Here is a 62,520-nt window from a genome sequence, read left to right as displayed (position 1 = left end):
CCAAACCCTTGCCCTGATTGATTAAGCCACAGGAACTGGAGGAGCTCCAGGCAGGGGAAAAGCCAGACAGTCTGGATCTGGGTTCAGCCTCTGCTGTGTGACTTTAGATGAGTGACTGCACCTCTCTGATCCTCTATTTATCATCTGTGAAATAGTGATGCTGCCCCCAACTCACAGAGTGCTGGGAGGATGAACTGAGTTGCAGATGTAGTGGGCCTGGCACATAAAATGTGCTTGTTCCCTCGGCATGCCCCCCGATGCCCTGGATCCTGCCCTCTGTTGGGGTGGGGCAAAGTCTGTGGCATTTACCCAGCAGCGCTGAGGTTTGAGAGGCAGTTTTCTGAGACTGGAGGGTCTGGACACGAGGATCAAGTCCAAGTTCTTTCCCAGGCTTCGGAGGCCCCAGCTGCCCCAATTCACTGCCATGCTTCAAATCGTCGGCTACTTCCTCACCTCTGAGCAAGGCGGGCAGTCAAGTGGAGCCACAATGTGCAGGTGTTGGAGTGAGGCAAACCTAGGTGGGATCCTGGCTCTGCCCCCTCGGCCTCTGTGACTTGGACAAGCAGCCCCACCTCTCCAAGACTCCATGTCTTTAAAGCCAGATAACACAGCCGGCTTGTTAGGTCTCCCTGAGCACTCACTGATTTGGGGGAGGGTTGAGCAATGCCCGGAGCATAGCAAGGATGCAGTAATGATAGCGCCTTTGCCCGGTCCTTCCGCCTGCTCTGCCAGCATTCTCTCCTCTCCCTTCTCTGCTTTTTCAAGCTCCTTCCATGCCCAGCACTGAGAATCCAGGGCCCCAACCCTCAACCCCCACAGATGACCCCTCACTGTCCTGCTGTGTGCATGAACTTCTCCCTCCCAGGCCTCTCGTCCTCCAGTCTGCAGGCCGGAGCTTATGGCCTGCAGTGGCTCCGGCAGGTTTTAGGGGAGCCCCTCTCCTGGTCCCTCTTGGCTGCTCTGGCCTGCAGAGAGCTCAACTGGCCGGGGCAGTTCTGGTTGGTTTGTCAAGGACATTCTTAATGGCTACTGTAAACCCTGGCGGGGGGGGGGGGGGACAGGGGGGGCCAGGATGTTGATTGGTGGAATACACACCTGTCCAGGTGCACCTGAGCTGCAGGCAAAGGAGTCTCTGTTAGAGGAGGGCCAGCTGGGGCCACAGCAGGGCGGACGGACAGAGGTGAGGGGGCGCTGGGTGCAGGGCTGGGGCATGGGCCTGGATGGAACCTGCCAGGGCCAGGGCAGGCAGAGCAGGAGTGGGAGGCTGGGGGGCAGGGAGCCAGCACCTCATTTTGACTCTCACAAGCTCTCCTTCTGGGCCCGGGGTTTTCCTGCCTCTGTAGCCTGAGCTGGTTGTGGGGGTGCTCAAAGGATGGGCATGGGGGTGGGTCAGAGCAGTCCATGGGGACCCCACAGAGAGAGAACGACTCTGCTGGGCAAGGAGACTGCTCTGAGCAGTAGAAGCACCCATGCGTCCAGGGAGTGTAGGAGCAGTGGGGGTGGCACTCTGAGGCTTGGGGGTCTTGCCTTGACATGGACGGCCCAGCCAGGAACCCCCAGCCCCACCCCGCACATAACACAAACATGCACACCCTCGGGGACACCCACTCAGTGATGAGGGCACACCAGACCTCTGTCCCCTCCTGATAACTTCACACACACACACACACACACACACGTACACACACACACAGGAAAATATCACCTTTCCTTTTATCTGGGAAGTAGCAATATTGGAAGGGCCAAGTGGCAGGATGAAGGTGTCGGAGCAGCTCACCAAGAGTCCGTCTGTCTGTCCACTCCATCAGGGACTTGATGGAGGAGCTGGTAGGGCTGCATGAGGGCTCCTCGGGGAACCCTGTGACTCTTCGGGAGCTATGGGTCCCGTGTCCCCAAATCCGCCGAGGCATCCGAGGTGAGAGCTGGGTCCCCTTCCCCTCCATGGAAGGACCCTCAGGACGTCCCCCATACCCGGGCCCCACCTCCCCCACCCCCCTTGGAGCCCAAGAGCTGCCCCCATCCTTTCATTTGCCCCTGGACATCACTGCCCAGAGTCTCTGGGTAGCAGAGAGGGAAGGGATCTCTCTGTCTGTCCATCTGCCTGTGGGTCAGATATGCTAGACATCTGCCCTCTGCCTTTTGGGAATGCAGCCCCGAGGCCTCATCACTGGGCCAGGGGCCTTGCTGGGGTCCAGTGGGTGCTCTCTGGCCTGCCACCAGGGGCCCTGTAGGGCTGGGACACAGGTCCTGGGACAATACAGGAGCCTTGCTAGGCTTTCGTGTCCTCTAAGCTATGGACCCTGCGGAGATGCCGGAGAAAGCCATAGCCCCAGCACTCTCTCCACACCCCTGCCCCCGATCATTCTTCCATAAGAACCCCATATGGGGCAGGGTGGGGAGGGCAGAGGGCCAGGGGCCCCCGGGGGGGGGGCCAATAGGCCTGGCTCCCACTGTGCTGCCACCTTCACTTGCCACAAATCCTGCTCTGCCCCTCGTGAGGCAGAGCACCCTCCGGGCTACCCTGGACTGGACCACCTGGCCCCAGTGCCACACCACCCCTGCCCTCCCTGCCCTGAGCCTGAGCAGGCCTCCAGGGAAGAGGCTGTCCATGCCCTCCCTGGCCCTGGGCTACGACCCCATGCCCCTGCCCCAGGTGGCCTGCAGTGGCTGAAGCAGAAGCTGTTCCGGGTGGGTGAGGACTGGTACTTCCTGATGACCCTTGGGGTGCTCATGGCCCTGATCAGCTACACCATGAGCTTCGCTGTCGACCGTGTGGCTGGAGGTAACGCCTCCCTGGCACGCACGCCTGCTCTGGACTCAGGGCCTCCAAGCACGCTCTTGGGATGCCAGAGGGGCTGCCAGGTGCAGCGGAGGTGGGGGAGGGCTCTGGGTGGGGAGGAGGCCTGGGTCTGGTGCTGGCTTTGCTCTTGACTTGCTGTGTGACTCTGGACAGACTCCTGCCTGTCTCTGGGCCTTAGTCTCCTCATCTGTACAATGAATGAGCGAGACTTGAATATTCCCAAAAGCCCTTCTTCATCTGAGCTCAGTGCTCACCCGTTCCTGCCATCCCTGCTCCCTCTCCTCGCTCCCTTCCGTATGCTCCAGCAGGCTCTCTCCACCCTGAGGTCTTCTGGGAAGAGGGGGCCTGGGGCAGGAAGGGTCTAACATACCTTCTCTGGGAGACTCGCTCAGGTGCCATTATGAGGACCTGGCAGGCACCAGACATCCTCTGAGGTGCTTCACGCTCTATCTCATTTCTCACAATGACTCTGTGAGGGAGAGACCATCACTAGCCCATTTGACAGACAGGGAAACAGAGGCTCAGGGAGGTTGAGTTGCTTGTTCAAGGTCACTCATCTGGGGAGTTGCAAAACTGGGATATGGATCCAGGGTCCTACTCCTGCCTCCTCCTCGGGATCTGCCACTCACTGGGCGCCCTGGGCCTCCCCTCTCCGAGCCTCCACTGCCCGGTCAATGAGTGGGCACCTGGGGGCTGCAGGGCCTGTGGATGGCCCCCTGACTCCTGGCCGTCCCCAGCACACAATTGGCTGTACCGGGAGATTGGGGACAGCCACCTGCTCCGGTATCTCTCCTGGATCATGTACCCCATGGCCCTGCTCTCCTTCTCCTCCGGCTTCTCCCAGAGCATCACACCCTTCTCTGGAGGTGAGCCTAGTCGCTACCCCATTTGCCTGCACTGCAGTCCCCCTGGCCACAACTTTTTCGTATCCTTTGGAGCTTCTGATGGGGGGAGGCAGGGAGCAGTAACCCCATTTCAAAGCCAGAGAAGCCAGGCTCAGAGGAGTTGTGTCACTTGCCAAAAGTCACACAGCGAGAAGGCCAGATCTTGACTCTTGGGTGGCTGCTGGCTCTGCTCCCTTTCTGAGGGCTCCTCTGGCCGGTGACAGGGAGCACTGGGGGCAGGTTCCCTGGCAGAGCCAGTGCCATGGTGTCCCCAGGGAGGGGCTTAAGGAAGGGCACAGCTCCCCCAGGCCTCTCAGCTCTGCCTCCAGCTCCAGGCCAGGGGAGGCCGTACCTCAGGGGACGTCTGGGGTGGCCTGAGATTCTATGCTAGGTACCCCCATCCTGCCACAGCTGTCTGCCAGTTCAACTGGAAGAACATGGACAACTCACGTCCCCTCTCTGACCCTCAGTTTCCTCCTCCAAAAGATGCATTTATGACTCCTAACTCACAGGGTTTAGGAGGACCTGACAAGATCAGGATGCGAAACACTGTGCAGGGTGAGGTGTTAAGAGTTTAATCTAGAGATTGTCCCTCCTCTTGCCCCCTGCCCCTTCCCTCCAAGGTTCTGGAGTCCCAGAATTGAAGGTCATCTTGTCGGGGGTGGTCTTGGAGGACTACCTGGATATCAAGAACTTCGGGGCCAAGGTGGTGGGCCTCACCTGCACCCTGGCCAGCGGCAGCACCATCTTCCTGGGCAAAGTGGTATGGGCAGGCGTGAGAGCGCCCCACCCGCCCCTGCCCTGCCCTCCTGGCCCTCTGCCTTTTCCCCATCACCCCCCGAAGCTGGGTCAGCTGGGCCTTAGGCCAGTGCCTGTGTTTGAAGGCTCAGTCTTGGGGAGGAGGAAGGCAGGGTCCCCAGAGTGTGACAGAGTAGCTGGGAAGATGGAGGAGGAGGGTGTGGGTGGGGCAGCCATGCTGTCTCTGGATGAGGCTCCCTGTAGCCCCTAACCCTGGACCCCGAGGGGGAGGAGCATGGCCGGCTCCCCCCAGAGGACGAGCCCTGTGCCCTGTGCCCACACTGCCCCTGGCAGGGCCCCTTCGTGCACCTATCTGTCATGATGGCTGCCTACCTGGGCCGTGTGCGTGCCAAGGCCATTGGGGAGTCCGAGGTAAGGGGCTCGAGGAAGACCCCCTTGGAGGAATGAGAGGGAGGGGAGGGCGGGGCTGACTCTGAGCCCTGGACTCTGGATCCTCCCAGAACAAGAGCAAGAGAAATGAGATGCTGGTGGCGGGGGCGGCGGTGGGCGTGGCCACAGTCTTCGCAGCACCCTTCAGCGGTGAGACCCCCCCCACGCCCCTCCCCCTGCTCCCTGGGGCTCCCACACACCCCTCCTGTCCCCTGGCACGGCCAGACTGGCCAGCTCACTCCTCTGCCCAACTGAAGGGCCTGGAGGAGGGATGGGGCCAATTCAGGTCTTGGTCCTTACTGCAGTCTTGGCACAGGTGCAGCCACCCCAGGCCGGGGTGGGGGTGGGTGTCGAGAAGCTTCAGGGTGACATTAGACAGACTTGGGTGTGAAATCCGGCTCCCCTGTGTGACCCTGGCCAGTGAGTTCCCCTCTCCCAGCCTCATTTCTTCATGTGTAAAATGGGGATCGTAACAGCGCTCGCCCCCAGGGCTGTTGGGATTGAGATGGCAGAGAAGGGCGCACACATGGGTGCTCCCTGGGCGGTGGGGCTCCTGCCCTGCCCTCCTTTCGCTTCAGCTCGGGACCAAAGAGAAGGGGCTGCCGGAAGCAGCCCTGTCTGGGGGCTGTGCAACAGGACAGGAGGGCTCAAGGCGCCGGGTGGTGGTGGCGGTGGGGTCTGTCTAAGCTCAGTGTCGCCCCCAGGTGTCCTGTTCAGCATCGAGGTCATGTCTTCCCACTTCTCCGTCTGGGATTACTGGAGGGGCTTCTTTGCCACCACCTGCGGGGCCTTCATGTTCCGCCTCCTGGCAGTCTTCAGCAGTGAGCAGGGTGAGCCCCAGCTGACCACCGGAGACCCCAGCCCTGCCTCCCCTCCCCCTTCCCTCCCCCCCACTCCCCCCTCCTCACTCCTCCCTCCTCCCCTCCCTCTCTCCTTTCCCTCCCTGCCCTCTCCCTCCCTCTTCCCCTCCCTCCTCCCTCTTTTCTCCCCTCCCCTCCCCCCTTCTTCCTCTTCCTTTCCCTACCTCCTTCTAGGAGGGTGGAAGGGAGCTGGCCTGTATTGGGCATGAAGGATGGGGGTCCCTGAAGGTAGAAAGGGACAAAGCTGGGCAGGGTGGCAGGGGCCAGGTTGTGGGGGCCTTGAACACCACTAATGGGGTACTCAAGGGCAGGACCTGGCACTACCTCCACCCCTGCCTGTGAATTCTGGGTCTGGCTCGGGTGGGAATGTGGTCCCTCCTCCTCACTCCTGTTCTTCCCTAGAGACCATCACCTCCCTCTTCAAGACCAGTTTCCGGGTGGACGTCCCCTTTGACCTGCCAGAGATCTTCTTTTTTGTGGTGCTGGGGTGAGTGGGTGCCTTGGGCCCCTCAAGAGCCCAAGTGGGGGCCCCAGGCCCAAACTGCTGCCCTTGATCTTGGGGAGGGCTCTGGACTCACCTGCCTTCCCCCCAGGGCCATCTGTGGCATCGTGAGCTGTGCTTACCTCTTCTGTCAGCGAGTGTTCCTGGGCTTTGTCAAGAACAATCCGATTATCTCCAAAATGATGGCCACCAGGTCGGCTCTGGGCGGGGGCTGGAGACCTCTCAGGGAGCCCCCCTCCCCAGGAGTCTCAGCCTTCTGAGCCCACAGCTCCTTTATATAGAAAGCCCCATGCCCTGACTGAACCCCCATCCTCCTACTGAGCCCCCAATACCCCCAGCCCACACCCCGCTTATGGAGCCCCCATCTCTGCACTAACACTTTCTTCAGGTCCCCACAGTCACTGCTCCCCCTTATCCGGCTACCAACCCCTCCATTTAACCCTACCCCTCCTGAGTCCTCACCCTCTCACTAACCTCCCACCCCCCACTGAACCCCTGCTCCTCGCCTGTGCCCCAAGCCCCTTACGGAGGCCCCTCTCCTCCCCAAACCTTGTCTCCCCCCCGGGCAGTGACACTGGAGCTCTCCCCCTCCCCACAGCAAGCCTCTGTGTTCCGCCCTGGCGGCCTTGATTCTCGCCTCCATCACCTACCCGCCTGGCTTGGGCCGCTTCATGGCGTCTCGGGTAAGGGGTGCTGAGCTGGGGCGGTGGGATTGGGGAACCCCATTCCCCCATTCGTGGCCCACTGTGCCCGTCATCTCACTTATTCCCCACAACACATATAAGGGGGATGCTTGGGTGTCATTTTACAGATGAGGATGCTGTCGCTCCAGGAGGTTCAGAGCCCTTCCCAAGGTCCCCCCGCTCTGACGGGAGGTGGCAGAGGAGGGTTTGAGGGGGGGTCAGGCGGTAAGGGGTAGCGAGGCTGCTCCCTGGCCCCTCATGCAGGATTCTGACCTCCCCCTACTCCAGCTGTCCATGAATGAACTTCTGAACTCACTGTTAGACAACAACTCGTGGGCACTGATGACCCGGAACTCGTCCCCGCCCTGGCCTGCGGAGCTCGACCCCCAGAACCTGTGGTTCGAATGGTGCCACCCACAGTTCACTATCTTTGGGACCCTCTCCTTCTTCCTGGTTATGAAGGTGGGTGCCCTGGAGGTATGCACAGAAGAGCCAAGACTAGCCTTGAGTGGGATGAGGGTGCCTCCCCACTACACGTAGCACAGGGCCTGGGCCTTCACCCAGACTCCCTGATCTGCCTGCTGCCCGCTGTGTGGTCCTGGGCAAGTCACTTCAGCTCTCTGAGCCTCAGTTTTCTCATCTTTGAAACGGGGTAGTTATTGTGTCTACCTCAAAGGGAAGGTCGAGAGGGAAGAAAGGAAAGCCCGAGGCATGGTGCCAGCACACAGTAGGCACTTTGTCAGGGTGAGGTTCCTTCCCTGACGCCAGACACTAGCCATGGGCATGTGCGTGGGCATCTTCCTTCTCCCTGGGGAACTCTCCTGTCCCCTGTCCAGTCCCTCCCTTGCCCACCCTTGTCCAGTTGCCTCTGACCTCTGCCCCTCTGGCTTCCCACCACCCACAGTTCTGGATGCTGATTCTGGCCACCACAATCCCCATACCCGCCGGGTACTTCTTGCCCGTATTCATCTTCGGTGAGTCTGGGATCCTGAGAGTCTGAGAGGTTCTGGGTTATTGGGGCAGGGCCATGGCTCCTGGTCCACCCCCTCCCTCCCCAGGATGGTGCTGAGGTTGGTCCCCAGGAATGGAGGGCTCTGGGGGCTGGTTCAGCCCAGCTCCCCCTCCTCACCCTACTTCTGTGGCCAGGAGCTGCCATCGGGCGCCTCATAGGGGAGGTCCTCTCTGTCGCCTTCCCTGAGGGTATCGTGGCTGGAGGGGCCACCAACCCCATCATGCCTGGCGGGTATGCGCTGGCAGGTGAGTGGGCCGGGTCCCCAGTGGGGGGGCAGACATTGTGGGGCTGGGCCGGACCTGGAGAATCAGCCAGTGGTTCTTCAGGGCATGGGGTGGTCACCAAGTCCCCCTTCCCTGAGCCCCCATTACTCTCTCTAGCTCCTGTCCTGTCCCTGCTCCGCCATCCCCTCGCCTTCTGCCTTCCCCCTCGCCAAGCTCAGGCACTGGGGTGCTTCCAACAGTGGCCAGCATGTGCCTCTGGACAATTCCCACCCTGGCGCATGGCCATAGCCACACCAGCCTTGCCCTCTGCATGGGGCTGGCCCCTGGCCTGAGTCACCCATCCTGGCTCTGCCCCCGGCAGGGGCTGCGGCCTTCTCAGGGGCTGTGACCCACAGCATCTCCACGGCGCTGCTCGCCTTTGAGATGACCGGCCAGATCGTGCACGCACTGCCCGTGCTGATGGCGGTGCTGGCCGCCAACGCCATTGCCCAGAGCTGCCAGCCCTCCTTCTACGACGGAACCATCATCGTCAAGAAGCTGCCGTACCTTCCATGGATCCGGGGCCGACACATCAAGTGAGCGGTGCCTGCCTCAGGCTGCCTGACGGGGGTGATGGTGTCTGAGTGGGTGGAGGCCTCCCCCAAAAACCCCACTGCGGCTGACCTCGGCCATGAGTGGTTGAGGAGGCCGACACCCAGCTGCCCTCTTATCTTCACTCTCCCCAGTTCCCTCTGTGATCTTGGGCGAGTCCTTGGCCTCTTGGGCCTCAGTGTCTTCCTAGTCGTCAGTCTGTCTTCACAACAGGAGGACAGATATTACCCATCTGTTGGACGAGGGAACTGGGGCTCAGAGAGGTCCATGTCTTGCTCCAGGTCCACAGAGTCAGCACCCGATCTGGGAGGTGCCCTCCCCTCTCCCCACTCCTGCTCAGCTGTTCTCACTGGGACGGTGGGAGCTGGAGGTAGAACTAGACTGGAAACGGGCTTGGAGGTCCTCCCTCAACCAGATAGGAACAGAGCAGCCTCTGTCCCCCGAGAAGCAGGACTGAGAGGCTCTGAGAGTCCCAGGTCCAAGGCCCGGCTCCAATCACGTGAAAGCCGCTGCCTTGCTCCAAAGCTCAGTTTTCCCATCTGTAAAATGGGGGTGGTTGCTCCAGCGATTTTCAAACTTCAAAGCTTTTTTCTATAATACTTTTCTTCAAATGAAATTCTCTGGGGAAGGCTGCTGGATAACAGGGACCAAAGTGAAGCTGATCTGGGGGAGACAGGGGGCCGGGGGCTGGGAATCCAGAGCCGGGCCGTGATAGGTGAGCCGGTCCCCAGGTTCCTCCCCACCTTGGGGGTCCAGGAGTTGCTCCTTCCAGGAATCTCTCAGTCCCTTCCCACCTTTGCTCGAGAACCAGCAAAGCTCCCCCCAGGTCCCCCCGCCTCGTCCTGGGGTCTGGCGACCCCCGTACTCCAGGACCTGACGGGGCACCCTCTGCCTCCAGCTCTCACGGCATGATCGTGGGGCACTTCATGAACTGCACCATCACCACGCTGGCCAAGGACACGCCACTGGAGGAGGTGGTCAAGGTCGTGACCTCCACAGACACGCCCGAGTTCCCCCTGGTGGAGAGCACAGGTGCCAGCGGGAAGGGGGAGCATGAGTGGGGAGGGGACATTCCCTCTGCCTTCCTCTTGCACCCTGGAGGGTCAGGCCCAGGACAGGGTAAGCAGGACATTGGACTTGTCAAGCACCGGAATCTGAATCCAGGCTTTGCAACTGTGTGGCCTTGGGCAAGTCACTTCACGTCTCTGAGCCCCGGCTTCCTCGTTGGTAAAATGGGGGTAACAACCACCGTGCCTTGGGGTGGTTGACATATTTATTTATTTATTTTTAAATTTTTATTTATTTATTTTTTCCCCAAAGCCGCATAGATAGTTGTATGTCATAGTTGCACATCCTTCTAGTTGCTGCATGTGGGACGCGGCCTCAGCATGGCCGGAGAAGCAGTGCGTCGGTGTGTGCCCGGGATCTGAACCCTGGGCCGCCAGCAGCGGAGCACGCACATTTAACCACTAAGCCACGGGGCCGGCCCTGGTTGACGTATTTAAATGAGAGATGAGAGGATGCTTGTGAGGCTTTCCATGAACAGCTCTGGGAATTCCAGAAACCAGGCCTGGTGTGCTCGGGCAGTGGGAGAGGATGGTGGGGATACTCCTAGGGTCTCCCAGAGGGCTCCTTCCCTCAGTCTCCCCTTCAAGAGTTCCCCAGCTGAGTTTCCTCCCCCAGTCCTCATTGCCATAAGAAAAATATCTTTTTAAAGAAAAATGAATGGGGGCCCTTATTTAAAGACACGTAAGCTGAATATTGGGGGAGGATTTAGCTAGAGCATCATTTCCCACTGGGACACATACAGTACGGGTGGGAAAGATAAGCTGGGGTTGGGGCGGAACAGCTACGTCTACTCAGGGCCACTGTCAGCCATACGTCCCCTTTGTGCAAATGAGACAATATGCACACTCGGCAAGCATAGCACAGCTGGATTTTGGTCCCCACTTGTCCTTTGGGCAGGTACCTTGTGCAGTGAGCAACCTGCACAACCGTATGGGTCACCCCCGTACCCACCCTAAGAGGCATAAAGCCGCTGACAAGCAGCAGAGCCATGGGTAAACCCCTTAAGCTCTATGAACTACAGTTTCCGTATCTGGAAAATAGGGATCAATACAGTGTGGAGCTGTCAGAGGTTCTCATCCCAAATGCCAGGCACTTCTCCCCACCCAAATTGGGACACCTTTAACATTATCCCGCAGAACATGCCACATATTCCACTTGAAAATATTTGCTTATGGAGGACCCTTCCGAGAGGCTTCGCCTCCTGGAACAAAGACAGAACTGGCCTCAAAGACAAAGTCCACTTTTACCCCTAGAGCCACAGGAAGCAAAGAGCTCCCAACTGTGGGACCCGTTGCTTACCCAAGAAATAGCTTTAATTGTTTGTAAAGGGGAGCATCTATAGGTCTGGTTAAAAAGTTTTAATTTTATTGGACAAGGAGTAAAAATACCAGGCTGTCCCCTCAAAACCAAATACCTGTAAACCCCAGTGACACCCTGGAGTGAGGCTTGCCAAGCCCCCAGCACAGAGTAGGACCTCAGAACGTGGTGGCCTTCCCGGTTCATGCCTACTCTGAGCTGAGCCAGATGGGAAACTTCCTGTGGGAAACGAGGGACAAAGCCCACTTCTGACACACAGATGTCTTCATACGGGTGTCCGAAACCTGCTCCTGCCATGAGGCCCTGCCACCTGGGGAATCTCAGAGTGGCAAGTTCTCTCCCAGCCCCTGACAGCCTTACCCAGCTGCCCTCAGCTACCACACCTCCGTGTCAGAAGCTGAGTGACTTGGGCAAGACAATTAACCTCTCTGTGCCTCTGAGCCTCAGTTTCCCCATCTGTAAAACGAGTGATAATAGTTCCTGACCCATAGGCTGCTGTAGGTTCCTGAGAGACGTCAGAACGCCCAGCACAGGTCTTGGCAGGTGCCCAGTAAATGCCAGTTTTTTCTTCATAATGAGTCCCTCCCTCTCCCTCTCGTCTTGCGCAGAGTCTCAGATCCTGGTGGGTGTCGTGCAAAGGCCCCACTTGGTGCGGGCCCTCCAGGCTGAGCCGCCTTCCTGGGCTCCAGGACGGCAGGTGGGTGCTCCTGTGGGAAGGCGGTAGGGGGTCAGCAGGGTTGGGAGGGGAGGGACCCGCTGATCTTCTGTGGGAGAGGCGGTCTGAGAGGGGGAGCCTGGGGAAGGGGGAGGCTGGCCCAGGCCCCATCACCCTTTCCCCATCCCCAGTGGTGTCTCCAGGACATCTTAGCTGGGGGCTGCCCAGTGGAGCCAGTGACCCTGAAGCTGTCCCCAGAGACCTCCCTGCACCAGGTAATGGGGAGAATTGGGCATGCGGGCAGACAAGGACCCTGGGACACAGGGGAGGAGCCTGAGAGGAAACTTAGGCTCCGTCTTCCCGGCAAGCTGTGTAGTCTGTTCCTCCTGGGCCTGCCTCCTTGTGTGCAGAACGGGCATAGCAGTTCCTCCCTCTCCGAGCCTCACTCCCAGGGTTGTGGGGATGATGCAGAGACTGGGAAAGTGGGAGGGCTTGGGAAACAGAAGCCTCTGGGTGGAGAGAGACAGTGGTTAAAGTATGTCTTTGCATCAAGACACACGTGGGTTTCAATTTTAGGTCCACAACATTCTCCCTGTGTGATCTTGGCAAATTACTTAATCACTCTGAACACTGATACCTCCCCAACCCCCGCAAGCACAAAGCCTGGAACATGTGGTCGGGGAGGGGCAGAAGCAGGTTGGGGACCTGGGGGTGGTCAACCCCCCTGTGCCACTGGATGATGCTGGATGAACCTTTCTGCTAGTTCCAAAGGAACTGGCCCCTTGCATGGGCTCTGAGGACTCCTAGTGGTGACGTTGGATATTGCAGGCCACTAGGAGTCATACTGGTTGTCTTGGACCCACCATCACGTCCCGCCCGGCTTCCTAGGCTTGGGAGACATGGTGGCATGGGCACTGCTGGGACAGAGCCCTGGCCAGGGCCTCCACCTCTGCTCAAAGCCCCCAGGCTAGGGAGGAATTGAAGTGAGGGTTGGGGTGGGTGCCACCTGTCCTCCAGTGTTTCCTAACAACCCCTCCAGGCACACCACCTCTTGGAGCTGTTGAACCTTCAGTCCCTCTTCGTGACATCTCAGGGCAGAGCTGTGGGCTCCGTTTCTTGGCTGGAGGTACCTGGGTCCCCAGGGTGGAGCACAGCACACTCAAGTATGCCGGGGAGGTGGGGGGCACCAATATCCTCCCATCCCAATTTGGAGGGGCTTCATGGGATTCTGATGAGCCCCGCTTCCTGGCCCAGAGTGGCCACTGGGCCTGGGTACCTCTACCTTATTTTGTGGCCAGTGGCCAGCCCTGCCACTCTCTGGGCCTCAGTGATCCCATCTACGCAATGGGGAGGCACCAGCTCTAACATTCGCCTCAGAATTAACCCTTGGGGGAGTCCAAAAAGGCTGGAGCCCCCACTCTCCACCTCCTCTACATCCTCCCTCCAAAAATACCCTTTCTCTGTTCTAGTTGGAGAAAGCAATTTCCAACCTCACAAATCCACCGGCCCCAAAGTGAGCCAGCCTGGCAAGATGAAACAGGGCACCCAGCTGCCCCGGTGAGGGAGATTATTGCCTCTCTTCCCCCACCACAACACACCCTTCCCCTCCAGCCAGCTCAAGTCTTCAGTGAAGCAGGCAGCTGTAACCTAGCACTGAAGAGGGCCCCATATTCACCATGTCCCATCCCGGATGGGACAAGTACCACATGACTTCAAGGACAAATCCTGCCCTGGACAGAGCTCAGAACGCGGGACAGCAGAGATCCAGTGTATGGTGGGCGCTCGATGAAAGTTCATCAAATTCACAACGAAGAGATTGGTGTATGCCGTCACCAAGGGCAGGCACAGATGTCCTCTGGGGATTGTCTGACTCCCAACCAGAGGGAAAAAATTTTTCCTCAGAAAAATAAAGCCGATCCCCAGAGCCACAGTTCGTCCCTCATCTCAGCTTCACAGGCGTTGACTTGGCACCTCAGCTCCTTACCTGTGCTGGCCCTGAGCCAGCTCTTGGGCCAGTGGCGGTCAGGTGGGCACTGCAGGCCTAGGTCCCTGGTCTCCCACTCTTCCTCATGCCCTCCTTCCTGGCAGGGAGATGTGGGGGAGAGCGGGTCCCCCACCAAGTCTTACGATGTTTGTCCTCATTTATAAACAGGACCAGTGACCTTCACCCCAGCCCCAGCCTCCTCCTTGGCTGAGCCAGGGCTGACAAAGCAGGGTCTCCGGGTGTGGCTCCATGGCGAGTCCACAGGGCCTTGGGCATCCTCCATGGGGACTCTCCTGGTTGAGTGGCAGCAGGTTGACCGGCTGTATGTATGTTGGGGGTAGGGGCCCTCCCCTAAGTCCCATAGACCCCACCCCCCAGGGGCCCTGAGGATACACCTTCCCCAGCAGAGACCAGGCCAAGTCCATCCAGGGTGAATCCATCACTTTAATGCCTTCAGGGACCCTTCAGGGAGATGGGAGGAGGGTGCAAGGAGGCAGGGGCACCAGGGTTCAGAGAGTGAGGGACGGATGGACACTCTAAGGAGAGAGGTATCCTCGTGATGACAGCTGAGGAGCAGATGCTCAGCTACCCGAAGAGGCTACCCCACCGCTGATGGGGGCAGGAGCACAGAGGGAGATGGGAAGGGACTGAGCCCCGAGTCAAGGCAGGGTCCCCAGGCCCCACTCCACCTGGGTCTCCCAAGCCCTTCCCTGGCTGTCTGTCTGGGGTCCTGGCTGTCAGCTCCTCTGGCTGGCTTGCCCTGGTGTCTGCTGAGAGTCCTTGAACTCGCTGATGGCAGAAACCCTGCAGGGAAGGTGCCCACCTGAGCCAAGTAAAGAAGGGAGGGGGAGATTATGGCTCCCACTGCTGGGGGCAGGTCCACGGAGGCACAGAGTGGTCCACAGGGACTGCTGGCCCCCCATCCACGCTGCAGCCACCCTGTGCCTGCCCTCACGGGTCAAGAGATGCCCAGCCTGGACCCCGGCATCCTGATAAGCCTGGGCTGCCCTGCAGGCAAGGTCACGGTGAGAGTGGGCTCCGGGTGGCAGAGCCCCGGCCTCAGTTATAGAACACGTCATCCTCCTCCTCTGAGAGGGAGCCGCTGTCCACCGAGGGCAGGGAGCCCTGCAGGTGGGCCCCCACCTCGGGCTCCGGGCCCCCCGGCAGCCGCCGTCGATGCTGCTGCTCGGGGCTGGGGGGCTGTGGGGTGGCAGCTGTGATGGAGGGCTCCTCAGGTGAGGGCCAGTCGTCGGGGGAGAGGCCAGGGGAGGAGAAGGCCAGAAGACTGTCATCCTGTGAGGGACCGCTCAGAACACTGTCCTGAAGATAGACGCTCTCCAAGTCTGGAAAACCAATGGGGGGTGGGGGTGAGGAACGGAGTCCCGGACCCCGCTCCTTGCCCTCACCTGGTGTGTGAAGGAGGGCAGGGGGCAGACCCACAGCCAAACCCTGCTTTGTCACTGCCGAGCTGTGTGACCTTGAGCAAGTCACTGAACCTCTCTGAACCCCCGCTTCTCCTTGGGGGTTACAGGAGTGGTGGCGGCAGTGAGTGGAGTGGTTAAGAGCAGGCTCTGTATCGAATCCTTCTGCACCCTGAGAATTGGGACAACCAGTGCTCTTCCCGGGCCTCGTTCCCTCTCCTCCCCTCAGGTCAGAGGGAGGATTAAATGAGATAAAGGGAATGCAGGCTGCACCCAGAACCGAGGCTTGCTGAAGCTCTCAACAGTACCCCGGGTTCTAGAAAGGTGGTTGGTTGCGCTTGGTGTTGAGGTTCAGATCCTGGCTCTGATGCCTCTAGCTGCGTAATCTGGGGCAACTTTCTTGGTGCCTCGGTTTCCCTTATTTGTAAAATGAAGATAACAGGACTTACCTCCTAGACTTGTCGTGAGGATTAAGTGAAATAACACATGTAAAGCACTTCACACAGTAAGCTTAATTCATGTTATTAATTCAACTTAATTCATGTTATTGGTTATTATTATTATTATTACTCTCTCCTTTATGCTCATGGCACTCCCTGGGTGACAGGCAAAGCAAGGACCACCACCCCCATTTCACAGATGAGGGAACCAAGGCTGAGGGGAGGAGGGGCTTGTCCGAGGTGACAGAGCACTTGGTGGCAGGGCGGGCGGCCAGCCCAGCTCTGCTCCACCCACCCCGCCCTGGTGCCCCCCCGGCTGTACCCTGTAGCTGGACGACGTCCTGGGGGCTGTTCTCAGGGTGCAGCTGCTCGTCGTCCAGTGAGGACCAGGCACTCAGTGTGGCCTCTGTGATGGCAAACTGCTCGGCGACACCTGTGGGAACAGCGGGACCTGGCTCAGCGGGGGCACGGCAGAGGGTGGGGGCGGCCTCAGGGCCAGGACAGGCTGGCACCGGGCCACCTGGAAGTTAGCTGCCCCTCGGGGCTGCCCATCCAGCCCCGGTGATCAGGGTGCCCCCTAATGCCCATCCACCCCGTGCCACTGTTCTTCCTGCCCAGACACTGCCCGCGTGGAGACCCCTGGCCAGTCCCTGTCCCCGAGCTCCTCCTCCCCTGCTAACCTGCAGCAAAACGGGCCTCGCGCAACTCGTCCGGGAGGCAGCAGTACTGCTCGTCCTCGGCTGGGGACAGCTCCCAGCCGGACCGCTGGGCACTCCAGCCCTTCCACTCGATGAGGTGGGCCACACGGCCACGAGCCATGGCCGTGGGCTTCGTGATGTGGTCCTTGATGCTCTGCACCACCCCTGGGGGCAGGGAGGGCAGGTGGGTGACTGCCCTGACATGAGGCCCAGCTCAGGCCCCCACCTCCAGTACCCCAGGTCCCCCAGTGCCTCAGGCCCATCCAATGGCCCGTACCCCACATCCACTGAATGCTCTGTACACAGCCAATGCCTGGGGTCCTCAAAGCCCCATCCCCACAATGCCCTGTACCTACCCAATTCCTCGTGCCCAGCCAGTGTCTTGGGCCCGGCCCCTGCCCCACGCCCTCCCCAAGCCCTAAAGCCCCACCTCACTTAGAAGTTCCCCACCCACTTGCAGACCCCATACCTCCCAGTGTCCTGCTCCCAGTCAATGTTCCTGCCCACTTGTGCTTCTTCCCCAGACCTGCCACATTCCCTTTCCAACCAAGTTCAGACCCTTCTGCTCAAGGAGATCTGCTCAAGGATCTACTCAAAATCCGCCCGGCTCTCCCCTTTCTCCATTAACTAACAACCTCTGAGAGAGCATTCCCTGTACATCTGCCAGTGCCAGCTATGCTGAGGGTGAGACCTGAGTGGGGTGCAGCAGGCAGGGAAGGCTTCCTGGAAGAGGTGGACTGGAGTTGGGCTTTGAAAGTGGGTTGGGCTGGACAGATAGACGCAAGACTGGAGGCTATTTCAGAGATGAGAAGAGGAGGAGGGCATGGAAGGGTCTGGCATGATTCCAGGACTACTGGGGGCGAGACATAGAGCAACACTAGGACTGGGGTGGCAGAGATGGCTGGGGGGCCCATCAGGGGCCAGATTGGGGGCTGAGAGAGCCAGGCCAAGGGTGCTGATGTTCTCTTTATAGCAACGGGGAGCCACAGCAGGGTAATGAGCAGGAGAGTGACAGGTTAGATCTGTTGTCTAGGAAGAGCGTCCTAATTAGGGGATTTGGGGCCAAGGGCAGAGACGGGGGGCATTAGGGGCCATAGAAGGGACTCAGCAAGAGACAGGACAGGGGCTGGGCAGGTGGGAGGAGGGCCTGGAGGGGTTCCTAGGAGTAGACCCATTGGATGTGGAAGTTGACAGAGAGAAGGCGTCAAGAATGATTCAGCATCTCTTTTAACCAAGGCTATGAACACAGATCTGGGAGTCACTGGGGGCCCTGAGGCCGACGTGAGGAACAGCAATACTTAAGAAAGACCAGGTAGCCACAAAGGAAACTGGAGACGTAAATCTCTGGGAAAATGGGAAAGATGGAGGTGAGAAAGAAGGGGGACAACCCCTCCCCAGCTGCAAGCTGCGGAGTGTTGGCAATCAGAGAAGGTGGGTCAGGGGGCCCCAGAAGGACAGGTGAGGCAGAGGAAACAGCACCAGTGAATGTGGGGAAGGCGGCAAGGGCCCTCTGGGGAGTTGGGAGGGACTTAATGAAATGTGATGCTGTGGTGGCCCGCCAACACCCCTTTACTGGCCTGAGTGTCCCTTCTTCCCCCCCACCGATGCTCACACCTGCACCCTCTCTGGAAACTTGTCTTTAGCTGACGGGAGTTGTGTCACCCAGAGATGCCCGGGAGGTGGGAGGGACCTCACCAGGGACAGCCAACACCTGACCAATGGGGGAATAATATAAAGTCAGCCACCTCGCCTCACAGTGCCATAAATTCTGGGGTGCGATTCGTGCTGCAGAGCTCCCTGTGGGGTCAGGCTGAGAAAGACGAGACTTCTCCTGAAGCGCCATCTTTGCTGAACTCCTTCCCCGCCCCCTGTCCTGCTGCCCTCACTCCGACAGGTTGCCCTTGAGAATAATCCCTCAATAGATTACTCGCACAATTCCTGTCTCGGGGGCTCTGCTTGTGGGAACCCAACCCAAGGGGGTCTGATGAGCAGATTTCACCTGCTGCAGAGAGGCAGGGAGACCACCCCAAGCAGACTTCTGAAAACTTGGGTCAACCCCTTCAGAGCTTCTGGAGAACCCAACAATCTAACCCCTGGGGGCAGGAACCCTAAGTCGCTGCTCCCTGAAGAATCCAGCACGGAGCCTGGCACTCAGGAAATGTTGAATCCAACAGGGCTGCAATCCTTCCAGAAGCAATTCAGCTTAGCCCTTCCTACAGCCAGTGTCTGGGGTGGACTGTGTAAATTCCAAGGGCAGGAGAGGGCAGCTGGAGCCTACCCACGAGGGACGAGGTGGCCAGGGCCGCCACGTTGTAGTTGCTGGAGTAGGATCCGGAGTCGGACACGTAGCCATTGGTGGTCTGAAAGCACCTCTGTAGGAAGGAGAGGAGGGGTGAGCAGGGTAGGGCAGACCTGCCAGACAACATCCCCCCCGACTACCATCCCCGTTCCCCACCCTCCCCAGGTCCTCTGGGCAGTGGGCAGGGCCAGGGGGATCATGCCCACTCCCACAGGACCATCCCCACCCCACCGTTTTCATCAGGCCCCCGTCCCCCAGGGCTGGCAGGACTGCGTGCCCAGGCTGGGCCCAGCAGAGGGAGGGGCAACGGTGTCAGCTGTGGCCGGCTAGAGTGGGGGACGGGCAAGTGCACTGACCTGCCAAGGATCCCAACAGAAATCCATCTGTTTGTCCTAAAACAAGAGGAGAAAGAGGGTCAGGCAGGGCCTGGCACACTGTGCCAGCAGATGGCACCAGTCCCGGAGCCCTGGGTGGTGGCGTGGGTCAGCCTTCTGGTGCTCCCTGAGGTCGGGGTCTGCCTGCTCATGGGTCGTGCCCTGGTGTCCCGGCATGCAAAGGAAGAAGCGGGAGAAGGGGCAATGGTGGCTCTTCCAGGAGAGGCAGCGGGTGCAGGAGGTCGAGCAGACCTGGGTTCGAGTTTTGACTTTGCCATCTCTACCTGGGTGTCCTTAGACTAATGACTTAACATCTCAGAACATGAGTTTCTTCCTCTGTAAAATGGTGACAATGCCATTTACTTCACAGGCTGTGCTGAAGCATAAATGACACAATGTAGGCAAAGTGCCTAGCACAAGGCTTAGCCTGTGGTAAGTGCTCAAAACAAAATAAAACAAAACAAAAAAAGGTAATTATATCAACTGGTAGGTTCAAGCCACAACCCCTGGGGCCAGGGTAGAAATTATGCATGAGGATTTGAGGCTGCTAGCAAGATCTTCGTATTCTATCTGGACTGAGAACTCCATTCCTTTTACTCTCCAGCAGGCAGTGCAGGCTGCTAAGGAGTCGCGGGCTGGTAACAGAACTTGTTATCTGCAAGGCTGAGTTAACTTGGGTGAGAAGATCTTCAGAGTGGGACTCTCTTTTCCAAACGAGTCTGGATGCCCAGCCCAGTTCAGACCTTCATCCAGCTGAATACCAAATCTTAGGGGCCCTGATCCCACAGGAAGTAGCCAAGGGCTGTAGGGCCAGCCCAGGAAGCAGGGCATGGGGGCGGGGTGAAGGTAGGGGAGAGGCTACCTTGCCAGTGACGCGGTCTGGCGCAGTGGTGGGTGGGCAGCTGGAGGGCAAGTCTGGGTTCAGGGGATCCGTGCCCTGGGGCATGGGGCAGTCCTTGTGGGCACTTGTGAACAGATCTGGAAATAAGAAAGACAGAAGGAACTTAGAAAAGCCCAGCGGACTCCTGCTTACAAAGCTTGTTCAAGCCAGCCCTGAGAGATGAGCAATACTTTATCATCACCCACTGTCATTTTGTAGAAAACAGATTCAAGGCCACAGCAGGTGAGGAGTCCAGCCAGACCTCCTCCTGCCTGGTGCCCTCAGTGGGAATTACTTGCCCATCTACTGGTACTCCATCGTCACTAATTCTAGTGCCCACACTCCAGCATTCTTTTGACCCCACGGAGACCTCCAATCCATTTATCCACTTTCCACTAGCTCCTCTTGTCCTCACTTTCCTCCCAGCCCAGCGAAGACTCCCTGGCATGTCTGAGGAGCTCTCCTTTGCAGACGCCCCTAACTCTCTCAATCCTCTACCTGCTCCGTGCCTGGACCCCAGGAGCTGCATGTTGCTGGAGAGTCACCAGCCTCAGGTTCAGTTTGTGCCCGCCGGCCTCTCACAGGACACTGCCCATGGATCCTTTATGTTTCTCCAATTCCTGCTAAGTTTGCTTCCCACCAGGTTGACCACCTCACTCATCTTTCCTTCTCAAACCTCCAGCACTGGCACCCACCTCCCTGCACCCTGCTGCTGGCTTCTCCTCATCCCTCACTGAGATCCAGAAGCCTTCGGAAGGCATCACTCATTCTTTCCACCTCAAATCATTGCCCCGCCTGCATTTCTGCCCACATCACCTGCTTTCCCTCCTGTGACAAAGGAAGAACTGTCCCGCTCCATCCAGGACCAGCCCCTCCACCCTGGAGCTGGGTCCCACCCCTGCCCTCCACCCAGGGCTCTGCTCTCTCTCCGTTGTCGTCTGTTTCCCTCTATGCCGAATCGGTCCATCAGTGTGGCATGGCTGCCATGCCTCTTCCACTCGGAACTCTAGCCTGCAATCCCTCTCCTCTCTCCTGCCTCGTCAAGTCCCCTCGCCACTGGGTCAGTGCCCAGCATCCAAGAAGCCCAAGAATCTCCCACCCTTCTCCCAATCTCTGCTTCCCTCCAGCTCCTTGCCCATTCCTCTGCCCTCTTCATGGCCAGACTTAGAGAGTTGTGTCCGACCTCTACTTCCTGGTCCCCCGTTTTCTCCTCCACCCCCTCCAGGCAGCCTTTCATGAGACAGTCCTGGCAAGTGGTTAGAAACCTCCATGGGGCCACGCCCAGCGGTGACTTCTCTAGCCTCATCTTCTTTGGCCTCTCAACAGCACATGACATCACCCATCTCTCCTTCCCCCTCGAGTCACGCCCTTCTCCTGGCTCCCCTCCCTCCTTGCTGGCTGCTCTTCTCTGTCCTCCTTCCCCACTCAACCCTCAAGTGTTGGCCTGCCCATGGCTCCATCCTGGGCCCCTTCTCACCTCCCTTCGCTCTCTCCCAGGAGATGTCATCCGTCTGCGGCTGACACCCACATTTACACCTCTAGCCCTGACTCTGCTTGAGCTCCTGACTGCATTTCCAGCCCCCTACGTGGACGTCCAACAGGCATCTCACACAAACCCAGGGAAAATGGAACTTGCAGACTTCCTCCACATCCTCAATTTTAGAAAATGATGCAACCATTCACCCACCTTACCAACTGAAAATCCAGGAGTTGCCTTGGAGTCTTACCTCCCCCCATTCTCCCCCAAATCCATCTAGTCAACAAGCAAGTCCTACTGGCTCTCTCTCCAACCTCCATTCCAGAGTTATCCCTCTCCATCCCCACCACTGCACCCCTAGTGGGAACCACCATCCCCTCCCCCTGGGATGGCAAGAGCCTCCTGCTTCCCCTCCTGGCCCTCTGTCCACTCTCTACCCAGCAGCACAGGGATGTTATATTCCAGGTCAGACTGTGTCTTTGCTTAAAACCTGCCACTGGCTTCCTTCCATAGGGGAAGAGCCAGCCCCTCACCACGGCCTTCAGGGCCCTGCCGCCAGCTCGCCCACTCCCCACCTCAGTCCTCCACCTCCCCCTCGCTCACCGTTTCGGCCACTCTGGCCTCCTTGCTGTTCCTTTAATGCCCAAGCTTGTTCTTTATCCTTGCTGTCCCCTCTGCCTGGAACATTCTTTCCCCAGTTCTTCCTGAACCTCATCATTCAGGTCTCAGCTCAAGGTCACCTCCTCAGAGAGGCCTTCCCTGGCCACCCGATGCAACGTGGGCTTCCCTGTCCCCACGCCAGCCACCATTCTAGTCCCTGTCACAGTCATCACTCTCTGATATTTTTGTGTATTTAAGTGTCTGATCCTTCTCCCCACGGTGACTGGAAGCACCTTGAGAACAGAGAGATGGCAGCTGTGCTCAGTGCTCTCTCCAGAGCCTGGAACACTGCCCGGCACTTAGTAGGTGCTCTGTAGATCTTTGCGGAACGATTTATACCTTTATCGCAGCTTTTAGCACAGGGCGTCTGACTGGTAAAACTACTTATGTGCGGGAGGGCGGGGTCAGTCCTGTCACTGATGCATCCTCGGTGTCTCCCACATGGTGGGGTCACAGGGGCTGCCGAGGGAATGAAGAAATGGAACTGAACAACTTGAATCGCTGCCCTGGATTCCTGGGCTGAACTGAAGAGGACTCTCCACTCACACAGGGTAACTGGGGACACCCTTCTCACTCATTTGATTGATGCATGTATTTACTCTCTAATGCATTCAAAAGGATCAGCTGAGCACCTGCTATGAGTCAGGTGCTGTTCTGGGGACACGGTGGCGCACAAGACAGGATGGTCTCTGCCCTGGTGGAGCTGACATTCTAGTGGGGGAGACAGACCATTAACCAGAAACTCGCAAATGCGTAAGATCCATTCAATGACCATGACAGCTGTGAAGGAGAAAAGGGGGGAGAGCGGGCCTGGGGGCTCTGGAGAGGGCTTCTCAGAGCTGAGGCCTGAGTATCAAGAAAAGCCAGGTATGTGAAGACCCGGGTGATGATCATTCATTCATTCATCCATCCATCCATGCATCCATTCATTTCTTCTCCCACTGAGCATCCATCTACTGCATGTCTACACTGTGCAGGCACTTGGGGACAGAGGTGGGATTAAGACTCCATCCCTGCTCACAGGGAGCTCCCAGTCAGATGGAGGAAACCAGCCCCAAAGGCCCGCATCAAACACAAGGCTGCCCCGGCGAACAGCAGAACCGAGGAGCACCCTTCTTTCTAGATCCCCTTTCCGAGTGTGATGGCCCCCAATCCTCACATTGACCTAGAGAGGAAGGAGGCTATGGCTCAACTTTACAGATGAGGAAACTGAGGCACAGACGGGGAAGTCGCTAGCCCAAGGCACACAGCCAGGAACCAGCAGTTCTGAGGCCTGTTGGTCTGCCACTGAGGCTCACTTTTCCGAAGCACGAAAGGAGTCTGTGAAGAGATCTGGTGGGAGTTGGGGCTGCGCAGGAGAGCTGATGCGGGGTGTCAGCCAGGAGGGGGTGCCGGGAGGAAGGCGTTCTGGGTGGGGGCACAAAGCCGTGGAGTCTGGAAGGCAGCCATGAGCAGCAGGGGTGTCTGGGCCGTGCCAGGGAGGGGCGGCCTCTGCAGGACACCAGCCTGCAGCCTGTCCTGCCCTGGGTGCTGGCTTCCACCATCTTTTTCCGGCTTGGGCCAGCCGGGCAGAGCTGGATGAGCTGATGGCTCGGAAGCAGACAGGGCTTCCTGGAGGAAGCTGAGGCCAGGGGAGTCTGAGGGCTGGAGAGGGGAGGCGGCAGGCAACCCCAGAGGCAGGGCTGGGCGCTGACGGGCAGTGGGGAGTGGGCTGACTGGGGGCTAGGAGACTTGTGGGGGTGTTAACAGGGAGGGGAAGAGCCGGGCGCTGGAGGATAGTGTGGGTGCTCCACCCAGGCCCCCAGATCCCTTGGGATCCCTTTCTCTGCTTTCTGTGCACCCACAGCCCTCCCCATGTGCTTCACTTCCAACAGGCAGCACCTGTGGCTCTTTCTAGGCAGGCTGCCCTCGGGAAACCACCTGAGAATTGATGTTGCCCCCACCCAAGTGGCCCTTAGCCGATGACCAGCAGGTGCGGGACGCCAGCTCCTTTGTTTGGGGTCAGAAAACTCTGAGCTTAACTTTCAATCTAGATCCCCAGTGGGACCAGGCTGAGGCCTCCCCCTGAAGGACGACACCCTGTCTGGGCTCCGGCTCCTCTGTCCTGCTCTCCCTGTTCCTTCTCTGGTTTCCTCTGGAAGATTTCCTTCATATACCAGCTGTGCCCAAATCCTCATTTCAGGGTCTTCTCCGGAGGAACTGCTCCAAAGACGCTCAGTTCAAACCCCAGCTCCACCCTTTGCTGCCGGTGGGACCTGCGCCTCTCCGAGCCTCCATCTTCCTCATCCGTAGAATGGGCAGTTGAGGGAGACTGTTCTTGTTCTTCGGGAATTGACTACTAGGATCCAAAACTGAGAACAAAGAGGCACTGAGGGCCCCACATTTTGAAGAAAGCCCCTGTCAAGGGGTGGGGGTAGCAGACGCCCTCTTCAAGGTGGCTGAAGCAGGCTCTGCTAGCCCACCATCAACCACGCTCTAACTACTGATTTCTTCCCACAAGCGAAATGCGGGGGCTCCCAGAAGCTCACTTGCAGAAATTTGGGATGCCTGCAAAGGAGAGGCCAGGACCTCACCCACCCACCCCACCCTCATTTGGACGTCTGCATAACTGGGGAGAGATGGCTGCGTGGCTGGGGCGGGGCCGGGAGGGGGCGGTGGAGCAGCCTGCCCTCCCACCTCCGGCATGGCAAGGATTGTGAGTTTTCAAGGATCAAGGGGACACTGAGGAAGGGGTGATGTTTGAGTCTTGCTGGTGCCCCCTAAGAGGGCCGCTTGCAGGCAAGAGGACCCCAGCCCCAAGAGGCTGGAGGGTGGACCATGTTGGGGGAAAAGGGAGTTGGGTAGGGAATGGCAGAGGTCAAACCAGGTCAGATCTCCCACGACAGGGGCTCTGCGGTGGGGAGGCTCCCCAAACAGGTCCCTGGAGAACTCACACATGCTAACTGGGGAGACCCTTGACCCCCCGTCCACCTCGTCTCCCACCTCTCCCCTGCTCTCACTCCAGCCACACTGATCATTCTCCTCACCATTCCTCAGACACGCCCAGCACACTCCTGCCTCAGGGCCTTTGCACTGGCTGTTCCCTTCCTCCATCTGGAACTCTCTCCTCCCACATGGCCACAGGTTCACTCCCTCACTCCATTCAGGTCTCTGCTCAAATGCCATCACCTCAGTGAGGCCCCCCTTCCCCCCTGACCATCTCATCTACTCTGACATTGACCCTTTCTAACCCCTTAGTCTGTTTTACTCTTCTTCATGGCACCCATCCTCCCCACTAGGTGTGCCCGTCTCCTTGTTCATTGTCTCTCAGGAGAACAGGAGCTCTGTGAGGGTGGATGCCTCGTCTGTTTTAGCCCCAACAGCTGCCCCAGGGCCTGGCACATAGAAGGTGCTCATCAAATATTTCCTGTAAGGATGAAGGAATGAATCGGATGCCTGCCACACAGTGCCCTCGACAGCGAGCCAGTGTTAGCCAAGAGAGACCCCAGGGCTCCAGATAAACACAAATGGCTTGGCCACTTTTTCTCAAGTTCCTCAGGCCAGACCTCAACATGCCAGAGGAGAAGGGGAACCAGAGAGGGGAGGGAGGCAGCAGAGTAAGGAGCAGGCTGTGGCCCTCGGTGCGGCCAGTCCCTGCTGGAGGGGGGAGGGGGCGTTGAATAGGATGCGAGATGAAAGTTTTCATCCCAATTGGACTGGACTTAGTATCTGGAAGAGACTAGAGAGTTCTGGGATCTGCCCTGAGGCTGTTACAGGCGGGCAGGTCAGGGAGGTTTGAGGGAGACCGTCTGAAGCAGGGATTGGAGACAAGCAAGGCAGAGCCGGGATTACTGCCCCCAACCCCTGAATTCAGAGCTCAGTGACCCAGGGGCTGAGAGCAGTGAGGGCAGCACGGGACGGTGTGGACTGAGCTGTGTGCTGGCACACCCTAGCACTCAACACATCTTGCTTTTCTCCTGAGTCCTGGCTGTGTGACCCTGAGCTAGTCCTGTCCCTCTCTGGGCTTCAGAGTCTCCATGTGTACAAAGGCCATGTTCCAGGCCCCTCAAAGGGGGTGTTCAGACTGGGGGTGCATCCTTCACACATTCTTTGTGTGGGTCATGCAAGCAACTTACTAGGTCATATGTTTTTTTTTTAATTTTATTTATTTATTTTCCCCCAAAGCCCCAGTAGATAGTTGTATGTCATAGCTGCACCTCCTTCCAGTTGCTGCATGTGGGACGCGGCCCCAGCACGGCCAGAGAAGCAGTGCGTCGGTGCGAGCCCAGCATCCGAACCCGGGCCGCCAGCAGCGGCGCTCGCACCCAATCGCTAAGCCACGGGGCTGGCCCTAGGTCATATTTTTAAAAAATGAAATAGAGGGGGCGGGCCTGGTGGCGTAGTGGTTAAGTTTGCACACTCCACTTCCGTGGCCCAGGGTTCGTGGGTTCGGATCCTGGGCGTGGACCTACATACCGCTCATGAAGCCATGCTGTGGGGGCGTCCCACATTCAAAATAGAGGAAGACTGGCACAGATGTTAGCTCAGGGCCAATCTTCCTCACCAAAAAAAAGAAAGAAAGAGAGAAAGCAAAAGCATTGAAAGAAGAGAAAATATCAGAACCCAATGCAGAGTCAGGTTAAGCATTGTTTCCTGAGGCTTCTGTTTAAATTGCGTGGACACACGCGCGCACACGTGAGCATTTTCTATGTGCGTATACTGGGTCATAATGCAAAATATATTTATTCTTATGGTCAAAAAAGTCAAAAAGTTTGAAAGTTGCCACTCTTAAGTTTCCACTGTGCACCAGCCAGAGCCCACCCAGATGCAGACAGGCTGGCGCTGGCTACAGGCTGCCCCTGGGAACTTTGAGGGATGCGGGGATATTTCTAGGGCCCCTGGCCATCGCCTGGAGTTCCAGGTGGCCTGGAACTCTGCCCCTGCGGACCGGGGAGTAGGGAGAACCGAGCACAGAGGAAGCCGGGAGGTGAGGTCAAGGCCCGGAGGAGACGGGACTTGAACAAGGTCACTCGTCGAGGCGGAGGGGGACTTGGGGGACTCCTGGTTCCCGGCCCCTCCTCAGCCTTCTTGCCCCCCACCTCAGTTGGGGTGCAGGCGTCTCTGTCAACGCTGCCTTCTCCCCCTGAGGACACTGGCCCTGTGATGTCACAGGCTGGTTGCTATGGAGACATCAGGTAATGAACCAGCCCAGGGTGAAAATCACAGGCTGCTCTTCGCCCAGCTGGGACCCGAGGCCACGTCACCACCGGCAACTGGAAAAACACAGCGTTTCGTGTGGGGTGGGGGCAGGGGACAGCCTGAGGGGACCCCTAGCCACTGCTCCTGTGGGCGCCTCCCTCTCCCAAGGGAGCGGTGGGGGGGCACCTCCTCCCTTTCTCAGTCCACGCCCCAATCCCTTGACCTCAAGGTCTGAGGCCCCTACTCAGACCTGCTCCCCCCCACCTCCCCTGGCCACAGAAGTGACAGGCTTCTGGTTGCCATGGCAACCTGGAGGGGGCCATCTTAATCCTTCAAGGAGAGGGGTGTCATCCAGATGTCTCCTCCATCCCTCTGCCTTCAACCAAAGCTTCTCCTCTGCTTGCTAAGGATGCTGCCTGCCTGCCCATGCCAGCTCCTCAATCTGCTTTAGAGTCCAACCACCCAGACAGTTCCTCCTGATGTCTAACCTAAATCCCTCTCGCTGCAAAGCTCCCATACCGGTTTCCTCTGCTTGTTCCTTCGGTGAGTCTGCAGCACAACGCTTCAGGCTCCTCTCACCTGCTTCCAAGTGATCTAGCCCCTTTAGCTGTTCGTTGGCGCTCCATGTCCCAGCCCATTAGTCCTCGTGGTTGCCATCTCCCCCAGAGTGTCTCCCAGGGCTCCACCCCCAGGGAGGGCAGGGAGGGCCCATGGTTAATCCTGCTCTTTCCCAGCAGCCCAGAGAGGGTAAACCTCCTCTTGAAACCACACAGTAACTGAGCAGCAGCCCGGGTTGAAAGCCGCTCGCGATGCCCCTCCCTGGACAGCCGTGGGCTTCCCCTCTGAACTTCTCAGGACCCCGCGGCCGAAAGCACCGGGTGGTCCTCCAGCCGCCACTCCCAGGCGTGTGCTGCCCGGACGCGAGGCGCCGCGCTCTGGCCTCGGCTCTGAAGAGGACACAGCGGACAAGGCGCTCTTTCACAGTCCCCGCCCTGGGTTTAAATCCCAGCTTTTCCCGGCCAGCTCCAGGGCTGTGGGCACGCGGCACAGCCCCCGTGAGCCTCAGGGCTCCCTCCTGTGAAGGGAGAGCACCGGCGCTCGCCCGGGAAGGGCCGCCGTGAGGACAGAGCCCCGTGCAGCCATCGCTCCGCAAACAACAGCTGCTGACCCTCGCCCTCCCAGACCTCAGATGCTCCTTCCCGACCGACCGTGGGACAGATCGCAGGCAGCCACCCGTCTGGTCCCGGCCCCAGGCCCGGGGCTTGCCCTGGGGGCTCTCCAGAAGGAGGCCATCGAGGGCAAGTCCTCGTGAGTCCCTGCCATGGCAGCTGGCCGTCCTCTGAGCTTGGCAGAGGCCTGGCCTCAAGCGGACAAAGTACCCCCCGCTCGCCAGGACATCTGTCTACAGGTCACCAGGGCCACAGTGGTAGTTTCATCAATGAGTTGGTGCCGCTCAGAGTCGCCCAACGGGGTCCCTTTCCGCCCCATCAAGGATGGAGGGGGACGACAGGCCCCTCTCCAGGACCTTAGACACACCCCAGCTCCTTTCTACTTCCTCTGCCATCTGGTGCCCAACCTCATTGAACACCCTACTCTAGCCTCACTTCCTTCAGGCAGTCTGCCCAGAGTGGCCTCAGCTGTATTAGGCTACTCCCTTACCAGCAGCCCTAATGGGCCAAGTCTGGCCTGCAGTGACTTGCTGCCCCTGTTTATTGAACACCTACTATGTGTCAGGGACTATCCTAAGCCTTTTCATCCATTATCTCTCGTTTAACCTTCACAACAATACAACCGTCCTACAAAGTAGGTCCTATGATGCCCATTTTACAGAAGGGGAAACTGAGGCTCAGAGAGGTGAAAACACTTCTGCAAGGTCACCAGCTAGTAAGTGGCAGAGATGCGGTTCAAACCTAGGCCAGTCTAAAACTCCAGAGCTCGTGTGCCAACCACTAACCAGTGCTGATCTTCTGAGGGGGTCCTCAGGCCATTTTTCCAAGCGTGTGTGTGTGTGTGTGTGTGTGTGTGTGTGTGTGTCCTGCCTGCCGCACTAGACTACTCCAAGGGCAAAGCTATGTCCCCTCCCCAGACTGTGAGCTCCAAAAGGGCAAGGCCCCATCTGCTCCTTCCTCAGTCTCTGCACATTGCCCAGTGAGGGACTCTGCCAAGGTCAACAGGATTCAGCACTGGGGGTCTGTGGATGGGGGGCCATGGTCAATGGGCCCTGGGTACTGTGGGGGCCGTGGTCAGCCGCCTTAGAGCTTGTGCCTTCTCCCAGACACAATCGGATGTCTGATCTTCCAGAAGAAAGTCCTCGGTCTCCAATTTCTCACAACTGCCCAGCGCCCAGTGCACTGGGAGCGCCCCCCAAGGTGGGGCCAGGAGGCTGCTCGTGCGGTCTGGAGGAGAAGGCTGGGGCAGGAGGGGCAGGCAGAGAGGTTCCAGGGCCAGGGGCAGGGAGTGGGCACTGAGAGACCCTGGAGCTGGAGAAAAGGGGGGGCAGATATTAACTGGCCCCCTGCTCCATACAGATTGTCACCCGCGGTGGCAGCAACACCCAAACCATATGCCAACCACTTGAGTTAGTCCAGAGGGTCACTGGTTTTAAGCATTGGCCACACGCTCAGTATCTCTCTCCGTTTGGAGGACACGAGAGAGCAAAGGGCTCCGGGGTCACACAGACCCGATTTCACTCCCACCTCTCTACGTCCTGGCTGTGTGACCTCAGGTAAGACTCTTCCCGTCTCTGAGCCCCACGTCCCTGCTCCCAGGGTTGACTGAGGACTAACTAGGTCAGGAGAGTAAAGGCTCTGGCGGGCTCAGGCTAAGCGCCCAACCAACAGCAGCTTAAAAATAGATAATGAACACAAAACAGCTCCTGGAAACAGCGCTTGTTGCCTTAATCTGGGCCCCACCACCTTCCCCATGTCCTCAGCACCTCGAGTGCCTGCCGTCTGTTCTTTCTCCACGAGGCAGGATGGCGCTTGAAGCCTCTGTAGCTTCCCCTTTCCCAGCCAAGAGGGTCTCAACTAGCTGTCTGCACAGGAGGTAAGGATAAAAATTAAAAATGAAAGTCATAGCTGACACTTATGAGCGCTTACTACATGCTAGGTACTGGTCAGAGGGCTTTACATGGATTAGGTCATTTAATCCCCTCCCAGCAACCCTAGGACATCAATACTGGCATTACTCCCATTTTAGAGATTAGAACACTGAGATACATACACAAAGTTACGTTACTTCCTGAGGTCTCAGAGGCAGAGAATGGTGGAGCAGGGATGCGAACCTGGGCTGGCCGGCTCCAGGCTGCACTCCTGATCTCTCTGGCCTGGCACGGAGAAGCAACTGCTGCCCGATGCTGGGATGGGCTGGCTCTCCCAGGTGTGGCCTGGACCTGGGGTTTGGGGTTTGGCTGGGGTGACCTCAGCTGCATACAGGCTCCGGGCTCCATATGGGCATCAGCATGAGGCTCCAACCCCTGGCCTGACTGCAGGCTGCGTCCCTGGCCCAAGGACACGCGTGGACTAAGGGGGCTGCTATTAGGAGTTGGTGCAGGTGTGGAGGCCAGGTGTGGGGCTCAGAAGCTCACGGAAGCCTGCAGCTGGGGAGGAGCAGGACAGGAGCTGGCACCTGGGCTGAGGGCGGGCTGTGCCGGGCAGAGGCCGAGGGCCCAGGCTCTGGAGTCTGCGAGACTGGGTTCCAGTCCCGCCTCTGCTATTTCTTAGCCATGTGGCCCCGCCAAGTCACTCAACTCCCCTCTGCTCAGTTTCCCCATTTGTACAATGGGGACTGTGATAGTATGTACCCCAAATTAACTAGTTGTGCCCAAAAGGTTCCAACCAGTACCTGGTAAGCCATAAGTACGCTGAGACTATTAGTGACAGAGGGGTGGACGGCCTCCACTCAGGGGTTCACGGGACGACGGTGTCCTCTGCTCAAGCAGCCCTATACTTTCATCTTTATCTCATTTCTCTGCATGCACATTGAGCTCTAAGTGGCCCTACCCTCTCAGGAGGGAGACAAGGTTAGAATACACAACCAGATCTGGAGGTGGCACTAGGGAGCCCAAGCCACAGAAGGAAGGGTGGAGAACGCCCGTCTTGGGTGGTGTGACCTCAAACAGGCATGGCAGAGGGTGCCAGCACTGGGTGGGAGTTCAGAGGACCTGGGCCCCACCCCAGTCCTGACACCACCTCGCAGTGTGACCTTGGTGGGCTTCTCTTCCTCCCTGGCCTCTGCACTGTGCTCAGCGGGTCTGCAGCTCACAGGCAAGTTCACGAGGGGCTGGGCCCCCAGTTCCTGGCATGGGATGACTAAGTGATGGGGAAGGGACACAGTCACCAAGGAAACACCAGATCCCAGATCCCCAACACCCGGAGCCTGCCCAGAGCCTTCGGGGTTTCTGGAGACACACTGAGAGCCTGTCTGTCCTAAAGAACTCTAAACACTTCACTCTTGAAACTCCCTTCCCCTCTGGCTGGGCTGCAGGCCTCACGAGAGCAGGCGCTGTGCTGGGCTCATCACCGCTGGAAGCCCAGAGCGTACACAGTGCCTGGCACACAGTAGGTGTCATGCTAATATCAGCTTATGAATGAGTAAGTGAATGAACCTCACACAGTCTAGCCTCCACCCACAATCCCAGCCCTGACACCCTCCTAAGACATGTTGAGCCACGTACCTGAATGTCCCACATGGACCGGTGAGCAGAGCCCCTTAGAGGCCAGAGGATGGGCAGGTGTGTGTGTGTGGGGTGTTGTGCTCCTTCATCAACACCTCCCAGGACAAGGCCCCCTCCAGGGCCTGCCCAGCTCCTCCCAAAGACCTGTTCATCCCTCTATACCTGAATAAGCTATTGGGGGAGACAGGTGGGGTAGCAGGCCCCAAGGCCCTGAGGTTGGGTCAGTGGGTTTAGCCTCAGCCCAATGTCCCAGTCACCTCCACCCCCAGCCCTGCCCCGCATCCCACTCTGGGGTGAAGAGATAGGTGGGAGAACAGCCCAGCCAACCTCTTCTAAAACGTTGCCCAGCAGCCTGTTGGATCCACCTGCCCATCCCCGAGGCTCTGTGTAAGACTCCCCCGCCACCCTCCAGGGCAGCTCACTCCAGCTCCCCGGGTATCACCCTGGGGACAGGGGTGGGGCCTGGCACAGGACAAGAGCAGAGTGTGCCAGGTCAGGGCGGCTTTTAAATCACAGAGACAGAGAGAAAGGCTCACAGAGACAGAGAGAAAGGCCCAGGGCTTACTGGGAACATCAGCTGTCTCTCTCCCTTCCTATCCCCTGACCTCAGATGGCGATGGGGATGAGGAGTTGGGGATAAGGGTGGGGGAAGGGGAACTTTCTTTATAACCTGTTCACCTCCATTAACCCCTTCCTGCCAATGGGGTTCAGGGACTCTGAAGACAGAAGCATGGGGTAAGAGGAGGGAATGAGCCGGTGGGGGGTGGGGGGGCGTTGAGCTAGTGAGGCCTGTGTCTTGAGGGGGTGTGAATCTGTGTTCTGGTGCCCCCGAAGTCCCGCCAGAGACGCCAAGGGCAACCAGAAACCTCCTTCCCTTCCAAGGCACACGCACGGCAGGGGGTGTGTGGCTGTTGGGAAAGAAGGGACTCTGTTTCATGCCACCAGCTGGGGTGTGGTTCCAAGCGGGTCTGGGGATGCGGTGACCTCGCTGCGCTCTCTCTCTGCGAGCAGCACCCCGGCTCCCGCGCCCTGTGCCCCTCGGGGCACCGCGTCCCCTGGGGCTCGGCGGGCGTGAGGTGGGGTGCGGCTTAGTCCGGGAGGGGCGGGTCGCTCCCCTACCCCTCTAGTTTCCTCGGAGCGGTCGAGAGGACGTGCGCGCGTCCCGGGCGCGGGGACCCCGGCCCCCGCCCCCCCCCACCCCGGCCCGCGGCCCCCTCACCTCGCGACACGCAGGAGCCCATCACGGGGCCGCGGGGCCGGGCCGCTGCGCCTCGGGTGCGTCGGGCCGCTGGGCGCTCATGTCTCCGCGGGCTGGGGCTCAGGTGCGCGCGGGCGCAGCGGGCGGAGGGGCGCGCGGAGGAGCGGGGAAGGGGCTGCGGCTCCGCTCGCTCGGCCGCCGCCACCGCCGCGCCTGGCTCTTCGCGCCGCCGCCTCCCGCGCCGCGCTCGCTCCTGCTCCTGCTCCTGCTCTGCCAGCCGCGGGCGGCACGGCGGGCGGGGGGGCCCCGGGGACCGCGCGCCCCGAGCCCCGAGTGCCCTGCCCCTGCCCCCTGCGCGGCCGCCAGCCCAGCGCACCTGTTGCAGCAGCCCGGGCGGGGGGTGCAAGGGAGTGGGGGGGACGGGGGTGGGGTGGCGGGGAGGGCAGAGGGTGGGAGGGCAATTTCCGGCCCTCAGGCCTCCCGCGCCACCTGGTGACAGGGGCTGAAGGTCAGGGAAGGGGGCGGTGGGGACGGGGAGATTCCGGCATTTAGGCACAAAGTACATAACGTTAATTCAACCACCACGACCGGACACCTGGCTGAGCGCAGTAACAATAGTTCCACTGCGCCCATTTTGCAGAGGCTCATGGAAGTCAGATGCCTGCCTGAGGTCCCTTAGCTGTGAGGGACAGCTCCTCATTTGGGGGACGCTGGCCCAGGGTAGAGTACGGAGGGTGGAGATAGTGTACTAGTGGCCTCGCGCTGGACAGGAGTCTCCCGTAGCGCCTGAAGGGGGTCGACGGCCTCTCTGGGCCTATCCAGGGCAAGGTAAACTGAGGCACGGGCCTTTCCTCAGCCCGGGTCTCCTGTCTAATGGAGCAACAGTGGCCGGCTCTAATCACTCACCCTCAGTCTCACACACACACACACACACAAACACACACACACTCACATACCTACAAACACTCTCACACGTGTACACACCCACACATGCCAACTTGCACACCCACACACTTGTACACACTCACACTAGCACACACCCACACACTCATATGTATACACGCTCACATTTACACACCCTCCCCCACTGGCGCCTTAGCAAACCTTCCCTCCGGGGCCCTCACTTTCACCTGCTTGGTCTCACTCCATCCTTACACCTACCTGTGCCCCAGGCGGGCACGTGTCACTGTGTCCCTTTCACAGGTGAGGAAGCCAGGTTCACTGGTCCCTTCAAACTCCTGGTGACGGCCGGGCAAGGTTTGGAAGGCTGGACGAGGTTTGAGGCAGGGGCGTGGGGTAGAGCTGGAGGCCTCCAGCAGGGCAGGATCTGGGCCTGGTGGGACTGCCGGGGGCGGGGTGGGGAACAGGGCTGGGGGTGGGTGCTGACCGCTTTCTCTTTCTCCAGGCCTGGTCACCTCTCTGGAGTCAAGTCTGGGTGGAGAGTGGCCCTGGCCACTGGTGTCAGCAGATCTGGTGTGAGTGTGGGCTCAGCTCACACAGGCTGTGTGACTTGGGGCAAGTTGATTCACCTCTCTGAGGCTCAGTTTTTTTATCTGTTAACCCAGGGTAAAAATCTCACCTCCTGGGGTTGCTGTAAGGATTAATGAGATAATATGTGCAAAATGACCAGCACATAGTACGTACCTAACTTATGGCTAATGATAATTGATAGTGACGGTGAACACAGGTACGAAGTATTATTACCTCCCCACAGCTTCCCTACACCCACAGGAAGCCTAAAGAACCGCCATTCAGTGGATGTGTATGAAGCACCTACTATGCGCCACTGTGAACAAGACAGACATGCTAGTCCTGGAGTCAGTGCTGTGTCTGGTCAGGGTGCTCAGACACCCCCATGCCCCGCCCACCTCAGACCTGCCCCCTGCGCGGCCGCGTCTGGCCTGGGGGGATAGCTCTGAAGGGACAGTCTGTGATCACCATGGATGCCCTGGTGCCTTGCACAGTGTCAGCTGTGTGCCTGCCCTTGTGTGGAAACAGGAAGACGAGTCTGCCTGTGGCCAGGCTCTGGGGGCCTGTCCTGTGTGGCCCGGGGCTGTGGCAGCAGAAGTGTCCTTCCTCTTTCTCTGGTGGAGTGACTGGCTCTGGCCTGGAGGGAGGGCTCTGACTCACCATGACGCAGGAAGCTTGGTCACAGCTGCTGCTGCTCCCAGCTGGCAGCCTGGCAGCTCTGGGGGCAGAGGGGACGGGGAGGGGGACCCCTGCAGAGAGGACAGGGCAGCTCACAGGGGAAAGGATGCCTGAGGAGTCTACTGTGTCCCCTTCAGCTTAAGACAGGGACAGGTGGACGAGGCTGGGCAGCGGCCCCACACGGGGTCCCTTGCTCACCAGCTCAGAGAGATGGCTGGGCAAGGTGGGGTGGTTCTGGCTGTCCCAGCCTCCAGCATTCATGCTGGTCAGTTCCACACTGAATCAATCCTCTCATTGTAGAGATTGGCGCTCAGAGAGGGGCAGGGGCTTGCCCAAGGTCACACAGCAAATTGATGGCAGAATGGGGACGAGAACCCAGGTCTCCTGCCTGTCAGCCCAGCCCTGGCACTAACCTGAGACTGGACCATGTGAGGGTGGGCAGCTCCCTGTTGCATGCCCACATTCACCTTCCCTGTCCTTGGAATTCTGCTGAAGCTGATGGTTCCCAGACTCCCAGACAGCTCTAAGATATGTGGCTGTCCTTCCCCAGGGGCAGGCTGTCCTTTCTCGGCTCAGCCCACAGCCCATCTGCCCTGTGACCTCCCATTCCCCTCCCCCAGCACCCTCCTCCCCATCCATCTACTGGGGGGAGGAGAGAGGAGGCTGCTGCTGGGTGAGGGGACCAGGGGAGAGAGTGCCCTTCACACCCCGAACCTCATTCGCCTGTCATGGTTTTGGGGATCCGGGCAGAGTCCCCACTCCTGTGGCTGCCCTACTTGTTCTGTTCAACAACGGACATTCACTGGCCCTGGGTGCCCAGCCCTGGGCTGGGCCCTGGAGCATGGAGAGCAGATGATGCAGGGTTTGGTCAGGGAAAGATTGATCAACGGGAGCCGTTCAGTGATGAGTCAGACCCAGTCCCTGCCCAGGCAGTCCTGGGAGGGGGACGGCACTGCACGAGGGCAGCCGTGTGCATCAATAGCTCGGGTCAGAGTGGACACTGGTGCACCCCCACGCCAGCCAAGTGTGAGGGGAGAGTTGCTTCTGCCAAGGGTTGTGGGGATGGCTTCAAGGCGACGGTGACCCTGCGATAGTTTTTTTTTTTTTTTCCTGTGAGGAAGATCAGCCCTGAGCTAACATCCTCCGTGCTAATCCTCCTCTTTTTGCTGAGGAAGACCGGCTCTGAGCTAACATCTATTGCCAATCCTCCTCCTTTTTTTCCCCAAAGCCCCAGTAGATAGTTGTATGTCATAGTTTCACATCCTTCTAGTTGCTGTATGTGGGACGCGGCCTCAGCATGGCGGGAGAAGCGGTGCGTCGGTGCGTGCCCGGGATCCAAACCCTGGGCCGCCAGTAACGGAGCGCACGCACTTAACCACGGGGCCGGCCTGTGATGGGGTTTTGAAGGTTGAATAGGACGTTGGCAGGCAGAGATGCTGGAGGGCTCTGTGTGCACCAGGGTATGGAGGGAGGGATGCTTGAGGTACCGGGGGACTGGCATATATGATGTCCGGGGGACCAGAGGGAGAGGATGAGACTTCAGACTGGGGTTTCCCACCTCGTGCCTCAAACATCTCCTCAGTATTGGTTTTCTCAGGAAAGGCAGAGCTGGATAAGCAGTAAGGGAACAGAATTGGAAGCCAGCCAGATCTGGGTTTGACTCCTGTGCCCAGAACAATGTGTAGTAGATGCTCAATAAGTGTTTGTTGACTGAATGCAAGAAAGTGAGACTTGTCCAGGGTCACACATCTAGAAAGCGGTTATAGGCAGGACTGACTGATTCAACCTTTCATTCATCCAGCAAATGCTTATTGAGCATCACTGTATGCCCAGCACTATGTGGTGCTGAGATTACAGCGTAAATGAGAGAGATGAGGCCCCTGTTCACTGGAGGAGGGAGAATAATCTTCATGGGGGAGGTGGGCATTCATCCAGTAACGACCCAGGTGAATTGAGAGTCACAGCCCTGGGATTGCTGAGAAAGATCTATTGAGAGCATAGAAGAGAAGGACTCGATCTGGTGTCGAGCGTGGAGGGAGCGTCCAGGAGAAGCGACAGTGAATGAGTCCACAGCTCAAGTACGAGTGGGACGTGGCTTAGCAGAGATAACGTTGCATGGGCCGCCTTAGAGGTGGAGGAAGGGACCAACTCCCAGGAGGAAGAGAGGGCCACGGTGGCTGGAGCAAGGGGGATGAGAGGGAGGCGGTGGCAGGAGTCAGCCCCTGTATGGGATCTGGCCTTTACCCAAAGAGTAGGGGGAAGCCCCATCCTCTGTTTTCTTCTCTGCCAACCAGCTTCTTTCCAGTCACTCTCGGGTGGGGTCGAGGCCTGAATGAAGCTCCTCGTACAGTTCCTTGTTTCTCTGGAGGCCCAGCGCTGTCTGGGAAGCCTGGGAAAGAAGGCCACAGGCTGACCTCAGAATGTGCCCACTCTCAGCTCCAGGCTCGGGATGGGGGCTTCTAGCTGGAGTGAGGTGTCGGGTCGGAGTCCCCTCCGCCTCTCCCCAGGCAATGAGCTAGACTAGGTGGGACAGGGAGAGAGAGAAGGGTAAGCCATAGTCTGATGGGGGAGACACAGCCTCTGTGCTGGGCACTGGGGACACTGGGGTGAGACCAGCCCCTGCCCTGGAAGCTTCCGGCCCGGATAGTAAACAGGTGCCCCAAGTTCGTCTCTAAAATGCCTGGCCCAGGCCTGGTCCACGGGGGCTGCTTCACGACAGGATCCCTTTCTCAGGGTTGAGGCTGGTACCCCAACTCCTGGGTCTCAGGATCTCTGCAGGTAGGGAGGAGGCCCCCATGCTGTGACCAAGGCAGAGACACTCAGCAAGTCTCCCCTCAGATGCTTTTCCTGAGCTGTCAGTGTTATGCAGAAGGTGGCCACCAGGGGGCAGCACGAGACAGCACAATTCTTGACTGCTTTCATTTTCCTTCCTCTGTTTGGCGATTGACCCAGAAAGTACCACGCTGGCAACTCAGACTCAGCCACAATTCAAGGTTATGCCTCATGCGCCCCGCACAAAGGTGCCCAGCCAAGGAGGAGGGCACTGAGACCCTTCCCATGCTCTGGTCACCAAGCCCTGAGCTCTGGCATGGGTTGTGTCTGCCCCAGTACAGGCTGCCTTTTTCTTAACATAAAGGTATCATCTTCCTGCTAAGCTGTGCCCTACAAGGTTGTGTCCACCTGTATTCGCACAGTCTCCCTCAAGGCTAGCAACACTCCTGAGCTCAGACATCACCTGGTCCTAATCCCCCCACTATACAGATGTGGAGACTGAGACCCAGGAAAAGAACCAAGGCCAGTTAGGAGCAGAGCCCAGACTGGAATCCCACAGCCAGTGGAACTCCCTGCTCCACCTGGAGGGTTCAGGTGCTAGGTGCTACCTCTGGAGGGGTCCCAGGGGCCAGGGCTTTCCAGGAAGCCTGAGAAAAAAGGCCAGAGGCTGACCTCAGAATGTGCCCATTCTCAGCTCCAGGCTCAAGATTGGGGGCTTCCAACTAAAGTGGGGTGACAGATCAGAGTCCCCCCAGGCAACCAGCTGGACTAGATGGGGTAGGGAGAGACAGAAGGGTAAGCCCCCAGTCTGATGGAAGAGACACAGCCACTGTGCTGGCCACTGTGGACACTGGGGAGAGACCAGCCCTTGCCTGGGGAAGCTTCCAGCCTGGTGAGTACACAGGTGGTGAGGTGTCCCCAGCACCAGGACAGACATCCCCCAGCTCCTTGAGGGGCAGGCATCCTTGTGGTCATCATAGGCCCATCTGACCTCGATGGGGCTGTTGGTGGGGGCTCGGGGGCAGTTTCAGGTGTTTGGGTTAATAAGGGCAACAGTAATAATCATGGCAGCTGAGACCTTCCCATGTGCCAAGACTCTTACCGGTCCCGTCCTGATTAACCCTCCCAGGAATCCTAGGAGGTGGGTCTGAGCCGTGGCCATGCTGAGGCAGCCCTTAGATTCCCAGAATTCCCCTCCGTCTTGACCCCAGGGTGATTCCAAGCCTGGCAGCTCCTGGGGAGGAGCAGCATCTCCTCCATCCCTGCCTCTGGAGGTTTGCACAAGCTGTGCACTCCCCCTTGATCAGTCCACATCACACATGGTCCTCGAGTCTCACCCGCAGAGGTCTTCCCTGTGTCACTCCCTCATTCATGGCTTCATTCCTCAAATATTGATCGAATCAGTGCCTGCAATGTGCTATCTGCCCAAACAATGGGAGACAGTTGAGCATAATCAGACAAGTCCCAGCTGTCTTGGAGATTAGAGTAGGTGTCAGCAAACTATGACCCATGGACCAAATCCGGCCCTTGGCTTGTTTTTGTAAATAAAGTTTTATTGAAACATCCATGCTCATTTGTTTACCTATTGTCTGTGGCTGCTTTGCCTTACAACGGCAGAGTCATGTAGTCACAACAGAAATGGTACGGGCCTCAAAGCTGGAAATGTTTACTATCTGGCCCTTTGCAGAAAAAGTTTGCCAACACCCGACTTAGAGTCTGGCAGAGAGCACAAACATTAAAAGTCACTGGAATAAATAAATAATGGACAAATGGTGAGAAGTGCCAGGAGGGGCATAACAGGGGACAGGAATTGAGATTTAGGATTAGACTGGTCGCCATTTCTTCTCACCTCCCACCCCTGATACCCTGACCAGGTCAGCGAGGGCAGGACGTGGGCAGCACATACAGTATGCCAGCCTTTCTGAAGGTTGAGCCTTGGACTGGAGTGGCCTCTGGTGTCATACTTGTGCCAGGCGGGGGGAGGGTCCTCCTGAAATTTGTACTTTGGGCCACTGCCCTCATTCTCCATTGCCTGGCCTCACAGCCTTCACAGCCAGTCACAAGCGCTCCAAGGTCCTCCATCTCCTCGTCCCCCAGGAGGCAGGCAGAACAGGAAGTACTGTTCCTTTTACAAACGGAGCCACTGGGGCTCGTTGGATGAGTTGGCCAAGCCTTGCGGAGCTTCAGGCGAGATCTTGATGTGGTGGGAAAGCCCCGGACGGTATTTAGGACATTGAGGTTCTAAGCCCAGGACTCATTCGGGCAAGTCTGTTCTCCTCTGGACCTCAGTTTGTTCATCTGTAACCAAAAGGGTTGGGGAAACGGACCTGTAAGCTCTTTTCTGGATCTGCCAGCAGCACGCTGGGGCTCACCCTGTCCCTCTCTAGGCCTTCGTTTGCCTCTGTAAAGTGGGGAGAGAAATACTGGGCCCTCCCACACTCCTGGGGCTGGTCCCTGGCCAGGGAGATCGCAGATGGGAAAATGCTTTGAGCTCAGTAGAAGAAAAGAGCTCTATAAACCCAGGGGGTTATTAGGGTGATGGGGCTGGGGCAGGTGTTGATGGCTGGAGTATCACCCAGGGCGGTGTTTGGTCTGAGCAGCAGAGGGCACTGTGGGGAAGCTAAGGCCGGATCCTGAGCTGGAATCCCTGTTCCTCCTAGAACACGGACCCAGGCCCTGTGTGCAGAGCCCGCAGTGCTGGGTGTGGGGACACGGCTGTGAATGACTGTCCTCTAAGATGCTCCCAGTCTAGGGTGGGGTGGGGGTGGGGACACGGAGCAAACAGGCCTCAACACAGAGATGGGAGCTATGGTGGGGCCAGGCAGGGATGGTGACCCCCCTGCTGGGCGCTCATGGGAAATCAGGAGGGGACATGCAGCCTGAAGCCCAGGTCGGAGGTCTGGGCTGGACAGCCAGGGGAGTAACATGGAGAAGTGAAGCATGCTGGCTGCCTGGGTTCAAATCCTGGCTCTGCCACCTACAGGCAAGTTTCTTCACCTCTCTGGGCCTCAAGTTCCTCACCTATAAAATGGGACTAGTAATAGCACCCACCTCAATGAGCTGTCATGGGAACTGAGCTAATCTTAGGTAACACCTCTAGGACAGGGCCTGGCCCATGCAAGTTCCTTAAATGCTGCTGTTGTGACCTGAAGCCAACGGTTTAGATGCTGGAGGCTGAAGCCACAAGGGGTTTGTGGCCACTTCGGGGGAGAAGGCTGAGGACAGGGCTGAGGATGGGGCCGCCTGGAGAAGAAAGTGGAGGAGGAGAGAGAGAGGCACAGCCTGAGAGATTGGGGGGGAGCGCAAAACTGGGGAGGAGGGTGCAGTGAGGTGAGGGAGGGAGTTTGGAGGAGGAAAGAGCAACCAAAGACCCTGCTGAGTTACCGCCTCCCAGCCCCCTCCTCAGCTGTGTGCCCTGGGCACATCCTTGGTCCTCTCTGAGCCTCAGTCTCCTCGCCTATAATATGGGGAAACGGCTCCTGCCTCACCGGGCTTTATAGACTCCTTAAAAAGGCCTGGCTCTGGGAGGGGTGTAAATACCCCCCACCATCTTCTATTGTGATCCCCTGGCCCCATGAGGGACTGGGTCTGGCTCTGTCCCCACAGTCATCCAGGCCTCTTGTTTAGAAAACCAGCCAAAGAGGAAAACCCCAAAAGCAAACAGCCAGCTGGTCTCCCCTGCCCAGCCCTGCCCAGCCCTGCCCTGCCCACTCCCGCTTTCCCAGCCCCAGAAGCGGGTGGGGTGGGTGGGGGGAGAAAATGACACCCTGGGAAAGTGTTTTTCCCTGCGGAGGTGGCGGTGGGGTGCACAGCAACCGGGTCAGGGTGGAGCCGACAGAAGGGCCCCCAGGACTGACCTGAGGTGTGAGATGTTCCTGTTCCAGCAGGTGGGACAGTGGGCATCAGAATCCACTGGGAAGCTGGTTCCAGAGCCCTGCTGCCCCACACCAACCCTGCCACCCAGGTCCTGGTTCCCTAGTCTGGTGATGACCCCAAGGCCTGGGGGTTGATGGAGGAGGCCCAGCAAACAGGCTTTGAGACCTGCTGGGAAGGACAGAAGCCAGTTTGGGGAGGAGGCTGGTGGGGGAGGAAGTGGCTCCACGACAGGGCCTGTCTGAGGATGGGGGAGCCTTCCAGCAGTCCTGGAGGCCGGAGGTGGTAACCATGGAAATAGGGAAGTCAGAGGTGCGGGAGAGGAAGGGATGGGGGAAAGACACACAGAAGGACAGAAAGTAAATCCAATTAATGATAACAATTCCTAGGACTCTGCACTCGCTGGGTGAAGGTCCGTGTGCACGTCGTCCCCTTGGTCCTCACGACCAGCCTGGGAAGTGGGGATTATTTTGAGGACCGTGGTGCACATAAGGAAACTGAGGCTCAGAGATGCAAGTGCCTGGGTTCCATTTTCCATCTGCCTAAGAGAGCATGGGGGTGGGGGCAGCACTCTCAATGTCGGGAGGTAGACACGGGAGGGAGGAGGTAAGGATGGGTCACTGGGGCTTTGTCTAGGGCTGGCCCCTTTGGGGACTCTGAGCTTCAGGGTAGTCACAGTGACACTTCCAGGCCAGGCAGGGGGCAGGATGGAGGTCATGGCTGAGCAGGGGCAACATCCAGCCATCTGATCCTGGAGGGCTTGGGGAGGGGGTGGGCATCAGGGCCTTGGACCTGAACTGGAGGAGACAGGAGACGTGGCTTTGGGGATGGTAGTCACTTCCCCTCCCCTCCAGGGGAGCCACAGTGTCCTCCAGCTGGAAGCAGCCCACGCCCTGCTGTCTCCCTGGTTCTCATCCAGAAACCTCCGTGCTGCCCTGGGGAAGGCCTTCCCTTGGGGCCCTGCCTTTCAGGCGACACACCTGTGCAGACCCTGTCCCATGGAGGAGTCAGGCAGGGGGCTCTGGGGTACGTCCTGGGGAAGTGTCACTGGGGCCAGTGTAGCCACTTCCTGGTCCCCACCCCTGAGAGGATCTGGTTCAAGGTCAGGTTGGGCTCAGGCTTGGGTTGGAGAGATTGGTCCAAATCCACCCCCACCGGCTGGGGCCGCAGGCCTGGACCACCTTGGCCCAGGTGCCCTCTGGTATAATTGGACCTTCCAACACTTCCTCTCAGTTCTCCACTGCAGCCTGGGCTGGGTGCGTCCTGGGAGGAGGAGGGGAAGCCACGGGGCTGCAGGGTGAGTTTGGGGACAGGGAGCAGATCTCCGAGCAGGAGATGAGAAGAGGCTCTAGGATGTTGGACAAAAAAGGGAGATTCGGGGGACGGCCCAGTGGTGTAGTGGTTAAGTTCGGGCGCTTCGCATCGGCAGCCTGGGGTTCGCAGGTTCAGATCCTGGGCGCGGACCTATGCACAGCTCATCAGGCCATGCTGTTGTGGCGTCCCACATACAAAAACAATAGAGGAAGTGGACACGGATGTTAGCTCAGGGCTAATCTTCCTCACAAAAAAAAAAAAAAGGGAGATTTTTTTTTTTTTTTTTGTGGCCGAGTTAACCTTGCTCTCTCCCAGCCTTATGGGGTGGCTCTGAGGATTTGGTGATGCTGCACCTGGCGTGTACTTCGTGTTCAAGGAAAGTTTGCTGTTATCAGTATTGGAGAGTGGCCTCACGTGACCTTGTCTCACCCCCTCACTTCTCACAGGGGAAACCAAGGCTCAGAGAGGGCGTGGGCCCTGTCCCGGGTCACACAGTGCTCAGAGACGGCTGGGCTGGCGCCTCCCCAGGGTGGGTCCCTTGGGGCAGGCTCCATTGTGCTCTCCCCAGCAGGAAACCGCTGTGCTCAGCAGCCTGGGCAGAGGGAGAGGAGGAACGAGTTTGACTACGTGACCGGCAGGCCCTGGAGGCTGAGCCAGGCCCAGCGCCCGGAAAACAACCTGCTGGGGGCCCCCTGGGCAGGGCAATGGGGTGGGCACCAGGGTGGAGACCTCCCTGCCAGGAGAGGGAGAAGTGGGCTGAGCTGCGGCCTTACCCAGGGAAGGTGCTGGGAGGCGGCCTCAGGGCCCTGTGCCCCAAACCCGCCTGTATGGGGGCAGCTGGTGGGTTGGTTGCTCCCCTGACAGACGGCTGCTCAGGGGAGGAGCAGGCACGTGCGTGGATGGGTAGCAGGGCCAATGAGGACATGCGGCAGCTGGGGGCGATTTGCACAGGTTGCTCGCCGGCCCATCAGCTCTGGTTAGAGATTTGTGTTGGGGGAGGGCTCAGTCCTGCCCATAGGCAGCTTGGCCCCCAAGAGGCCCAGTGCCTGTGGGGGCAAGGCCCAAGGGAAAGGAGTTGGGCCTCTGCTGGGCTGCCCAGCCGTGGGACTTGGAGCAAGGTAGAGAGCCTCTATGGCCCTAGTTCCCCTCGGGGACCCATGAAACCACTGCGTCCCTCACCTCTAGACGAGACGCAGGGCTGGCTGGGGCCCGGGAAGCTAGCTGCGAGGAGAAGGCTGCGTAGTGCGTAGGCCCAGTTGATTCACGGCCTGGCCGGTCACCGCAGGGAGGGCACTGAATGCCAGACCCAGCGGCCAGGACTTATCAGGAGGCAAAGTGGAGCCACTGAAGGATTCAGCACAAGGGCGGGTGGTGGTCAGATGAGGCTGCTGGGAGGGGCTGAACTGGAGGCTGGGAGGCCACAGCTTGGGCAGCAGTGGGGGAGGGGGCTGGGAAAGCAAGGAGGGAAACAAGGTTTCCTGGAGGCCGAGCAGACGAAACTGAGAGTGCAGGCCTGGAGTCGGGCTGCCGGGTCTGCTCCTGGCTCCTCCCCGCGGCTGCACCGCTGGTGTGGTAACCCCCACATCTAGTTCTTTGAACATAAAACAAAAATGAGGTTAGGACTGGTTCAGAGCGGAGAATGCCCTGCCTCTCTCTCTGGACACCCCAGCGCCAAATGCCCTGGGCAGAGGACACCCAGAGCGGGGCGATGGGGCGCAAGGACGCAGGGAACATGCAAGGGACAGGGAGGCGGAGCTCTCGAGAGCCTGGACAGCAGAGGGGCTGGGGGGCGAGGAAGCAGGTGTCCCTTGGGGCAGGTCGAGGGGCCCAGGCCGGCCCCGTGAGCTGGGGAGGGTGGGCGTTGGGCAGAACCTCAGCTGGGGGCCTGGGCACGAAGCAGTGTCATCAGGGGAGCCAGCTGTGCAGCTGTGACCCATTGCTTAAGGAAATGAAACTCGGGAAGGTGACTGCAAGAGAACACCCCACCTGGATGACGAGAATGCAACGGGGCCAGCCACAACCCTGCACTTAGCCGCTGGTCTCTTCCACAAGCTGATGCACACCCAGGCCGCAGTCCTCGACTTTGCCCCACTCCTCTGCTCCCTGAGAGAGGGGGACAGGGGCCCCCACAGGACGGATATCTCCCAGCTGACCACGTGTCCCCTTGGACTCTCTCTAAGCCCGGTTTCCTCTTCTGTAAAATGGGGCCATAATGACGCTTGCCCAGAGGGCCAATGGGAGAAATGAACTAAACCATGTGCAAGGGGGCACAGCATACACAAAGCGCCCAGTACATCTGGCTGCTGGTGGGACATGGTGTGGTCTCACACGGGCCCTGGGAGGCAGATACTCTCTGCCCATCATACAGAAGAGGAAAACCAGGGCACAGAGTGGTTAAAGGGACTTGCCCGTGATCACGCTGCAATTCTAACTACACAGCTCCCAAGCTTGGGTTCTCGCCATGGTGACGGCTGGCAACGTGGAAGGGAATGGGTGTGGGGCAGTTTGGGTGCAGGATCCACAAGCCCTTCACTTGGGATAAAGGAGAGGGGCCCAGCCCCCCAGTGCCCTCTTTCCATCTCTCCTGGCCTGTCATCCCCTCCCCTGCCAAAGGCAGGCCTTAAGAGGGCTCAGGTCTGCTGCCCTGTGAGCATCCCTTTCTGACTGCATCCCTCCTTGGGAGACAATGACTCTCTTGGGTCTAACTTGAATCCTTCCCACTGTAGCCATGGCCCATTTGCCCCCAACCTGCCTTCTGGGCTGGCAAATGGCAGCCACTCTAATTGAGACACACTCCCGGCCCTCTGATGCAGAAAAGAGGTCACCAACGCCTTCTCCAGGGCATTATCCTTTCTGGCCCAGGGGTGCCCTGGAGCTCTACCAGCTTTCCCTATCAGAGGAACCGCAGTTCCTCAGACTCAGAGGAGTTGCCGTGTGCCCCAGAGGGAAATCAGGCAGAGAAGGAAATCAGGCTTCTAGTTCTAAGCAAGGGTCCAGAGTCATCTTCCCCCGGCTATCCCTTCTGGTGCCCAAATCCAGCGGGGTGAGAGCATAGAGTGCCAATTGGGGCCAGGCAGGAGCCAGCCAGCTTCCCCTGGCACACCTGGCCAGGTGATCAGGCAGCAAAGCCAAGAGCCAGCTCATGGCTTGGGTGTAAACAGCAGCCCAGTGGGAAGTTGGCAGCCGCCTCCTCTGCCCTTTCCCCAGCCCCCTCCCCGTGAGCCCCACCCGGGGGAAAGAGGGTGTCCCAACTTGTTGGAGGAGTTTCCATCCCACACCTGTGTCCATACTGGGTGGGTGTGGGGGGGACTGAAGAGGCCCACAGAGAATCTTTGTCCTCCAGACCCGCCCCCCTTCTCTCGGCTGGTGCTGGGAAGGTGCCAGTGTTCTTGGAATGCCGAGGCCCCCCATCTCATCCACTCTCCCAGATGCCTTTGCCACTCCCTCCCAGGGCCCACGCCAGCAGAGCAGAGCAAAGGCAGTCTGGGAGCTGGATTGTGCCCTAAGGGGGGCCCCCTTGGCTCCTGTTCCCACCAGCTGGGAGCTGTGTCCCTTGGAAGAAAGAGTGCAGCTCTAAGGTGTGCAGAAGGAGGAAGAAAACAAATCTCCACCGAGTCCTGTACTTTACAGACATTATCTGGGATATGGGTATTGCCACCCACTTTAAAGATGGGGAAACTAAGGCTAGACCAGCAGTTGCACTGGTGCACCGGAGGGCTTGGACTCTCTCTGCCTTGTCTGCCCCTGTCTCCCTGGTGCGCGGCAAATAGCAATAGCTCAAGGTGTACTTGTGGAGTGGATGAATGAGGCTCAGAGAGGGCAAGTGACTTGGCCGAGGTCACATAGCCAGAAAGTCGCTCAACTGAGAATTGACCCAGTTTGAATCCTAAAGCCAGGCTGTTTCTGAGACCCACCCATGGAGGTGGGGGCATCACACGTGCACACATGGATGTGCACGCACCCTGCTGTGAGAGTCCTGTCCACACACATATACATACCTACACACACAGCCCTCAGCAGAGAGCCCCCACCTGCCATGCCACTCAAGCCCAGTAATGGGCCCTCCCCCCACCACCTCTGGCAGCAAACTTCCCTCTGTGCTGGTCTCACACCCTCCTCTGTCACCACCCCTCCTCCACGCCTGGGGAAGGCAGGATGGTGCGTGCCCTCTTCCACCCCCACAGCCCTGGCACCCTGTCTGCCCCCCCAGGCCCCAGTCACCACACTGGCACCACTGCTCTGGAGAAGACTGGGGAACCACAACATCGGTGGGGGGAGGGCGCAATGTACAGACGGTCAGACTTGGGCCAAGGAGCGGGCAGCGTCCAGGCCACGGTGGTGGGTGGTGGAGCTGCTACCTGGACAGAGTCGGGGGCTTGGCCGCCTGCAGGGCAATTCCAAGGTTTGGGGCCACCTCCCTGCTGTGTCACATGGTCCAGCCCCAGGGAGCAGCCGAAAGTGCCGACCTGAAGGGCCAGAACCTCTTCCTGCTTTGTGCGGCCCCTGACCTGCTTGGGGATCGGCTGGAGTCTCAGGTCCAGGCGAGGGGGCAGGGGACTCTCTCCAGAGCAGGCTGAACCTGGAATGGGCCCCCCTGCTTCCCCACTAATAAAGGGTCCACAAGGCAGGGGTGGATCGGGGAGGCAGGGACCCTTGGGAAAGACAGATGGCATATGCCAAACTATGCTTGAGTCCTTCCACACAGTTGTGTGTGTGTTTTTTATTTATTTATTTTTTTGTGAGGAAGATTGGCCCTGAGCTAACATCTGTGCCCATTTGCCTCTATTTTGTATATGGGACGCCACCACAGCATGGCTTGATGAGGGGAGTAGGTCTGTGCCCGGGATAAGAACCTGCAAACTCCAGGCTGCTGAAGCGGAGCACATGAATTTAATCACTATGGCACCAGGCTGGCCTCTCTCCACACAGTTTTTCAATGAACCTCACAGCAACCCTGGGAGATAGGCACTAATTTATCTTAGGCCCCAATATCAGTCCCATTTTCTAGAGGGGTAAACCGAGTTCCAGAGAGTTAAGGCACTTGACCAAGGTCCCCAATCTCTGGCATACAAGAGGCATTTGCTAAGTATTTGTTGAGTGGATGAAGTTGCAAGGGGGGGAACGACTTGTTCAGGAGCATGAGAAGAGTCAGGATTTGAACCTAGGTCTGACTCCGAAGCCTCTTGGCTTCCCTGCCTCAACTTAGCTTCCTCTGCAGCCTTGGGACTGACAGACAAGCATGGCTGACGTTTACCCCTCACGGGCACCCTGTGTGATGTGGCCAGCTTTCCAGGGCTCCACGCTGTTTCCTTTCACACCGAGAAAGAGAAAAGCAGCCCTGACAGCAGGAGCTAGCCTGGCCCTCCCAGCGAGGCCAGGGTGTGCTCCTGTTGAGCATAAACAATTTCACAGATCACCAGCATCACACAAGGCCACTCAATGACTGTGATGGATTAAGACAAAAAACAAGACCGCTCCGTAATCACGTCTGAACACAGACAAAAAATGAACATGGTCCAAACCACAAAAATGACCGAATGTCCCTCTACCCTGGTGAATGAATGACGGCTGCTTCTTTGCCAATCACAACTTTAGCTTCAATTCATCCCTCTTCCCTTCTAGATTAAAATGATTAAGATACGCAATCACAGGATCACCCCTGCTTCGTGATGGCGTCCAACCCAGGGCAAAGCTCCTCTCCCTGGGGCTCCCCCAGGAGCACCCGACACCAGCCCGACTCCCTTCACCAGGCTGTCCTAACTCCCTCTCTCTGGGATGCCCCGCAGTTTTTCGAGGTGCACCTTCTCCCTTGTTGCAACGAGCTGTAAACCCGGCTTTGTTCGGGTGTGTTTCTGGTGGTCTTTGGCTGGAAGGCATCGACAAAGTCTGAGGACAACTGAACAAGTTGTGTTTCCTTCGGCCCATTTTGTCAATGCCCCGGAGTCATGGGCCAGGAAAGCCTCAGCCTCAGATGAAGCGTGGAATGTGGAAGAGGAACGTAATCTCCAGATGTTCCCAGCAGCCCGCATTTCAGGCTCTCCCACTGGAGAACCATTAACTCTTGCAGCACCTACCAGCCCCCCCACCACAGTCCAAATGTGAGCCTTGAAACCCCCGACCTCCGTGGCTGGGCATCTGTATGGGAGGCCCAGAGCAGGGAATGAGCACTGGACCAGGAGTCAGGAGACCTGGGTTCATGTCTTGCCTCTGCCTCTCATTGGCCTATGACCTGAGCCTCAGCTTATCCATCTGGACAATAGGCTGGGGTGGGGCTGAGTGGGATAAATGATCAAAGAACCCCTTCCCCAGTAAGCTCACTTACCCAGCTCCCTGCCAGAAACCCGTCAGTGGTCAGGACAGAAATTTTCTAGACTTCCCTCTCAATGCCTGGTTCCCTAAGTGTTAACAAACCTTCCCCTTCCAGGCTTGATGTTGGGGTGAACTGGGGAGCAGGTGAGGGGCCAGGGGTCCTACATGTCCCCAGTCACTAGAATCTTGGCTGGATAGAGACTGTTCCCAAGGGCTCAAGGCTCAGGGCTCAGGGGTTGGTGCCTCTGCACCCCGTCCCTCCCGGTTCCCTGGATCAGGGGCCACATCCAAGTCAAACAGGATGGTGAGGAGGAGCCGGAGGTGCCACAGGAAGGGCCTCAGGGCGCGTATGGAGGACACTCTGGCAGGGGCAGTCCAGGAAGACAGTCTCTGTAGCTTCATTCAGCTCTACATCCTGCTTCTCCTGTGACAAGGGGATGTGGCCTTCTCCATTCTGCCCCAGGCCGAGGAGAGGAAGGAGGCCCAAAGTGAGGGATTAAGACACAAGCCAAGGACAGTGACCTTTCTTGAAAGGAATCGCTCAGCGTGGAAGGTCAAGGGAGTTTGCTTTCTCTCGAGGGTGGGATCCTCCGCTCCTTGCAGTCTTTGGGAGGGGAAGAGGGATGAAGAGAATCCATAAAGCCAGACAGGGGTGCTGGACCCACCTGCCCGCTTCACCCCTTGGTCCCCTCTCCCTCACACTCTGTTCTGATTCACCACCTCCACTTGCGCCTTCACAGACGATCTTCACTCTGCCTGGAATGCCCCTCCCTCCCCCACCCCTGTTTACTGGGTAATTGCTACACATCCTTCAAGCTTCAGCTTAAATATTACTTCCTCTTGGAAGCCTCCCCTGGTTGGATCTCCTTGCAGTGTCCCAATGGCTCCCTCTGCTTCTCCCTCCCACCTTTGATCCTGCTGTCTATTACCTGCCTCGAGGGTAAGGGACAGCTTTTGTGTTGTCACAGCTGAATCTCTGGTGCCTGAAATGGGCCTGGCGTACGGTGGGTGCCACATAAATGTTTGATGGTGAGCAGATGCAGCGATGGAGGTGTGGACTCTAGAAACTAGGGCTGAGAGCAAGGGACCTTGAGTTGGGAGAGCTTCTGGTGGCAAAGCTCTGTGCAGGGCTTTGAGATTAGGAGTGCCTGAGATGAGTAGAGAGGGTGTAGATCTTGGCCTGGGCACAGCCTGGGCAGAGGTAAAGAATGCCAGTGGGAAATTATGGCTTGGCCAGGGCTTCCACCTCCAGGAATGGTGGGATAGGTAATTTGGACCAACCCTCCTGCTGAAGACAGTTAAAGTCCCTAGATCCAATTCAAAAAGATCATCCTCTTAAGACCAATAAACAGTTAACAAGGTAGTGAAGAATTCCCTAGCAAGAATCTAGGAGAAGGCAAGAATCCAGGGAGGAAAGCCCAGTGTGGAAGACCATGTTTGCCCCAAAGGCATTCGCCAATCTGGAGGAAACGGTTTTGAAGTTCAGCTGTGGTTTTAATGGCCTCATGGCGAGCAGGGGAGGAAGGAGGACAAAAGGTAAGCCCAGCCTTTCGTCCAAGATGGGGAGCCTGATACCCCACATCTTATTTAAGCTGAGACATCCTCAGAATAAGGGAGAACCAGAAGACAGCCAAGCCTTGAGCCCAGGTACCTGGGTGACTCAAGAAACTCAAGCCTTGAACTCGAATAACAGTGGCCTTGGATTAGTAGTGTCTCCAGGTGCTTAGCAGAAGCAAACAAAAAACTTCTCTGGAGGGACATGTCATCATCTTAGGCTTCATATTATTTTCACAAATAATTTTCAAATACAACAAGCAGAAGACAGTCCAAGACAACCAGGCACACAAGGAAACAAGACACCATGAGCAAGAATCAGCACAAACAAAAGGCAACAGAAATAATAAGTGTGTAACATGATGGAGGTGTTAGCTAAGGCTATGGTGGTAATCATATTGCAATATCTAAATGTAGCAAATCAATACATATAAGTGTATCAAATCAACACGTTGTACACCTTAAACTTACACAATGTTACATGTCAATTATATCTCAATTAAAAAAAAAAAAAGACAACAGAAATAGACCACAATGGCTTTAGGTATTGGAATTACCGAAAATTATGGTCTTAGAATCACAGGTTCAAAGATCTCCATGGGCAAAGCTCATCCTAAAATGCACATGGAAATGCAAGGGACCAGAATAGCCAAACGATCTTGGAAAAGAAGAGCAAATTTGGAGGACTCACACTTCCTGATTTCAAAATTTACTACTAAGCTACAGTAATCAAGACAGTGTGCTACTAGTATAAGGATAGACATATAGATCAATGGGGTAGAACTGAGAGTCCAGAAATAAACCCATACACGACGGTCAATTGATTTTTGACAAAGGTGCCAAGAAAATTCAATGTGGAAATAATCTTTTCAACATATAATGATGGGACAACTGAATTTTCATGTGCAAAAAAATAAAGCTGGACCTCTACTTCACACCATATGCACCACATAACTATTAACTCAAAATGGATCAAAGTCCTAAATGTAAGAGCTAAAATTATAAAACTGCTAGAAGAAAACAGGTGTAAATCTTCATGACCTTGGATTAAGCAAGGGTTTCTTAGATATGACATCTGAGCATAAGCAAAGAATAAATAGACAAATTGGACTTGATCAAGATTTAAAACTTTTGTGCTTCAAAGGACACTAAGTGAAAAGACAACCCACAGAATAGAAAAAATATTTGCAACTCGAATATCTGATAAGGGCCTAGTATCCAGAATATATAAAGAACTCTTACAGCTCAACAGCAAAACACCAAATAACCCAATCAAAAAATGAGCAAGGGATTTGAGTAGACATTTCTTCAAAGAGATATGAATAGCCAATAAGCACATGAAAAGATGCTCAAAATCATTAATCATTATGAAAATGTAAATCAGAACCACAATGAGATACTACTTCACAGCCACTAAGATGATTACAGTAACAAAGTCACACGTTAACAAGTGTTGGCAAGGATGTGGAGAGATTGGAGTCTTCATATGTTGCTATTGGGAACATAAATGATGTAGCTACTTTGGAGAACAGTTTGGCAGTTCTTCAAAAAGCTAAACATGCAGTTTCTATGTGATCCAGCAATTCCACTCCGAGGAAGACAGCAAGAGAATGAAAAACATATGCTGACACCACAACTTATACTTGAATGTTCGTCACAGCATTATTCATAATAGCCCAAAAGTGGAAACAACTCAAATGTCCATCCACAAAATATGGTACATCCATACAATGGAATATTATTCAGCCATAAAAAGAAAAGAAGTACTGATACATCACGAATAAACCTTGAAAACATTATGCTATGTGAAAGAAGCCAGACACAATACTGCATGTTCCGTTTATATGAAATGCCCAGAATCGGCAAAGCCATAGAGACAGGAATCAGATTAGTGGTTGCAGGGGTGAGGGAGTGGAGAGTGGGGAGTGACTAACAGGTAAAGGGTTCCATTTTGGGGTGATGAGAATGCTCTGGAATTAGACAGCTGATGGTCGCACAACCTTGAGAATACACTAAAAATGACTGAAGTGTATATTTTAAGAGGGTTAATTTTATGGTACGTAAATTATTTCTCAATTGAAAAAAAGATCCTCAGGGGTAATGTTAGCTAATAATAATGGCAAACATCTGTGGAGCTCTGTGTATCGGACTTGTTCTAAGCACTTTACGTGTATTAATTCACTTCTTCCTCCCAGCATTCCTGTAGGTAGGTACTATTATCATTCCATTTTACAAATGAAAACTGAGACAGAGAAAGGTCCCTTGCCTGAGGTCATCCAAGCCAGCTGGTCATTGTTCAGACAGGGAGCCCGAGGCCCAGAGAGGGGCGAGGTCTCGCTCAGGTTACACAGCCACTGAACAGCAAAGCCGGGACTAGAACCCAGGGCCCCTGTCTGGTTCTCATCAGGAGGCCTTCGGAGTCAGTTCTTATTTGGGTTGGGGGATGCTCTTAGGGGTCTGTGTGTCCCTGGAGGCCTCAGGAAAGTTTTCATGGGGAATAAAAAAAAAGAACAGCTTCCACGGATTCACACTTGCCACAAGCTGGGCACTGTGCTCGGTACCCGATGCCTCATCCCACTGAAGTCCCCAAACCCCTACTTACCTTCCCCCTTTCACTCTTGCAAAATTGGGGGCTCAGAGAGATGATGGACTTGCTCAAGATCACACAGCTAGTAAGTCATGAAGCAAAATATTAACTCAGCCGTACGGATGTAGCATCCATGCTCTAACCACGACACGATGAAACAATGAATGAATGAATGTGAACTAAGGAGCCCCTGGCAGATCTGAGGCCCAGAATGTCACTTGATTGGCTCCGCAGATGTTGGGAGAGGGGACAGGGCCAGGGAAGGAAGTTTTGGGGAGACTGGGACAGGACCGTGCTGCTGGTGGGTTAGTCGAGAGGTACCGATGCCTGGCAGAGAGGGCCCAGGGACACGGAAATAGGGACGGTTGGCGGGCTCTGGACCAGGAGGGCCTCCTTGCCGGGAATCTGGGCAGCAAACAGCTCTGGGCAGGCTTCCAAGCTCCTCTATTACCCCTAACAGACAAGGGCACCCCCAGCTTCCTGGTGAGAGCTTCCTCCTGTCCTTCTGCGACCGTCCCTCCTGGTTGCAGCTCTTCATTAGGGGCTGCCAGCTGGGGGAGGGAGGGGCCCTGTGCAGGGCTCAGCAGAGCCCTCAGACTCACCCCAGTGCTCAGCCCACCCTGCCCTGTGAGGGAGGCACGAGGAAGGGATGTGTCTCCTCTCAGCGCCCAGGAGGGCCTGGGAGCGTCAGCAGGGACTCAGAGCTGCGGTTGTGGCCCCAGCGCAGTGACTACGGTGGGGGATCCCTGTGCCCCTGCATCTGGGTCCCTGAGTCTCCTCACTGTGGGATCTGCCAACAAGGGCCTTATCCCCCTGCTGACTTGGAGAGAAGTAGCACCCTGCCCTCCTCCTGTCCAGAAGCCTCAGCAGCACCTCAGATCTAGGGCAGGGGGACGAGAGGGCCAGGGGACAGTGGGGGTGGTCTTTCTCAGGGAGAGAGAGATGGGGACCTGGGTTACGGGGACGCAACAGACCACTGAGTGGTCACACGTCCACTCAACTCACATTTGCAGAGAGCTGGAGTGTGGCACCATTAAGGGCACGAACTCTGAAGCCAGCCTGCCTGGGTTCAAATCCCAGCTCCTGCATTGATTATCTGTGCCACTTGGGGCAAGTCACTTGACATCCCTGAGCCTCAGTTTCCCCGTCTGTGAAATGGGCATAATGAAGGAACAGCCGCTGGCGGTTTGAAGCGAGCTCTCAATCTTAAGCCCCAGTACTCAGCGTCTGGTACCCCTAATGGCCGACTTCCCCAGCCTTCATAGAGCTCACAGCCAAGTGGAGGATAGACAAACTGTAAAGAGGATCTGAATAAGTAAACAAGATCGTCACGATTGGGGATAAGTACTGGGAGGGAAATAATCAGAGGTTTATGATAGGGAGTGGGGGGAGTGTGTCAGGGAAAACTGCTCTGCGGAGGGGTATTTGAGCAGATTCTGGAAGAATGAGAAGGCAGAAGCTGTGTGATGATCTGGGGAAAGTGTATTCTAGGCAGGGCTAACAGCAAGTACAAAGGCCCTGAGGCAGGAACTAACTTGGCATGCTCTGGGAACAGAGGGAGGTGAGTATGCTGAATGATTCTCTGTTGTAGAAACTGTCCTGTGCGTTATAGGATGGTTAGCAGCATCCCTGGCCTCTACCCATGAGATACCAGTAGCACACCCCTTCAACTGTAACAAACAAAAATGCTTCCCGATGTTGCCAGATGTCCTGGAGGGGGCAAAATCGCCACAGTTGAGGACTGCTGGGTTCGGGAGAGCATGGTGGGAGGTGAGGTGGGCAGGTTGCAGGGCCCATGGGACCCTGTAAGCCACTTAGGGCAATTGGATGATGAGAGGGTCAAAGAAGGGCTGGGATGCGGCTGGTGAGACGTGGACTTGGTCCCTGCTCTGTGTGTGGGCCGGACCAGCTCTGCACCAGCCTCCTCCACGACTGCAGCCTCCGTGCTGCTGCTCCATCTGAAGTCACCCTCCTGTCCTCCCCCGGCATCCCCTCCTTGCCCCTCTGCTCTCGTGGAACACCCCGGAACCACCTCCTGGGCTCTCCAGCCTCTGAGCCTTTGCTCTTTCTGGTGGACCCCGCCCCTTGGATGAACACGTAACAGGCCCTCAAAACACTGGCTTAGGGGTGATCTCAGACCCACCAACCAGGACAAAAAATAGACATAAGGGGTCCCCCCTCAGTCCCCGACTCAGGGGTGGCATGAGTGGGAAGGCCCTTAGACTGAAGCCCCCTCCCCCTCCAGGGGTGCCCATCTCTGCTCTCTGGCTCCCACTTTCTCAAACTCATCCTCTCTCTGGGCATCTCTCGGGCCTCTCCTTGCCTCTCCACCACCGCCCCACCGTCCTCCATCATCCTGTCTGTCTGTCCGCCTCCCCCCCGCCCCCGTCCCTCTGTGTCTTTGTCTCTGTCTTCTGCTGTCTCTCTCCTCTCTGCCTTGGTCTCTTTCCCTCCCTCAGTGACCCCCCTCGCCTCCTCCGCAGTCTGTCTCTCTTTCCCCCAGTGGCTCCCGTGGTTTGGAGAAGCTCAGCTCCCTTCTGCCCAGATGACCTCACTTCCCCACCACACGCACATGCACACACACACTCACTGTCACACACAAGTACACGCACATGCACACTGGGCGCTGGCTGGGTTTCACTCTGAACCTGAAAGGCTCCAGCCCCAGCCCTGATCTGCCTGGCCAGGTCCTGGGGAAGGGGAAGCCAGGCCATTGCAGAAGGCAGACTCTGCTGGGAATGTTCCCGGCCCACACCTGCCTGGTCTCTGCACAGCAGCCCTTCAAACCCTCCCATCAACCTCCCTCCATCTCCCCCTGGGGCTGAGGGGGCTGATTCGCCGGTCAGGGCCCCCATCCCCACCGCCCCAGGATGGACCGGCCACCTCCACTGTCCCCCACCCTCCCCTCTGCCTTCTGCAAAGGCTGCCAGCCCTGGCCTGGGAGCTGGAGACCTGGCTCCACCCACACCCTGGGTGACCTTGGGCTTGTGCCTCAGTTTCCTCCTCTTGACATCAGTCATGAAGCTCTGCCAGGAGGATCAAATGGGCTAATTGAGCCACGTGCCTGGCACGCAGGGGGTGCTTGGCAGTGACAGGCATGAGGGGTCTGCGGACGGCCGCCCGTCTGCCCGGCCTCAGGCCCCCCCCAGTCTGGGCCTTGGGCCCCTCTGTAGTTAGCCCCCCACTGACGGCCTGTCTCCAGGAGAACTTCCCGGTAGACTTGGGGGTCAGAGGGAAGGGGGAGCCGGCCTCTTGCCTTCTAATTTAGATTCCTGGGTTTATGGCAGGAAGCACAGCGAGGCTGACGCTGTAATTAAGGCGATTCCTGAGGCTGCGAGAGGAGGCAGGGAGAGGAGCCCACTGCAGGGCTGGCCCCTTGCTTCTCTCTACCCCTCTGCCAGAAGTCCCAACCTCAGACCTTCAGCAGGCTCCTCTGCCTCATAGGCCCCGCTCCTGCACTCCATTTTGCAGCCCAGGAAACCAGAGACGGGCGACTGCATACCAGGGGTCACACAGCACATAGGGACACACGACTAAGCCACCCTTGGGGGCCCCCCTCTGCCAGCTGTGGTCCAGCTTGAGGGTGGAGGGAGAGGCCAGACACGTGGCTTCTTTGTTCTGTCCACCCCTGGACCCCAGGCTCCATCTTTCCTGAGTCCCCTCCCCCGACATTCCTGAGGTGTCTGGGCAGAGTCTGGCCAGGGCTGTGGCAGGAGGGCAGATCCCCGCTCAGGGGTCAAGAGCAGGGCACCAGCCCGGCCTGGGCACCCACCTCCCTGTGGGGCCTGCCCCAGCTGAGACTTGGGGCTGTGCTGGGGTCTGTGGTGGCCAGGGAGAGCACCCGGGGGCTCAGCATCTCTAACCGTTCCTCCCATCGGTGGGGCCCGGCACTCTCCTCCTCGCTGGGTAACCTTGGGCCTCTCCTCTCTGAACCTCAGTATTCTCATCTGTACAAAGGGTGCAACCATCCCAGGAAGGCCAGTTCTCCTCCCTGGCCCCAGCTAGGTTCAGGATGAGACCCCGCCCGCCAGAGCACGTGTGTGGCCTTCACCAGTGCCCACCCTCCCTCTAGTCCTAGCCCTACCAGGCTCTGTGGGGGCAGACCTCAGCCCATTCTGGGCCTCTGCATCCTCCTTTGTAAAAATGAGGGCCTCAAACAAAGTCAGGGTCTCAGACTCTGGGATTTCACTGCTAATACCAATTCAAAAAAGGGGGCAGGCGTGGGTGGGGCTGTGACTTTTTGCTTTGCCAAGTTAGGATATGTTTAAAAACATCATCAAGCACAAAGACACAGGAAGAGCCAAGGTGATGGCACTCACACTCTGTGGAACTTTCTCCATTCCCAGCCGGCTGTGGACATCTTTGCCCCAGACCACCTCAGATTCTGAACTGGGCTCGGGCCTCTGACCCGAGGGTTGGGCTGTTTGGGGGATGTGGGTGTGTGTACGTGTGTGTACATGTGTGTGCGTGTGTGTGCATGTGTGAAGGCGGGCAGGGAGAGCTGCTGAGGGCAGGGGTGGCACTCCCACCCCATAAAGGGCCAGGGCTGCCTCCCAGGCTCAGAGCAGAGCCAGTGCCCAGCCTGGGCCCCACGGAGTGAACACGGGGGTCTGGGTCTGAGTAACAGATATGGATCGGGGCAGGGGTCGGAGGGGGTGTCAGGCATTCCTGAAGCCAGGGAGAAAGGGGACTTTGTTGCCTGAAACTGAGCTACCCCCTGCCTCCTTGCATGCCCGGGCACTCTGCCAAGGATGGAGAAACCCACTCGGGTGGTGGCGGGTGTGCCGAGACCTCTCCTGAAGCCGCTGCGTCCCCCTCCAGGTGTCTCCAGTCGGCTGTGCCCACCTCCCAGCCTAGGGCCCGGACAGGTCTTTCAGAGGGAGCCGTGCCAGCCAGGGAGGGCCTTGGCTGAGGGCTGGAGCCCAAGGAGAGCTGGAGGTTGGGGTGGTGGTGCCAGGATCAGGAGATACCCTGCACACGCCTCCCGCTGGGGTGGTGAGGGGTGTGCTAATGGACAGGGAGCAGGGTTTGGACACTCACGCCATCTGGTCCAGCCCTCACGATAACCCACTTTACGGATGAGTAAATGGAGGCTCAGCCAGGGGAAGGCACGCAAGTTAGTGCAGAGGAGGAACTGCAAACCAGGCCCTCTGACCCCAGGACTAGAGCCTCGGGGACACCCGGGAGAAGGGGCTGCCTGGCCATCCCCAAGCTAGGCCTCCCTCTCTGAGCGCCTGTCCAGAGTGGCCAGGCCTGGGGTTGGTGCCGGCCGCCACTTTCCAGGGTTTCCAGGATCAGATGACCCACAGCATAGATGAGCATGGCGATCAGTAGGTATTTAAGTGCTCATCCATGCTGCTGGGTGACAAGTCCTGTCCCTCCCTAGGCCCCCGTCTGTGCCCCGAGGCTGCTTCCCCCAGGTCTGTCTTTCAGGGACTTTTGCCTCCTCTGGCTCCAGCTGACTCTGCCTCCCTCTCCCAGCCCAGGGCCCCTTGGGGCCCCTGGGGCCTCCCTTCCTCATCTACAGGCTGAATGTCCTGTCGGGGATCCAGGAGGAGGTTCTGCCTGCAGCCTCCTTGTCACAGGCTCTGGCCCTAGATCTGAGGGTGACATGGGGCGGGAAGCGCGGGGCCTGGAGTCCCTTTATCTCTGTTGTCCCACTTGCTGGAAGCCCAGCGAGGAGGGCTGGGGTATGGGGACTGTGACTGGTGGTGGCAGCAGGGCCTCCATCTTGATCTGGAGGCCCAGCTGGGGGAGGTGGCAGGCTCTGGAATGCAAAACCTCTTGCTGTCCCCTCCCGCTGCAGCCTGTGACTCACTTCAGACAAGGTTAAAACACAAAGCACCCTCCTTTGTCCCCAGCATGCTTAATAGGATTGGGCGGGGGTGGGGAGCAGGGCTCTGGTGGGGGCACCTCCCCCTCCGCGGCCACAATGGGGCCCTCTGACATCACGCTACCCCCTGCTGTGATGTCAGAGGCCACCACAATGGCCCTTCCCAGACAGATGGCTGGGGATGGGGAGTGGGGGCGGGGCCAAGACACCTGCATCCCAGGGGCTCAGTCCTGTGCTGAAGATCAGGTCCTGCAGGGCCAGGCGAGCAGTGGCTCTGATCCCACAAATGGCAGACAAATAAATCGACTTTTCTCTTTTTATGAGTCAATACTTAAATAACTATTTTTACAAGTGGACAGTACAATCTTGAAAAAAAAAAGAAAGCTGAGATTTTTCTCGCCCATGCCCCCCTTCCCCCAGTTAAGAACCATTGAGCTGCTCCCTGGTGCCCACTCTTGGGATAAAAATAAAATCCTTAGCAGGGAAATGAGGGCCTCTCGGTTCAGACCCCTGCCCACCCCTGCAGCCTCACCCTCCCTGCTGCCCGGGCCCTGCCCTCAAAGCTGCAGGAACACTGCCTTCCTTCAGCTTCCAAGCTGAACCCCCCTCATTCTTTCCCTACCACCTCATCCTTCAAGTCAGCTCAGACACCACCTCCTCCAGGAAGCCTTCCCTGGCCTGCCCCAGACTCAGCAAGTTGTTCCTTCTCTGGGTCCCATAGCCCCAGTGCTTGTCAGAGCACAGCATTTATCTTTTGAATATTCTCAATGTTTCCATGGGTATCTTTCCCCTGGCAGACTGGGGGGTCTGAGAGGGTACCACCTGGGCTCTCCCACTCCCTACCCTTTCCCTGGCACCGAGCACCATTCATTGATTCCTTCATCAAATATGTGTGGGCATCCCCGGGTGTCAGGTCTGGGGGTTCAGGAGCCGTGAAACAGGACTGTTCTTGCCCTCATGTAACTGGCTGCCGGGCAGGAGGTGGGGGTCTGTGATAGATAATTATCACATCATGTGAGCCTGTAGCTGGAAAGAGTCAAAAGTGCATGAAGGAAATATGGTGGGGGTCAGGGCGCCTTTAAGGTGGGTTATGGGGGGACCCTCTCTGAGGCTGTGTTGCATGAGCTGAAAGGTAAGAGGAAGCTGGTGGGTGGTGCCAACAGTGTGGGGAAGAGCTCCAGGCAGTGGGTGGCACATAGTAGGCCCTCAAGAATGCCTAGGCTCATTCACTCCGAAACCCATCAGTGTAGAGGAGAGCTCTGGGGCAAGGTGCTGGGTTTGAATCCCAACTCAGCCACTTGTTAGCTGTGGGGCTTTGAGCAAGCCCTTCGCTCTTCTGTGCCTCGTGGAAAGGTGACCCAATAAATTATCATCCACAAACGGACAGAGAGTGAAAGGGGGCGCTATTACGAATTACACGGGAAAATAGACCTAAATTGGGTCCTGGGCAAATGGGGTATACAGTCCCCCCATCCGTGGGGTAGATACTGATAGTTCCAGTTCATGGAGTTCTTGAAGAAAGTAACAGGAAGAAAGGCGCTGGGCTGCTCGGAGGAGCAAGTCAGAGACAGACGGCCACACCTCTGAGCATCGTTCCAGCCTCGCTGTGATCCGTGTGCTGAAATGGGGGCACGGGAGAGGGGGGCTGGCTTTTCCCAAATCAGTTGATAGCAGGGATGGGTCTGGAGGTCTCTTGGAGGATGGAGAGTTTGCGTTGGGTCTGGAAGGGTAAGTACAATTTCCACAGGCAGAAATGAGGGAGGAGGATGTGTGTGGGGGTGGGGGAGGGCTCAGATGGAAAATTGAGGGCAGGTTTGGGGAGTCTGGATGGAGTAAGAGGGCAATGGAAGGGGTGTGGGGTTTGGGAGAAGTGGGCATGATGGATGTGTCCTGGGGACTTTGGGGTGGGAGTGTCTGTGCCCAAACACTGGGATTGGTCTCGCTGGCCCCCGAGGCCTGGTCTTTGGAGGAAGGACCCCTCTGCCCAGCAGGAGACCTGGTCACGCAGCTGCCTGGCTCTGCCAGACCAGTGTGGAAACTGAATCCATCCAGCCGGGCTGCCGAGGCCGCTGGGGAATGTGATGAGGCTGCTGAAATGGGGCCCAGGCTCAGGGAGAGAGAGGGGGCCCCCATCCCTGGCAGGGAGGGATGAGGCCACAGCTTCCCAGAAAGCTGGTTCTGGTTCTGCCGACAGAGACTGGCTGACAAGGTTTGGATTGGAAAGCCAGACCCCAAGGGGCTGGAGTGGGGCCTGCTGCCTGGGGCCGCCTGGGGAGAGGGCGTCAGGAGTGGGGAGCGTGCAAGTCAGTGGTGGGGGGCCGGAGCCCCTCATCCCAGCTGGGACGGACCTCCTTGGGCCTTCCACATTACAAGTAGACAAACAGAGACCCGGAGACGCCCGGGACACGCCCAGGGTCCCACAGCCAAGTCAACAGGAGGTGGCCAGTAGACCCCCTGTCTTCCTCTTCCAGTCCAAGGGTCTTCCTGCTGCCCTGCTTATTAAGAACCTCCAAGACCCCCAAATGTCACTCAGCAGCAGGCAGTGGGACGAGATGGCCTTTGTCTCATACTGTGCTCTGTCATCCCCTAGCTGTGGGATCTTGGTCTGACACCATAAGCCCTCTGAGCCTCAGTGTCCCCGTCTGTGAAATGAGGACAAATCTGTGCCTTGCAGGGTCATTGTGACCTTTCAATAAGACAATGTGGGTCTCGGGCTTGGCACGCTGACTGACACATAGTAGGTGTTCGTAAATGCTTGATCTCTTTTCCTTTACTGCCTGTGTGGTCCTGGCTACCCGGCGGGAGCTGGGGCTGTCTGCACAGCATGTACCCCCCGCAACCCACAACTCAGGGATTGAATAATTTGGCTCCAAATGGCTCCACTGGGCCCTCAGGTCCCAAAAGCCTGGCCCCGCTCCTCTTATTCATTTATTAAGCAAATATTTATTGAGGGCCTCCTGGGTACCAGACCCTGTTCTGGGGAAAGGGCAATCGAGGCCTAAAGCAGAGCATTGGGACGACACAGAGGACAGAAATGCGCACTCAAGCACCCCACACACGTA

The 62,520-nt window shown here is 57.7% G+C and overlaps 2 protein-coding genes across 2 annotated transcripts; one reads left to right on the top strand and one right to left on the bottom strand.

Annotated features, from left to right (window-relative positions):
* The first annotated feature begins 1,815 nt into the window (after positions 1 to 1,815).
* CLCNKB (chloride voltage-gated channel Kb) lies at positions 1,816 to 13,707 on the top strand. The gene is made up of 19 exons (XM_004425619.3): positions 1,816 to 1,915; positions 2,654 to 2,782; positions 3,538 to 3,666; positions 4,308 to 4,447; positions 4,777 to 4,854; positions 4,944 to 5,022; positions 5,577 to 5,702; positions 6,135 to 6,219; positions 6,326 to 6,427; positions 6,833 to 6,917; positions 7,206 to 7,379; positions 7,822 to 7,891; positions 8,064 to 8,174; positions 8,515 to 8,728; positions 9,643 to 9,776; positions 11,738 to 11,826; positions 11,976 to 12,059; positions 12,824 to 12,910; positions 13,254 to 13,707. Exons 1-19 carry the CDS (start codon positions 1,816 to 1,818, stop codon positions 13,299 to 13,301), a joined length of 2,064 nt encoding a protein of 687 aa, XP_004425676.2. The 3' UTR covers positions 13,302 to 13,707.
* Positions 13,708 to 14,199: 492 nt separating this feature from the next.
* On the bottom strand, positions 14,200 to 33,357 carry FAM131C (family with sequence similarity 131 member C). Its single transcript, XM_014783909.2, has 7 exons — positions 33,090 to 33,357; positions 19,863 to 19,978; positions 18,983 to 19,018; positions 18,606 to 18,699; positions 16,310 to 16,492; positions 15,952 to 16,062; positions 14,200 to 15,111 (listed from the first exon to the last, which is right to left on the bottom strand). The coding sequence occupies exons 1-7, from the start codon at positions 33,109 to 33,111 to the stop codon at positions 14,828 to 14,830; spliced, it is 846 nt and encodes a 281-aa protein (XP_014639395.2). The 5' UTR covers positions 33,112 to 33,357; the 3' UTR covers positions 14,200 to 14,827.
* Between the last annotated feature and the right edge of the window lie 29,163 nt (positions 33,358 to 62,520).

This window comes from Ceratotherium simum, chromosome 22 (assembly GCF_057802395.1).
Source record: "Ceratotherium simum simum isolate JZ-2026a chromosome 22, ASM5780239v1, whole genome shotgun sequence".
Lineage (NCBI taxonomy): Eukaryota > Metazoa > Chordata > Mammalia > Perissodactyla > Rhinocerotidae > Ceratotherium > Ceratotherium simum.
Note: the sequence above shows the minus strand (reverse complement) of the source record. Positions and strands in the feature narration are given on the sequence as shown.

Bases quoted from the DNA above. Each gene is read 5' to 3' on its own strand.
- FAM131C (XM_014783909.2), bottom strand. From the start codon at position 33,111: ATGGGCTCCTGCGTGTCGCGAG. The intron at 19,019-19,862 runs GTAGCCTCTCCC...CTCTTGTTTTAG, and splicing joins CAGACCGCGTCACTGGCAAG to GACAAACAGATGGATTTCTG. The intron at 16,493-18,605 runs GTAGGCTCCAGC...CCCTGCCCCCAG, and splicing joins GGCCACCTCGTCCCTCGTGG to GGGTGGTGCAGAGCATCAAG.
- CLCNKB (XM_004425619.3), top strand. From the start codon at position 1,816: ATGGAGGAGCTGGTAGGGCTGCATGAGGGCTCCTCGGGGAACCCTGTG. The intron at 4,448-4,776 runs GTATGGGCAGGC...TGCCCCTGGCAG, and splicing joins CCATCTTCCTGGGCAAAGTG to GGCCCCTTCGTGCACCTATC. The intron at 8,175-8,514 runs GTGAGTGGGCCG...TGCCCCCGGCAG, and splicing joins TGGCGGGTATGCGCTGGCAG to GGGCTGCGGCCTTCTCAGGG.